Consider the following 69871-nt stretch of genomic DNA (forward strand, 5'->3'; position numbering starts at 1 on the left):
CTCTCCATGCCTGTGAAAATCTATAGCTTTTCAGCTATGGCAGTCACATCACCCAAGCACCCTGCCACACAGTCACTGACATTCTGTCCTCTCTTTTGCAGGAGAAAGTGACATACAACAGGTAGGAAAGACAAAGGTCCAGCAGAGGATCAGCACGCCTGCATCCCTCAGTGCCCTCAAGGAGCTGGTCCAATGAATCATTGGGATCAATGCCCCAGTATCAGTGGCACCCGGCACTGTCAAGGCCATCAAGGTTGATGGTAAGTTGCTGCCTTAAGCACCTTCTTCATTCACTCCTCACCCTCTTTCTGAAAGGTGCTGTGAAATGGAAACTGCAGATGTAGTGATGATGGAACTCCTGCTTTCCTCCTCACCCATCTTTCTCTCACCCCTCCCCTCTCCTTATGCTTTTGTGCTTTCAAATAGTGAAGAAGTGATGTTTGCTCAGCCACCAAAGATTCATGAGGAAGAGAAAGTCAAGCCCACAACAGTGAAGAGGAGGCACCACCACATGACCTTACACTTGCAGCCACCACCTCAGCTATGGGGCGAGTGTTAGATGCTAGTGTACAGTTGGGATAAGCACTTGGTGAGTTATTAGGCAAAAGTGGGCTGCATCCAGGCCAGGGGGATAGGTCAGCTCATGAGCGAACTCTCCAGAGGGCAAGGTCGCAAAAGAGTTCTGCTGCAGAGGACTCAGATGAGGACCTTGTTGGGGCAGACTACAGGAAGATGCTGATGATGATCCACACTGAGATGTTTGGTGCATTGACAGGCCTGCCAGACAGCCCCCAGTCATTGGCTAGGAGCATGGAGTCCAGCTCCATTGTGGCACAGGGCATGATGCAGAGCCTGGAGACCATCCATTCCACCATGGAAGTGGTTGGCACCTCCATTGCAGCACTGCCAGACCAACCCAAGATGGAGTGTCTGCTGACTACTGTCTCAGCTTCCACTTCTGTGCAGGAGGAGGCCTGCAGATGTCTCAGTGCTCCAGCAGAAGCTCAAACAGAGATCATGAGATCACTGACCACTGACTAGCAGGCTCAGACTGCTGCCATCCAGGCACAAATTGCTGCCATGCAGGTGCAGACTGTTTCTATCATAGATGTGGATATCAGTTCTCAAAAAGGGCATGCAGGCTCTCACAGCAGTCCAGCTATGAGGATAGAGATAGCATAGGAGCAGCAGTGGCACTGTGGAGCACGAACCTGCTGTCCTCTCTCAGGATGACAGCATTTGTCCTCCCACCACTGCCACTACGCCACTTTCCTTGTTGTTGTCTCTCAGCCAGCCAGTCCAGAGTGCTGCCACCCATGCTGAGACAGTGCAGTCCAAAGTCAGGTCCTCAAGGTCCAGAGATACTCGAGGGCATTATGTAAGGCCATCTGCAGTTTCCCCAGTGAAAGTCAGCAGCCTTCCAACAGCCATGCTGCAGCCACTGTGGTATCACTGCGTGGGAGCACTAGACCAGGCAAGGGCACCCACAAGACAGGCAAAGAGGGGATGCACAAGGGTGATTAGTTCCTTTTTTTGTATTATTGATGTGTTGCTGGATAAAGTTGTTGAGTGACAGTTTTTGCTGTTGGTGAATGATGTTGGCTGAGTGGACTTTGTGCTGGGGAGTCTGATATGGATGTACTATTGGAGAATGGTGGGTCCATATTGGGATTGGAAATTTCCTTTTAATTGAGGCAAAGCCTCACAATGTGGTCCCTCTCGCTTCATCCAGTTGCATGTGGTGGATGTGGTCTCCTCCCTGCCTCCTCCTCTTCCTCCTCCTCCAGAGGTGGCCTCCAGATTCCAGGAGGTAGTGGTTGGGCCCAGAACCACAAGGTTGTGGAGGACACAGCACACCACCACAAACATGGACACCTTCTCGGGCAGGTACTACAGAGACCCCTCTGAGCAGCAAAACCATTGCTTGAGGAGGCCAATGGCTTGCTCCACAATGTTGCAGGTCACTCCATGGCTCTCATTGAAGGCGCTCTGATCTCATGAGATAGAATGGCAGAAGGAGGTCATGTGTGGAAGCCTTGCCATTGACCAGCCATCCTCTGGTGCCCAAAGATGATGGGTATTGCAGACTGGTGCAGGATTAAAGCTTTCTGGATGCTGCCAGCAGAGCAGGCATTCGCTGAAATGAACTTCTTGGCATGATCACATGCTAACTGCACATTCAGACAGTGGTTGCCGTTGTGGCTGTGGTATTGCTCCCTGTTGACATGGGGGGGAGGGGGTGCTGCAGAGCCAATTGTCTGCAATTGATGGCACCCTGCACCATTGGGAATCCCGCTATCTTGGTAAACCCATGTGGCATTTCATCCTGATGTTGCCTCCCCAGGGAGAAGAGGATGAAGTCTCCTCTCCTTGTGTACATTGCCTCTGTGACCTCCCCACTATGCATGTTGAACTGCAATATGTTACTGATGTCATCTGCTTCCACCTGGAAAGATCCACTGGTGTAGAATGTTAGGGTGACCTTCTCGGCCACTGGGTGGGCTGTCTTTGACCTACTTTGAGGTTCCAGATTGGTGTGAAGGAGCTGACACAACTCACTGACAGCCTCTTTGGTGAAGCACAGCCTCTTCAGGCACTGCTCCTGACTCATGGCTAGGTAGGAGTGTTGCTCCCGGAACACCCTTTGTGGGTAGGGCCTTTTATGGAAAGCCCACCTTCTCCTCTCTCCTCACAAAGTTTCCTCTCTCTGCCTCCTCCTCTCCATGACCTTCCCAAGTGTCACACCCAACAACTGCCACCATACCTATGTAAGGCACTTGTCCTTCCCCGTTTTCTGTGTGCATCAAGAATCTCCAAATTGTTCCACAAATGCTTCCACATACTTTGCCAAGTAAGTCAAAAGCATCTCAGCTGCAACTCAAGTGGCCCTTTAAATAGCCCAAAACAGGGCCCATCTTGTTTCATAATGCTTGTTGTTTCAGGAGTGATTAATGAAAATGCTGCCTGCATATGTATTGCCCAATTCTAGTATCCTGGCATTGCATCAACCTGTTTGGGTCACTGATATCATGATAGCACCCATTTGGTGCATGCAAGGGACACACTGGCGTACGCCATTCCACTTCAGGAAGTGGCCAATGGATCACCAGGCACATGGAAACCTGTGGTAGGCCTCCCTAGAGCAGCTAGAAGCAGCGCTATGCAGGTGAATTTCATGGCCTGAGATTGCAGGTCGAGCCCAGTGTATAAGGCCCTGGCCTATTTCCTGGAGTTATGACAGAAATGCTTTGGAAACCCGGGCCTTTTAAGGGCACAGATATGAAACTCCAATTGGAACAGCTTGAAAACAATCTTGCTGTGTAGTCACAGCTGTAAAGCTCCCCCAAAATAAAAATTAAACACATCAGTAAAGAAATAAAGGTTGCTCATTTAGAGTTTGGACAGAAGAATGGATCGTCGTGCAATTCAATCTCCAAAACACTGGAAAGAATTCCAGAAAACTATTTAATAAAAATGGAACTTGATGTATTTAGTGGCACTGATGTTATCCCTAAATGTCAAAATCATCCTTAGGAACAATATATCTTCCGATTCGTTATCAGCAATGCCATAGAGATCTGCTAATATTTTATTATTGAAGCTCATTGTACAGTATTACACTTACTACCATGGTGGAGAAATTTGAGCCATGTATTTTTATATTTGTTTTCAGGATGTGGACACTGCTGGCAAGACTGGCATTTATTACCCATCCCTATTTACCCTGATAGTGGTGGTTGGCCTTCTCTTTGAACTGCTGCAGTCCCTGTGTTAGATAGGGAAATGCATGATACCAGTGGAGTGATAATGAAGAAATAGTGACATAGATCTAAGACAGGATTTAAAGGGGAACTTGTCAGTGATAGTTTTCTCACAACATTGCTGCTCTTCTCAGTGGTAGAGGTTGCAGGTGAGCCAGGTCGACCTGCCTCTCCTCTCACCCAGATGTTGGTAGACCCACTCTATATCCTCACCGTGGCTTGCTGAAAAGAAAATATTGGATGTATCAAAGGGGAAGCAGAGTTCTCTGGAGACAGAACGAAAGATTTGAATTTATACAGCACCTTTCACAACCTCAGGACATCCCAAGGCTCTTTATAGCATTAAACAACTTTCACTGTTGTAATCTAGAAGAAGGAGAATATAAATGGGATGGGAAGTTAAAGTGACAAGAAACACAGAGGTCAGAGTCATCTGCATTTGGTTGCTCCACTATAGTCTGCACTGTCAGCAGCAACTACCATATACTAAATTGGTGGAAGTACATGTAAATTGCTGACACATGGAAAGAGCATTTGGAGCACTGGACAGTGGTGTGGGAGGAGATAAATGGACAGATATTGCATCTGCTATGGTTGTGTAGGAAAGTGCCAAGGAAAGCGCATCTGGAAATTGGGATGATGGAAGGTGAGCAAGGGTATCCTGGAAGGAAGGAGCCTTTTGTAAGGGTGGGGAATGGAAAGAAAGACCTACTTTATAGTACATGAATACACAATTAATGGGAAAAGAATACATGATAAATGGGAAAATACTGAGAGGTGTAGAGGCAGTGAGGGACCTTGGAGTGAATGTCCACAGATCCCTGAAGGTAGCAGGACAGGTTGATAAGGTGGTTAAGAAGGCATATGGAATCCTTTCCTTTATTAGCTGAGGTAGAGAATATAAAAGCAGGGAGGTTATGCTGGAACTGTATAACTCATTGGTTAGGCCACAACTTGAGTACTGTGTGCAGTTCTGGTCTCATCATTACAGAAAGGATGTAATTACACTAGAGAAGGTACAGAGGAGATTTATGGGAATGTTGCCAGGACTGGAAAAATGCAGCTGTGAGGAAAGATTGGATAGGCTGCAGTTGTTCTCCTTGGAACCGAGAAGGCTGAGGGGAGATGTGAGGACCCTGGATAGAGTGGAGGTGAAGGGCCTATTCACCTCGGCAGAGAGGGGGCATAGATTTAAAGTCATTGGTAGAAAAATTAGAGGGGAGATGTGGAAAAACCTTTTCACCCAGAGGGTGGTGGGAGTCTGGAACTCACTGCCTGAAAGGGTAGTTGAGGCAGAGACCCTCAACTCATTCAAAAGGAGTGTACATATGCACCTAAAGTGCCATAATCTGCAGGGTTACAGACCAAATGCTGGAAGATGGGACTAGAATAGATGGGTCATTTTTCGGCAGGCACAGACACGATGGACCAAGTGGCCTCTTTTTGTGCCTTAAACTTTCTATGATTCTAGTGAGATCATGTTGTAGGTGTTGGAGATGGCAGAAGGATATCTGGTGAATGTGGAGGTAGCTGGAGATTTGGGATTGGTAACAGTCTGGGAATGATGGTTTTGTGTTTAGTAGTGGGACCATCATGAAGAGTGAGATAAAGGAGGAGTTGGCATTCAACCATTTTTCTGTGGCTTGAATATCCTGTGGGAAAGTTTAATCCCTTTTCTCCCCCCAAATTCTTTTTCTCTTCACCAATTTTTGCTTTGTGTGCAGCAGGGCTTTCTGACATCAGTCTTGAAAATGTTCCATTGGTATCAATGTCCCACAGTCACTGTTGAGCTTAACAGCATCTGACAGATTCAGGTTTCCATCAAAATTGTGATTCCCGTCCCACACCTGCCTTAGAATTGTGACCTGGATCACCAGAATTTAGCACTATTATGTCATAGGACTTTCTAATGTCCATTTAGTGCATCATTTAAAAAAGTTAAGGAGGTTAGTCAGACAGAAACTGTCCCCTCTGAAATCATGCTGTGTACCAGACATTAGATTCTTTTCATACATTTACTCCTCTATTTTGTTCCTTATGATCAATTCCATTCTCTTGATGTAAGATTGATGAGTCTGTAGTTACATTTGATTGTTTCCTCACCTCTTTGGAAAATCGGTATTGTTTCCAATACATTGGGACAACCCCTGATTGTTAACATTTTGTAGATTTTGTCTCTAGTATCAATAAGCACGTTTACGTTTATATTTTCTGTCCCTGGAAATCTATTGATTTTAAGCTTTTTGAACCTGTCTACAATAATCATGTGAGTGATAGCAAAATCATTAAAGTCACGAAGATAGTAATCTCAGAGAAAGTCATGCTGATATCGTAGGGAGTATTCTGAGACTGGAGTAAAGGTGTATTGTTGGGACAATGTAGTGGGAGCTCTACCCTTCATCTATTCTAAACCATGCTATACCTCAACTGGGAGCGCCTGGTACTGAAATGGATAGTCCTTCTCTCCCCAACACTAACATTCCTCATCCGAAGGAGCTCAAAAATTCAAGCAAAAAATAATTAGCAAAAAGTTGTTCTGACTGTAGACTTTCTTGCAGAACTCGGATCAGTGATGACAATTGAGAGAAGCTGGAGTTCATGAATCTGAAACAATGTCACATAAAGGTATTCAAACTACTTCATTTTAAAAAGAAATAGGAAAAGTGCAATGGTTCACATTTATTTCTCAATGAATTGATTTTTTTCTGTACTTAACACAGGCAGTGCTGGGAATACAGGTCAGGTTGATCAGTATCTGAAAGAGAAAGTAGCTTCATGTTTCGAGTGCGACTCTTCATTTCAGATTTCCAGTATTTGCAACCTTTCTTCTGACTTTTGCCAGCGCCAATTCAGAAATCGCGCAATTTTCCGTCCATTGATTTTACAATTATTTGGGCGGTCAATTGATGACATGCTGTCCTCCATGACGGAATTTCCAATATGCTCTCCCGTTGTGCGAAGCTTTGCACCGAGAGCGCTGTCCATAGTTCTGCACAGGAACGATGCTCAGCGGGTGACTGCGCAGTGTGGTGTCTGGTCGGTGCTGAGTTAACCAATCTTAGCTGGAGTAATGACAGGGACAGTACAATTGGCCTCAGTGTCATTAGGCTAAGGACTTATAATCCTGACTACTGTCCAGCTATGTTTGCTGAAAAGTCTCTGTGAATAGTGGGTGCGAGCAGGATTGGGATCTCCTCATACTCAATGGGCTGCTGGATATTCACTGACCTCAGACATGAAGACTGTCTGATGACTACTTGGGTGTAAAGAAATATTATTTACTCTTATTTAGATTACCCTGCTTCCTTATTTGCAGGTGTGGGCTGCGTGAATCAACTGGGAGGGGCCTTTGTGAATGGACGCCCCTTGCCCACCTGCAAGCGAAAGAGGATCATAGAGATGGCAGCAGGTGGCATCAGGGCATGTGACATCTCCAGGATTTTACAGGTCAACAAGATTTAAATATTGCCTGAGTTCTTTAGGTTTATCAAAATACACAACAGAAGGGCCTGTTCTTTCACTTCTGGCCCCAGGTATGAATCCAGGCGAGAATAATGGGATAGGAACATATGCCTTCCTTGTCTGCTGCATGTAAAGGTGAAATTAACTGGATTAATCTCAGCTGAATTCAGTAGGACCAAGTCTAGCTCAAAAAAAAACTGCCCACAATTCAAGACCAATTGGTAATCTTACTCAGTGAGGAATGCAGATAATGCTACATTTGAAGAACTACAAATGACTGCCTTAAAATATGGATAAGCCAGAGCTTTCTTTTACTGAACATTGGCAAGATCAAAGCCATCCCACTTGGTTCCTGCAAAGAACTCTATAGCTTTCCCCTGGCTTCATCCCTGCTTTTTACTTAAGCTGAACCAGAAGATGCAACACTGAACTGAGCTTCAAACTTTACATCCTGTCATTTACTAAGACTACTTACATCCATCTCCACAACATTATGCACTTCCCCCTGCTTTACCTCTTTCCCACCACTAAAAACCTTATTCATGCTTTCAATTTCTCTCATACTTGACCTATCCTGGCCCATCCCACCAGCTTGTTGAACATCAGCCAACACAAACTCCAACTTGTCCAAAACTCTGTGGCCACTCCCTATCATGTACTAAATCCCACTCACCCCTCACTCCCCTGCTCACTTCTCATACCCACCACATTAAATGTGAAATCCTCAGCTTAGTTTCCAATTCCCTCCATCATCTCCCCCACCCTTCCTCCACATCATCCTCCAGTCCTATGTCCCAGCTTGTAATCTTTAACCCTTGCTGCTCTGGCCTCCTGAATCTCCCTTCCCTCCCTCTGCTGTGCCATCAGTGGCAGTGTCTTCAGCTGCCTCAGCCCTCTTCTTTGGTACTCCCTTCATAAACCTTTGATATAATCTTTCCTAACTTTTAAAAGCCTCATCAAAACCCGTCTCTTTGACTATAATTTCAGCCAGCTCTCCTAACTCTTCAACTACCAACTTGGCACTGGTTTTGCCTCCAAGAGAAGTCATGGGTCATTTAGTACTTTAGAGGTGCTATATAAATTCAGGTTGCTGTCTTTGCCATCATCATTGTCTCTTGAGCAGTGATTACTGCACCTCATTGCACCTTACTGCACATTACAACATCTTACAGAACCTTATGGCACCTCAGTGCACCTAACTGCACCATACAGTACCTTACTGCTTCTTTGCTGCACTGCAGGTCTCCAATGGCTGTGTGAGTAAGATTCTGGGCCGATTCTACCAGACAGGCTCTGTTGGTCCAAAAGCTATTGGTGGGAGTAAGCCACGGCTGTCAACCCCAGAGGTGGTGGCTAAGATCGCTCAGTTTAAATGGAACAACCCATCGATGTTTGCCTGGGAAATCCGTGGGAAGCTACTGTCAGAGGGAATCTGCACCAGGGACAAAATTCCCAGTGTGAGTTTGTGGTTTAATTCTTTTTTATATATCTGTGAACACCAACTTCCGATAAGGACCACTGACTGGTCGATGGCTAAGACAGCAGCATCTTTTTACATTCAAATAGGTTAAAATCATAGAATCTTACAGCATATATATAGCACTACTGAAAGAAATGTAGCCCATACTGATAGGATGAAAGTCTCTTGTGTCTGTCAGTTGTAGGGCCCTATGTAACAGGGCAGTTTCACCCAGTTCGCAGAAGGCTTGGGCTTACAGGATAAGAATGCTTCTAATTTGGTACTATCGTTACAAAAGCAAGCTCACTCAGCTTGTGTAAATTTAGCTGTCACTGGTGCAGTGAAAGGCGATATCTGGGGTTGGGTTGAGGCACACTGTTGGGCCAGAGTAGAATGAATCTTACTGAGACCATTCTGGCTCTATATGACTGTAGTGCACTCGATGCTGACCCTAGGTGAAGTTAAAATGCTAGCATCCTGCACCAGTTTTTCTTTTAGCTGTACAGGTATTTGTGTCAGTCCTAACTGCACCAATGTAAGATTTTCTTACTTTTATCTTTGAAGGAAAAGTTTCATTAGGAACATCTGTACAGGAGCAAGCCTTTCATTCCCTTGAGCCTGTTCTGCCTTCTTATTAGACCATGGCTGATCTGTACTTCAACACCACTTACCCATTCATGTTCTATATCTCTTGATATATTTGTCTTAAGGGCCTGCTCGGGTCTGCAAAAGAAAACCCGACCTGAGCCCAACAGAGCCACATCCGACCTGAGCCCAACCCGGCCCGAGTCCTTCCATTTTTCCCTGCGCCCGACCTGACCCGACCCAACCCGACCTGACCATCAGTTAACTTACCTTCTGTTTTTCACTTTGTTGCTGATCTGCACAAGCTTAAAATAACTGTAACACAACCATCTTTCCAGTCAAAAAATTACATTAACAATGGAGCCACTTACCTGTGATAGAGCACGTCCGACCCAACCTGACCCGAGCCTGAATGCCAGACCCAGAAGTGCAGCCCGACCCGACCCGAACCTGACACATGTCATCGGGTCCCGTCGGGATGGATCGGGTAGCAGGCCTTTAATTTGTCTCACAAAAGTCTACGGATTTCAGTCTTGAAATTTCCAATGGACCCAATATCCACAGCCTCTGTGTAGGACAGAATTTCAGATTTACCCTTTGTATGAAAAAGTGCTTCCTAATTTCACTCTTAATTGACCTAGATTTCATTGTAATTATCTGCCGTCAGAGGAAATAGTTTCTCTATATCTACCCTATCGCATCCCTTTATTATTCTAAAGACCTCAATTAGATCACCCCTCAACCTTCTAAACTTCAGGGAATACACGGCCAAGTTTATGTAACCATAATTCAATTCTTTTAGTCCCAATATCATTCTGGTGAATCTGTGCGGCACAACCTCCATGGCCAAAATATCTTTCCTGAGGTGTGTTATCCAGAACTGAATGCAATACTCCAGATGGCGTCTGACCAAAGCTCTGAATGTGCCTCTGTGAAGCACCTTGGAACTTTTTTCTACGTTAAAGGTGCTATATAAATGCAAGTCACTGTTGTTATTGCATCAGCATACTTTGAAATAAATATCATCAAATTAATACATTTATACTGTTTTACATTGAAAGAACCAAGAGTTATGACTGACAATAGGCTCTACAAAGAATACACAAATGTACAAGTACCAACGGTGCAAACAATTGTCAATGTTCTTTGCATCTTTTCTAGGTTTCATCTATTAATCGAGTCCTGCGGAACCTGCACTCTGACCTGCAAATCTCTACATCTGAGAACACAACAAGAGACCAATGGACAGGAGGTGAGGCTGCTTCTTATGTGAAAACAATTGTAAGGTAGAAGAATAAACTGTAATCAAAGCCAAACAGCTTGATCGAAGGACAAGATTGTAAAACCATAAATTACAGCCTGCATAAAGCCTGCCTACGAGCTCATCAAGGTAAACTTATATTTTAAGAAGCTGAGGTTATGAGAATATAGGAACAAGATTAGACCATTCAGTCCTTTAAGCTTGTCTGTTTTTTTAAACGCATGTAGAGGAGTTGTTCAGCTTGTTGCCATCGCCCTGCTGCCTAAGTTTGAAGTCTGTGTCTCTCTACTCCTTATTGAAACAATGATGTGTCCAACTCTTTTTCCTACCTAACCATCATGCAAATAACATCAGCACACAGACTGCAATGGTTCAAGGAGAAGGCCCACCACCACCTACTAAAGGCACCTAGGGATGGCTAATTAAATAGAACCTTTCCAGAATTGCCCACTTCCAAGAACAAGCACACTTTTTAAAATCACTATATGGCTGGTAGTCTATTCTGCATGTTGGCAGCTTTAATTGTGAACACAGGGACATAGGCCACAGGAGAGGTACCAGAGGACTGGAGGACAGTGGATGTGGTACCATTATTCAAGAAGGGTAGCAGGGATAAACCAGGTAATTACAGGCCGGTGAGTCTAACATCAGTAGTAGGGAAATTATTGGAAAAAGTTCCGAGGGACAGGATTAATCTCCACTAGGAGAGACGGATTAATCTGGGATAGGCAGCATGGCTTTGTCAGGGGAACATTGTGTTATCTAAATTGATTGAATTTTTCAAGTTGGTGACTAGATGTGTAGATGAGGGCAAAGCAGTTGATGTTGTCTACATGGACTTCAGTAAGGCTTTTGATAAGGTCCCTCATGGGAGATTGGTTAAGAAGGTAAGAGCCCATGGGATCCAGGGCAATTTGGCAAATTGGATCCAAAATTGGCTTAGTGGCAGGAGGCAGAGGGTGATGGTTGAGGGTTGTTTTTGCGAGTGGAAGCCTGTGACCAGTGGTGTACCGCAGGGATTGGTGCTGGGACCCTTGCTGTTTGTAGTGTACATTAATGATTTAGATGTTAATATAGGAGGTATGATCAGTAAGTTCGCAGATGACATGAAAATTGGTCGTGTTGTAAATAGTGAGGAGGAAAGCCTTAGATTACAGGACGATATAGATGGGCTGGTAAGATGGGCGGAGCAGTGGCAAATGGAATTTAATCCTGAGAAATGTGAGGTGATGCATTTTGGGAGGACACACAAGGCAAGGGAATATACAATGGATGGTATGACCCGAGGAAGTAGAGGATCCTTCATGTACTTGTCCATAGATCACTGAAGGCAGCAGCACATAAGGTGGTTAGGAAGGCATATGGGATACTTGCCTTTATAAGTCGAGGCATAGAATATAAGAGCAGGGAGGTTATGATGGAGCTGTATAAAATGCTGGTTGGGCCACAGCTGGATTGCTGTGTACAGTTCTGGGCACCACACTATAGGAAGGATGTGATTGCACTGGAGAGGGTGCAGAGGCGATTCACCAGGATGTTGCCTGGGCTGGAGCATTTCAGCTATGAAGAGAGACTGATAAGGCTTGGGTTGTTTTCCTTAGAGCAGAGAAGGTTGAGGGGGGGTCATTATTGAGGTATACAAAATTATGAGGGGCATTGATAGGTTAGGTAGGAAGAAATGTTTTCCCTTAGCGGAGGGGTCAATAACCAGGGGGCATAGATTTACAGTAAGGGGCAGGAGGTTTAGAGGGGATTTGAGGAAAAATGTTTTCACAGAGGGTGGTTGGAATCTGGAACGTACTGCCTGAACATGTTGTAGAGACAGGAACCCTCACAACATTTAAGAAGTATTTAGAAAACCACTTGAAACTCCATAACGTACAAGGCTACGGGCCAAGTGCTGGAAAATGGGATTAGAATAGTTAGGTACTTGATGGCCGGCACAGACACGATGGGCCGAAGGGCCTGTTTCTGTGCTGTATAACTATGAGGAGGAGGCCATTGAGCCCCTTGAGCCTGTTCTGCCATTCAATTAGATCATGGCTGATCTGCATCTCAACTTCATTTACCAGCCTTTGCTCCATATCCCTTGATATCCTTACCTAACAAAAATCTATCAATCTCAGTCTTGAAAGCTCCAATTATCCCAGAATCTCCAGCCTTTTGGGGGAAAGACTTCCAGATTTCTATTACCCTTTGTGTGAAACAGTGTTTCCTGATCTGCCTTCTAAATTTAAGATTATGCCTCCTCGTTCTCGATTCCCACATCAAAGGAAATAGTTTCCTTGTATCTACCCTATCACATTGTATCTACCCTATTGTTTATTCCACACAAGCCTCCTCCCACCCCTATTCACTTAACCCTATCACCAAGTCTTTCTATTCCTTTCTTCCTCATGTGTTTATCTAGCTTCCCCTTAAATGCATTTATATAGTTCACCTCAACTACTCCTTGTGTTGGCATGTTTCACATCCTCACCACTCTTCAGGTGAATAAGGGTTTCCTGAATTCCCTATTGGATTTACTTGTGAATATCTTATATTTATGAGCCCTAGATTCGGTGTTCCCGACAAGTGGAAACATCTTCTCAATGTCTACCCTATCAAACCCTTTCATAATGTTTCAAACTGAGGGAAGATTGCAGAAGAGATTCACAAGAATGGTTCCAGGGATGAGGAACTTCAATTGTGAAGGTAGATTTGAGAAGTTGGACTGTTTTCCTTGGAGATGAGAAGGCTAGAGGTGATTTGATAGAGGTATTCAAAATCATGAAGGGATTGGACAGAGTAGATAGAGATAAACTGTTTCCCACTCATGAAAGAGACGGCACAGATTTGAAGTATTTGGTAAGAGAAGCAAAGGTGACATGAGGAAACATTTTTTCACGCAGTGAGTGGTTAAGGTCTGAAATGCATTGCCTGAGACCGTGATGGAGGCAGGTTCAATTGAAACTTCAAAAGGGAATTAGACTGTTATATGAAAAGGAAAAATGTGGAGGGTTACGCAGAGAAGGTGGGGGAATGGAACTGAGTGAATTGCTCTTTGAGAGCCAGTGCAGATAGGATGGGCCGAATGGCCTCCTTCTGCACTAACAATTCTGTGATTCCACCTCTTAAATTAACCATCCCATTCCATCTAGAGGAGACACATTTGGAATATATGTTTGTTGATGTACCTTACACACTCTTAAATCCACAACATGCAACTGTTTGGATCAAGGGCATGTCACATGTAATTGCATTGACCGCGACTGGAAGACAGAGCACTGCACTGCAGGAAACGTCAGATTCTTTTAGAATCTGGAATGCACTGCCTGAGAGTGCGGTGGAGGCAGGTTCAATTGACGCATTCAAAAGGGAATTGGATTATCTGAAAAGGAAGAATGTGCAGGGTTACGGGGAGAAGGCGGGGAATGGCATTAGGTGAATTGCTCATTCAGAGAGCTGGTGCAGATGCGATGGGCCGAATGGTCTCCTTCTGTGCTGTAACAATTCTGTGATTCTGTGAAGGTGGAGCCTCGCTTTAACATCTCATCAGCAAGTCGGCACTTCTGACAGTGCAGCACTCCTTCAGTACTCCTTGAAATGCCAGCCTTGATTATGTGCTCAAATCTCTGGGGTGGGACTTGAACCTATCACCTTCTGACTCATCATAAAGATAGTTGGTGTGACGATTGAGAAAATTTATGCTTCTGTAGTTGGATGTAGTTTTTCTGAGTTAGAATTAAGGAACATTGTTGAGATAGTGCAGAAAGAGCTTTATTCTGAATCGAACCTGTGCCGTATCATCCCTGTGATGGCCTGATACTAAATGCAGAAGTGTTCTATTCCAAACACTGATCTTCCACTTACTCTTCTTGTGTCCTTCTTTCAGATTTTGGAGAGCAGGAAACAAGTGAAACTCTGAACAGCTTGGCGTCTGACTTTGTCGAGGATGTTCAGCCAAACTGTCAGCAAAGGAACCGAACAGTTTTCACACAAGAGCAGGCCGAGGAGTTAGAGAAAGGTATAGGCAGATAGCAAATAGGACTGGTCAAAGTCCCACAGATTGTAAAGGAAAGACCATTTATATGGTGTTTTTCACATCCTCAAGACATCCCAAAGTGCGTTACAGCTAATGAAGTACTGCTGTTATGTTTACAAATGCAGCACTCAATTTATGCACTGTGGGAGCCCACAAACAGCAATGAAATAAATGAGCAAATAATTTGATTTTGGTGGTGTTGGTTGAAGGAAAGCTAGGACATCAGGGGAACCCTACTGCTCTTCATCCAATAGTTCCATGGGATCTTTTATGTCCACCTGAGAGGGGAGATGGGGCCTCTGTTTAATGTCTCAGCCAAAAGACAGCACCTTCTGTTATGTTCCAGAAAGCCAGTTGGTGAAGGATAGAACTGGAGCCAATTTTTACTCAGTTTAACATTTATTTACAGAGTGAAACATTTCAAACATACACCTCCTAACTCAACTACACCCCAGTTTCAGTGAGTGTCACTTTATATCTGCACAAGTAAAACCCTAATTAATGCCCTCTACCTGCAAATAACTACACACAATGGATATACAATTAACACCTTCGACAGTCCAGCACTGATTATTTGCTCGAGTCTCTGGAATGGGTCTTGGAGCCACAACCTTTTACTTAAGAGCTGAGAATGTTACTACTTTGGCAGAAGCTTAGTTGAATTCAGTGGGATTGCTGCAGAACTTATGTTGAGGTTCCTGTAGGGAGGAGGGAGAAGACTGGAGTATATTTAGTCTCCATGATTCTAGGTAGGAGGTATATGATAAAATTAAGACCAGTGATACAGGAGATAACTAGGAGAAAAACCAATAACAGAGAGGTAAAAAGGGAAATTGGAAGGGTCAAGAGACTTTGAAAATAGACTAGCAGTCAACAAAGAAGGTAATAGGAAATAATTTTATAAGCAAATTGAAAACAAAAGGATGGCACAAAAATGGTGGCACCAGTAAGGGACAAAGAGGCAAATCTTATGGATATAAAAGAAATCAAATTTGTTTCCATATTTATAGAGTGTGCGAGAGGAAGGGCAACTCTGGTACCAGAGGAGGAATAATTAATAGATATAAATAGTAAAAATGAAATAACGTTGAAAAGTTAAATAGGACTTAAAGTCGACAGCCCCAATTTTCACCCCCTATGTCTGATGGTAATGGGTGGGGTGTGACTTCAAAATTATAACATCAAGCTACACATCACATTCATGTTCTCTGTGCGGCTGCCCCAATCTTAAATGATGTGATTTGGACAGCTGGTGAGGCTCCTGTCTCCGGAATAATGAGGCTCCTATCTCAGGGTTAGTGAGGCTCCTCTCTCCGGGCTAGTGCGGCTCCTCTCTCTGGGTTAGTGAGGCTCCTCTCTCCAGGTTAGTGAGGCTCCTCTCTCCGGGTTAGTGAGGCTTCCCTCTCCGGCTTAGTGAGGCTCCTGTCTCCGGCTTAGTGAGGCTCCTCTCTCCAGCTTAGTGAGGCTCCTCTCTCCGGGTTCGTGAGGCTCCTCTCTCCAGGTTCGTGAGGCTCCTCTCTCCGGGTTAGTGAGCCTCTTCTCTCCAGATTAGTGAGGCTCCTCTCTCTGGGTTAGTGAGACACCTCTCTCTGGGTTAGTGAGACACCTCTCTCTGGGTTAGTGAGGCTCCTCTCTCCGGGTTAGTGAGGCTCCTCTCTCCGGGTTAGTGAGGCTCCTCTCTCCGGGTTAGTGAGGCTCCTCTCTCCGGGTTAGTGAGGCTCCTCTCTCCGGGTTAGTGAGGCTCCTCTCTCCGGGTTAGTGAGGCTCCTCTCTCCGGGTTAGTGAGGCTCCTCTCTCCGGGTTAGTGAGGCTCCTCTCTCCGGGTTAGTGAGGCTCCTCTCTCTAGGTTATTGAGGCTCCTCTCTCCAGGTTAGTGAGGCTCCTCTCTCCAGGTTAGTGAGGCTCCTCTCTCCGGGTTAGTGAGGCTCCTCTCTCCGGGTTAGTGAGGCTCCTCTCTCCAAGTTAGTCAGGGTCCTCTCTCTGGGTTAGTTAGGCTCCTCTCTCCAGGTTAGTGAGGCTCCTCTCTCCGGGTTAGTGAGGCTCCTCTCTCCGGGTTAGTGAGGCTCCTCTCTCCAGCTTAGTGAGGCTCCTCTCTCCAGCTTAGTGAGGCTCCTCTCTCTGGGTTAGTGAGGCTCCTCTCTCTGGGTTAGTGAGGCTCCTCTCTCTGGGTTAGTGAGGCTCCTCTCTCTGGGTTAGTGATGCTCCTCTCTCTGGGTTAGTGATGCTCCTCTCTCCGGGTTAGTGAGGCTCCTCTCTCCGGGTTAGTGAGGCTCCTCTCTCCTGGTTAGTGAGGCTCCTCTCTCCTGGTTAGTGAGGCTCCTCTCTCCTGGTTAGTGAGGCTCCTCTCTCTGGGTTAGTGAGGCTCCTCTCTTTGGGTTAGTGAGGCTCCTCTCTCCAAGTTAGTCAGGCTCCTCTCTCTGGGTTAGTGAGGCTCCTCTCTCTGGGTTAGTGAGGCTCCTCTCCAAGTTAGTGAGGCTCCTCTCTCCAAGTTAGTGAGGCTCCTCTCTCCAGGTTAGTGAGGCTCCTCTCTCCAGCTTAGTGAGGCTCCTCTCTCTAGGTTAGTGAGGCTCCTCTCTCCTGGTTAGTGAGGCTCCTCTCTCTGGGTTAGTGAGGCTCCTCTCTTTGGGTTAGTGAGGCTCCTCTCTCTGGGTTAGTGAGGCTCCTCTCTCTGGGTTAGTGAGGCTCCTCTCTCTGGGTTAGTGAGGCTCCTCTCTCTGGGTTAGTGAGGCTCCTCTCTCTGGGTTAGTGAGGCTCCTCTCTCCAAGTTAGTCAGGGTCCTCTCTCTGGGTTAGTTAGGCTCCTCTCTCCAGGTTAGTGAGGCTCCTCTCTCTGGGTTAGTGAGGCTCCTCTCTCCGGGTTAGTGAGGCTCCTCTCTCCAGCTTATTGAGGCTCCTCTCTCCAGCTTAGTGAGGCTCCTCTCTCTGGGTTAGTGAGGCTCCTCTCTCTGGGTTAGTGAGGCTCCTCTCTCTGGGTTAGTGAGGCTCCTCTCTCTGGGTTAGTGAGGCTCCTCTCTCTGGGTTAGTGAGGCTCCTCTCTCTGGGTTAGTGAGGCTCCTCTCTTTGGGTTAGTGAGGCTCCTCTCTCCGGGTTAGTGAGGCTCCTCTCTCCGGGTTAGTGAGGCTCCTCTCTCCGGGTTAGTGAGGCTCCTCTCTCCAGCTTAGTGAGGCTCCTCTCTCCAGATTAGTGAGGCTCCTCTCTCCGGGTTCGTGAGGCTCCTCTCTCCCGGTTCGTGAGGCTCCTCTCTCCGGGTTAGTGAGGCTCCTCTCTCCGGGTTAGTGAGGCTCCTCTCTCCAAGTTAGTCAGGCTCCTCTCTCTGGGTTAGTGAGGCTCCTCTCTCCGGGTTAGTGAGGCTCCTCTCTCCGGGTTAGTGAGGCTCCTCTCTCCAAGTTAGTCAGGCTCCTCTCTCTGGGTTAGTGAGGCTCCTCTCTCCGGGTTAGTGAGGCTCCTCTCTCCCGGTTCGTGAGGCTCCTCTCTCCCGGTTCGTGAGGCTCCTCTCTCTGGGTTAGTGAGACTCCTCTCTCTGGGTTAGTGAGACTCCTCTCTCTGGGTTAGTGAGACTCCTCTCTCTGGGTTAGTGAGACTCCTCTCTCTGTGTTAATGAGGCTCCTCTCTCCGGGTTAGTGAGGCTCCTCTCTCCGGGTTAGTGAGGCTCCTCTCTCCGGGTTAGTGAGGCTCCTCTCTCCGGGTTAGTGAGGCTCCTCTCTCTGGGTTAGTGAGACTCCTCTCTCTGTGTTAATGAGGCTCCTCTCTCCGGGTTAGTGAGGCTCCTCTCTCCGGGTTAGTGAGGCTCCTCTCTCCGGGTTAGTGAGGCTCCTCTCTCTGGGTTAGTGAGGCTCGTCTCTCTGGGTTAGTGAGACTCCTCCCTCCGGGTTAGTGAGGCTCCTCTCTCCGGGTTAGTGAGGCTCCTCTCTCCGGGTTAGTGAGGCTCCTCTCTCCGGGTTAGTGAGGCTCCTCTCTCCGGGTTAGTGAGGCTCCTCTCTCCGGGTTAGTGAGGCTCCTCTCTCTGGGTTAGTGAGGCTCGTCTCTCTGGGTTAGTGAGGCTCCTCTCTCCGGGTTAGTGAGGCTCCTCTCTCTGGGTTAGTGAGGCTCCTCTCTCTGGGTTAGTGAGGCTCCTCTCTCTGGGTTAGTGAGGCTCGTCTCTCTGGGTTAGTGAGACTCCTCCCTCCGGGTTAGTGAGGCTCCTCTCTCCGGGTTAGTGAGGCTCCTCTCTCCGGGTTAGTGAGGCTCCTCTCTCCGGGTTAGTGAGGCTCCTCTCTCCGGGTTAGTGAGGCTCCTCTCTCTGGGTTAGTGAGGCTCGTCTCTCTGGGTTAGTGAGGCTCGTCTCTCTGGGTTAGTGAGACTCCTCCCTCCGGGTTAGTGAGGCTCCTCTCTCCGGGTTAGTGAGGCCCCTCTCTGGGTTAGTGAGGCTCCTCTCTGGGTTAGTGAGGCTCCTCTCTCTGGGTTAGTGAGGCTCCTCTCTCTGGGTTAGTGAGGCTCCTCTCTCCGGGTTAGTGAGGCTCCTCTCTCCGGGTTCGTGAGGCTCCTCTCTCCGGGTTAGTGAGGCTCCTCTCTCTGGGTTAGTGAGGCTCCTCTCTCTGGGTTAGTGAGGCTTCTCTCTCCAGGTTCGTGAGGCTTCTCTCTCCAGGTTCGTGAGGCTCCTCTCTCCGGGTTTGTGAGCCTCTTCTCTCCAGATTAGTGAGGCTCCTCTCTCCGGGTTAGTGAGGCTCCTCTCTCCGGGTTAGTGAGGCTCCTCTCTCCGGGTTAGTGAGGCTCCTCTCTCCGGGCTAGTGAGGCTCCTCTCTCTGGGTTAGTGAGGCTCTTCTCACCGGGTTAGTGGGGCTCCTCTCTCTGGGTTAGTGGGGCTCCTCTCTCTGGGTTAGTGGGGCTCCTCTCTCTGGGTTAGTGAGGCTCCTCTCTCTGGGTTAGTGAGGCTCCTCTCTCTGGGTTAGTGAGGCTCCTCTCTCTGGGTTAGTGAGGATCCTCTCACAAAGTTAGTGAGGCTCCTCTCTCCGGGTTAGTGAGGCTCCTCTCTCCGGGTTAGTGAGGCTCCTCTCTCCGGGTTAGTGAGGCTCCTCTCTCCGGGTTAGTGAGGCTCCTCTCTCCAGCTTAGTGAGGCTCCTCTCTCCGGGTTCGTGAGGCTCCTCTCTCCGGGTTCGTGAGGCTCCTCTCTCCGGGTTCGTGAGGCTCCTCTCTCCGGGTTCGTGAGGCTCCTCTCTCCGGGTTCGTGAGGCTCCTCTCTCCAGGTTCGTGAGGCTCCTCTCTCCGGGTTAGTGAGCCTCTTTTCTCCTGATTAGTGAGACTCCTCTCTCTGGGTTAGTGAGGCTCGTCTCTCTGGGTTAGTGAGACTCCTCTCTCTGGGTTAATGAGGCTCCTCTCTCCGGGTTAGTGAGGCTCCTCTCTCTGGGTTAGTGAGGCTCCTCTCTCTGGGTTAGTGAGGCTCCTCTCTCTGGGTTAGTGAGGCTCCTCTCTCTGGGTTAATGAGGCTCCTCTCTCCGGGTTAGTGAGGCTCCTCTCTCTGGGTTAGTGAGGCTCCTCTCTCTGGGTTAGTGAGGCTCCTCTCTCTGGGTTAGTGAGGCTCCTCTCTCTGGGTTAGTGAGGCTCCTCTCTCTGGGTTAGTGAGGCTCCTCTCTCCGGGTTAGTGAGGCTCCTCTCTCCGGGTTAGTGAGGCTCCTCTCTCCGAGTTAGTGAGGCTCCTCTCTCCGGGTTAGTGAGGCTCCTCTCTCTGGGTTAGTGAGGCTCCTCTCTCTGGGTTAGTGAGGCTCCTCTCTCCGGGTTAGTGAGGCTCCAGGTTCGTCAGGCTCCTCTCTCCGGGTTAGTGAGCCTCTTCTCTCCAGATTAGTGAGGCTCCTCTCTCCAAGTTAGTCAGGCTCCTCTCTCCGGGTTAGTGAGGTTCCTCTCTCCAGGTTAGTGAGGCTCTTCTCTCTGGGTTAGTGAGGTTCCTCTCTCTGGGTTAGTGAGGCTCCTCTCTCTGGGTTAGTGAGGCTCCTCTCTCCAGCTTAGTGAGGCTCCTCTCTCCGGGTTAGTGAGGCTCCAGGTTCGTCAGGCTCCTCTCTCCGGGTTAGTGAGCCTCTTCTCTCCAGATTAGTGAGGCTCCTCTCTCCGGGTTAGTGAGACTCCTCTCTCTGGGTTAGTGAGGCTCCTCTCTCTGGGTTAGTGAGGCTCCTCTCTCTGGGTTAGTGAGGCTCCTCTCTCTGGGTTAGTGAGGCTCCTCTCTCCAGCTTAATGAGGTTCCTCTCTCCAGCTTAATGAGGCTCCTCTCTCCGGGTTCGTGAGGCTCCTCTCTCCGGGTTAGTGAGGCTCCTCTCTCCGGGTTAGTGAGGCTCCTCTCTCCAGCTTAGTGAGGCTCCTCTCTCCAGGTTAGTGAGGCTCCTCTCTCCGGGTTAGTGAGGCTCCTCTCTCCGGGTTAGTGAGGCTCCTCTCTCCGGGTTAGTGAGGCTCCTCTCTCCGGGTTAGTGAGGCTCCTCTCTCCGGGTTAGTGAGGCTCCTCTCTCCGGGTTCGTGAGGCTCCTCTCTCCGGGTTCGTGAGGCTCCACTCTCCGGGTTCGTGAGGCTCCTCTCTCCGGGTTCGTGAGGCTCCTCTCTCCGGGTTCGTGAGGCTCCTCTCTCCGGGTTAGTGAGGCTCCTCTCTCCAGCTTAGTGAGGCTCCTCTCTCCGGGTTAGTGAGGCTCCAGGTTCGTCAGGCTCCTCTCTCCGGGTTAGTGAGCCTCTTCTCTCCAGATTAGTGAGGCTCCTCTCTCCAAGTTAGTCAGGCTCCTCTCTCTGCGTTAGTGAGGTTCCTCTCTCCAGGTTAGTGAGGCTCTTCTCTCCGGGTTAGTGAGGCTCCTCTCTCTGGGTTAGTGAGGCTCCTCTCTCCAGCTTAGTGAGGCTCCTCTCTCCAGCTTAGTGAGGCTCCTCTCTCCGGGTTAGTGAGGCTCCAGGTTCGTCAGGCTCCTCTCTCCGGGTTAGTGAGCCTCTTCTCTCCAGATTAGTGAGGCTCCTCTCTCCGGGTTAGTGAGACTCCTCTCTCCGGGTTAGTGAGGCTCCTCTCTCCGGGTTAGTGAGGCTCCTCTCTCCGGGTTAGTGAGGCTCCTCTCTCCGGGTTAGTGAGGCTCCTCTCTCCGGGTTAGTGAGGCTCCTCTCTCCGGGTTAGTGAGGCTCCTCTCTCCGGGTTAGTGAGGCTCCTCTCTCCGGGTTAGTGAGGCTCCTCTCTCCAGGTCAGTGAGGCTCCTCTCTCCAGGTCAGTGAGGCTCCTCTCTCCGGGTTAGTGGGGCTCCTCTCTCCGGGTTAGTGGGGCTCCTCTCTCCGGGTTAGTGGGGCTCCTCTCTCCGGGTTAGTGGGGCTCCTCTCTCCGGGTTAGTGGGGCTCCTCTCTCCGGGTTAGTGAGGCTCCTCTCTCCGTGTTAGTGAGGCTCCTCTCTCCGGGTTAGTGAGCCTCTTCTCTCCATATTAGTGAGACTCCTCTCTCTGGGTTAGTGAGACTCCTCTCTCTGGGTTAATGAGGCTCCTCTCTCTAGGTTATTGAGGCTCCTCTCTCCAGGTTAGTGGGGCTCCTCTCTCCGGGTTAGTGAGGCTCCTCTCTCCGGGTTAGTGAGGCTCCTCTCTCCGGGTTAGTGAGGCTCCTCTTTCCGGGTTAGTGAGGCTCCTCTCTCCGGGTTAGTGAGGCTCTTCTCTCAGGGTTAGTGAGGTTCCTCTCTCCGGGTTAGTGAGGTTCCTCTCTCCGGGTTAGTGAGGCTCCTCTCTCCGGGTTAGTGAGGCTCCTCTCTCCGGGTTAGTGAGGCTCCTCTCTCCGGGTTAGTGAGGCTCCTCTCTCCGGGTTAGTGAGGCTCCTCTCTCCGGGTTAGTGAGGCTCCTCTCTCCGGGTTAGTGAGGCTCCTCTCTCCAAGTTAGTGAGGCTCCTCTCTCTGGGTTAGTGAGGCTCCTCTCTCTGGGTTAGTGAGGCTCCTCTCTCTGGGTTAGTGAGGCTCCTCTCTCCGGGTTAGTGAGGCTCCTCTCTCCGGGTTAGTGAGGCTCCTCTCTCCGGGTTAGTGAGGCTCCTCTCTCCGGGTTAGTGAGGCTCCTCTCTCCGGGTTAGTGAGGCTCCTCTCTCCGGGTTAGTGAGGCTCCTCTCTCCAAGTTAGTGAGGCTCCTCTCTCTGGGTTAGTGAGGCTCCTCTCTCTGGGTTAGTGAGGCTCCTCTCTCTGGGTTAGTGAGGCTCCTCTCTCCAAGTTAGTGAGGCTCCTCTCTCTGGGTTAGTGAGGCTCCTCTCTCTGGGTTAGTGAGGCTCCTCTCTCTGGGTTAGTGAGGCTCCTCTCTCCAAGTTAGTCAGGATCCTCTCTCCAAGTTAGTGAGACTCCTCTCTCCGGGTTAGTGAGACTCCTCTCTCTGGGTTAGTGAGACTCCTCTCTCTGGGTTAGTGAGACTCCTCTCTCCGGGTTAGTGAGGCTCCTCTCTCCGGGTTAGTGAGGCTCCTCTCTCCGGGTTAGTAAGGCTCCTCTCTCCGGGTTAGTGAGGCTCCTCTCTCCGGGTTAGTGAGGCTCCTCTCTCCGGGTTAGTGAGGCCCCTCTCTGGGTTAGTGAGGCCCCTCTCTCTGGGTTAGTGAGGCTCCTCTCTCTGGGTTAGTGAGGCTCTTCTCACTGGGTTAGTGAGGTTCCTCTCTCCGGGTTAGTGAGGCTCCTCTCTCCGGGTTAGTGAGGCTCCTCTCTCCGGGTTAGTGAGGCTCCTCTCTCCGGGTTAGTGAGGCTCCTCTCTCCGGGTTAGTGAGGCTCCTCTCTCCAGCTTAGTGAGGCTCCTCTCTCCGGGTTAGTGAGGCTCCTCTCTCCGGGTTAGTGAGGCTCCTCTCTCCGGGTTAGTGAGGCTCCTCTCTCCGGGTTCGTGAGGCTCCTCTCTCCGGGTTCGTGAGGCTCCTCTCTCCGGGTTCGTGAGGCTCCTCTCTCCGGGTTCGTGAGGCTCCTCTCTCCGGGTTCGTGAGGCTCCTCTCTCCGGGTTAGTGAGCCTCTTTTCTCCTGATTAATGAGACTCCTCTCTCTGGGTTAGTGAGGCTCATCTCTCTGGGTTAGTGAGGCTCCTCTCTCCGGGTTCGTGAGGCTCCTCTCTCCGGGTTCGTGAGGCTCCTCTCTCCGGGTTCGTGAGGCTCCTCTCTCCGGGTTAGTGAGGCTCCTCTCTCCGGGTTAGTGAGGCTCCTCTCTCCGGGTTAGTGAGGCTCCTTTCTCCAGCTTAGTGAGGCTCCTCTCTCCGGGTTAGTGAGGCTCCAGGTTCGTCAGGCTCCTCTCTCCGGGTTAGTGAGCCTCTTCTCTCCAGATTAGTGAGGCTCCTCTCTCCAAGTTAGTCAGGCTCCTCTCTCTGCGTTAGTGAGGTTCCTCTCTCCAGGTTAGTGAGGCTCTTCTCACTGGGTTAGTGAGGCTCCTCTCTCTGGGTTAGTGAGGCTCCTCTCTCTGGGTTAGTGAGGCTCCTCTCTCCAGCTTAGTGAGGCTCCTCTCTCCGGGTTAGTGAGGCTCCAGGTTCGTCAGGCTCCTCTCTCCGGGTTAGTGAGCCTCTTATCTCCAGATTAGTGAGGCTCCTCTCTCCGGGTTAGTGAGACTCCTCTCTCTGGGTTAGTGAGGCTCCTCTCTCCGGGTTTGTGAGGCTCCTCTCTCCGGGTTCGTGAGGCTCCTCTCTCCGGGTTAGTGAGGCTCCTCTCTCCGGGTTAGTGAGGCTCCTCTCTCCGGGTTAGTGAGGCTCCTTTCTCCAGCTTAGTGAGGCTCCTCTCTCCGGGTTAGTGAGGCTCCAGGTTCGTCAGGCTCCTCTCTCCGGGTTAGTGAGCCTCTTCTCTCCAGATTAGTGAGGCTCCTCTCTCCAAGTTAGTCAGGCTCCTCTCTCTGCGTTAGTGAGGTTCCTCTCTCCAGGTTAGTGAGGCTCTTCTCACTGGGTTAGTGAGGCTCCTCTCTCTGGGTTAGTGAGGCTCCTCTCTCTGGGTTAGTGAGGCTCCTCTCTCCAGCTTAGTGAGGCTCCTCTCTCCGGGTTAGTGAGGCTCCAGGTTCGTCAGGCTCCTCTCTCCGGGTTAGTGAGCCTCTTCTCTCCAGATTAGTGAGGCTCCTCTCTCCGGATTAGTGAGACTCCTCTCTCTGGGTTAGTGAGGCTCCTCTCTCCGGGTTAGTGAGGCTCCTCTCTCCGGGTTAGTGAGGCTCCTCTCTCCGGGTTAGTGAGGCTCCTCTCTCCGGGTTAGTGAGGCTCCTCTCTCCGGGTTAGTGAGGCTCCTCTCTCCGGGTTAGTGAGGCTCCTCTCTCCAGGTCAGTGAGGCTCCTCTCCAGGTCAGTGAGGCTCTTCTCACCGGGTTAGTGGGGCTCCTCTCTCCGGGTTAGTGAGGCTCCTCTCTCCGTGTTAGTGAGGCTCCTCTCTCCGTGTTAGTGAGGCTCCTCTCTCCGGGTTAGTGAGCCTCTTCTCTCCATATTAGTGAGACTCCTCTCTCTGGGTTAGTGAGACTCCTCTCTCTGGGTTAATGAGGCTCTTCTCTCTGGGTTAGTGAGGCTCCTCTCTCCGGGTTAGTGAGGCTCTTCTCTCTGGGTTAGTGGGGCTCCTCTCTCCGGGTTAGTGAGGCTCCTCTCTCCGGGTTAGTGAGGCTCCTCTCTCCGGGTTAGTGAGGCTCCTCTCTCCGGGTTAGTGAGGCTCCTCTCTCCGGGTTAGTGAGGCTCTTCTCTCCGGGTTAGTGAGGCTCTTCTCTCTGGGTTAGTGAGGTTCCTCTCTCTGGGTTAGTGAGGTTGCTCTCTCCGGGTTAGTGAGGCTCCTCTCTCCGGGTTAGTGAGGCTCCTCTCTCCGGGTAAGTGAGGCTCCTCTCTCCGGGTTAGTGAGGCTCCTCTCTCCGGGTTAGTGAGGCTCCTCTCTCCAGCTTAGTGAGGCTCCTCTCTCCTGGTTAGTGAGGCTCCTCTCTCTGGGTTAGTGAGGCTCCTCTCTCTGGGTTAGTGAGGCTCCTCTCTCTGGGTTAGTGAGGCTCCTCTCTCCAAGTTAGTCAGGATCCTCTCTCAAAGTTAGTGAGGCTCCTCTCTCCGGGTTAGTGAGGCTCCTCTCTCCGGGTTAGTGAGGCTCCTCTCTCCAAGTTAGTCAGGCTCCTCTCTCTGGGTTCCTGAGGCTCCTCTCTCTGGGTTCCTGAGGCTCCTCTCTCTGGGTTAGTGAGGCTCCTCTCTCTGGGTTAGTGAGGCTCCTCTCTCTGGGTTAGTGAGGCTCCTCTCTCTGGGTTAGTGAGGCTCCTCTCTCTGGGTTAGTGAGGCTCCTCTCTCTGGGTTAGTGAGGCTCCTCTCTCCGGGTTAGTGAGGCTCCTCTCTCCGGGTTAGTGAGGCTCCTCTCTCTGGGTTAGTGAGGATCCTCTCACAAAGTTAGTGAGGCTCCTCTCTCCGGGTTAGTGAGGCTCCTCTCTCCGGGTTAGTGAGGCTCCTCTCTCCGGGTTAGTGAGGCTCCTCTCTCCGGGTTAGTGAGGCTCCTCTCTCCAGCTTAGTGAGGCTCCTCTCTCCGGGTTAGTGAGGCTCCTCTCTCCGGGTTAGTGAGGCTCCTCTCTCCGGGTTCGTGAGGCTCCTCTCTCCGGGTTCGTGAGGCTCCTCTCTCCGGGTTCGTGAGGCTCCTCTCTCCGGGTTCGTGAGGCTCCTCTCTCCGGGTTCGTGAGGCTCCTCTCTCCGGGTTCGTGAGGCTCCTCTCTCCAGGTTCGTGAGGCTCCTCTCTCCGGGTTAGTGAGCCTCTTTTCTCCTGATTAGTGAGACTCCTCTCTCTGGGTTAGTGAGGCTCCTCTCTCCGGGTTAGTGAGGCTCCTCTCTCTGGGTTAATGAGGCTCCTCTCTCCGGGTTAGTGAGGCTCCTCTCTCTGGGTTAGTGAGGCTCCTCTCTCTGGGTTAGTGAGGCTCCTCTCTCTGGGTTAGTGAGGCTCCTCTCTCTGGGTTAGTGAGGCTCCTCTCTCTGGGTTAATGAGGCTCCTCTCTCTGGGTTAGTGAGGCTCCTCTCTCTGGGTTAGTGAGGCTCCTCTCTCTGGGTTAGTGAGGCTCCTCTCTCTGGGTTAGTGAGGCTCCTCTCTCTGGGTTAGTGAGGATCCTCTCACAAAGTTAGTGAGGCTCCTCTCTCCGGGTTAGTGAGGCTCCTCTCTCCGGGTTAGTGAGGCTCCTCTCTCCGGGTTAGTGAGGCTCCTCTCTCCGGGTTAGTGAGGCTCCTCTCTCCAGCTTAGTGAGGCTCCTCTCTCCGGGTTCGTGAGGCTCCTCTCTCCGGGTTCGTGAGGCTCCTCTCTCCGGGTTCGTGAGGCTCCTCTCTCCGGGTTCGTGAGGCTCCTCTCTCCGGGTTCGTGAGGCTCCTCTCTCCAGGTTCGTGAGGCTCCTCTCTCCGGGTTAGTGAGCCTCTTTTCTCCTGATTAGTGAGACTCCTCTCTCTGGGTTAGTGAGGCTCGTCTCTCTGGGTTAGTGAGACTCCTCTCTCTGGGTTAATGAGGCTCCTCTCTCCGGGTTAGTGAGGCTCCTCTCTCTGGGTTAGTGAGGCTCCTCTCTCTGGGTTAGTGAGGCTCCTCTCTCTGGGTTAGTGAGGCTCCTCTCTCTGGGTTAGTGAGGCTCCTCTCTCTGGGTTAATGAGGCTCCTCTCTCCGGGTTAGTGAGGCTCCTCTCTCTGGGTTAGTGAGGCTCCTCTCTCTGGGTTAGTGAGGCTCCTCTCTCTGGGTTAGTGAGGCTCCTCTCTCCGGGTTAGTGAGGCTCCTCTCTCCGGGTTAGTGAGGCTCCTCTCTCCGGGTTAGTGAGGCTCCTCTCTCCGGGTTAGTGAGGCTCCTCTCTCTGGGTTAGTGAGGCTCCTCTCTCCGGGTTAGTGAGGCTCCAGGTTCGTCAGGCTCCTCTCTCCGGGTTAGTGAGCCTCTTCTCTCCAGATTAGTGAGGCTCCTCTCTCCAAGTTAGTCAGGCTCCTCTCTCCGGGTTAGTGAGGTTCCTCTCTCCAGGTTAGTGAGGCTCTTCTCTCTGGGTTAGTGAGGTTCCTCTCTCTGGGTTAGTGAGGCTCCTCTCTCTGGGTTAGTGAGGCTCCTCTCTCTGGGTTAGTGAGGCTCCTCTCTCCGGGTTAGTGAGGCTCCAGGTTCGTCAGGCTCCTCTCTCCGGGTTAGTGAGCCTCTTCTCTCCAGATTAGTGAGGCTCCTCTCTCCGGGTTAGTGAGACTCCTCTCTCTGGGTTAGTGAGGCTCCTCTCTCTGGGTTAGTGAGGCTCCTCTCTCTGGGTTAGTGAGGCTCCTCTCTCTGGGTTAGTGAGGCTCCTCTCTCCAGCTTAATGAGGCTCCTCTCTCCAGCTTAATGAGGCTCCTCTCTCCGGGTTCGTGAGGCTCCTCTCTCCGGGTTAGTGAGGCTCCTCTCTCCGGGTTAGTGAGGCTCCTCTCTCCAGCTTAGTGAGGCTCCTCTCTCCAGGTTAGTGAGGCTCCTCTCTCCGGGTTAGTGAGGCTCCTCTCTCCGGGTTAGTGAGGCTCCTCTCTCCGGGTTAGTGAGGCTCCTCTCTCCGGGTTAGTGAGGCTCCTCTCTCCGGGTTAGTGAGGCTCCTCTCTCCGGGTTCGTGAGGCTCCTCTCTCCGGGTTCGTGAGGCTCCTCTCTCCGGGTTCGTGAGGCTCCTCTCTCCGGGTTCGTGAGGCTCCTCTCTCCGGGTTCGTGAGGCTCCTCTCTCCGGGTTCGTGAGGCTCCTCTCTCCGGGTTAGTGAGGCTCCTCTCTCTGGGTTAGTGAGGCTCCTCTCTCTGGGTTAGTGAGGCTCCTCTCTCCGGGTTAGTGAGGCTCCTCTCTCCGGGTTAGTGAGGCTCCTCTCTCCGGGTTAGTGAGGCTCCTCTCTCCGGGTTAGTGAGGCTCCTCTCTCTGGGTTAGTGAGGCTCCTCTCTCCAAGTTAGTGAGGCTCCTCTCTCCGGGTTAGTGAGGTTCCTCTCTCTGGGTTAGTGAGGTTCCTCTCTCCGGGTTAGTGAGGCTCCTCTCTCCGGGTTAGTGAGGCTCCTCTCTCCAGCTTAGTGAGGCTCCTCTCTCCAGGTTAGTGAGGCTCCTCTCTCCAGGTTAGTGAGGCTCCTCTCTCCAGGTTTGTGAGGCTCCTCTCTCCAGGTTAGTGAGGCTCCTCTCTCCAGGTTAGTGAGGCTCCTCTCTCCTGGTTAGTGAGGCTCCTCTCTCCTGGTTAGTGAGGCTCCTCTCTCCTGGTTAGTGAGGCTCCTCTCTCCTGGTTAGTGAGGCTCCTCTCTCCGGGTTAGTGAGGCTCCTCTCTCTGGGTTAGTGAGGCTCCTCTCTCTGGGTTAGTGAGGCTCCTCTCTCTGGGTTAGTGAGGCTCCTCTCTCCAAGTTAGTCAGGATCCTCTCTCAAAGTTAGTGAGGCTCCTCTCTCCGGGTTAGTGAGGCTCCTCTCTCCAAGTTAGTCAGGCTCCTCTCTCTGGGTTAGTGAGGCTCCTCTCTCTGGGTTAGTGAGGCTCTTCTCTCTGGGTTAGTGAGGCTCTTCTCTCCGGGTTAGTGAGGCTCTTCTCTCCGGGTTAGTGAGGTTCATCTCTCCGGGTTAGTGAGGTTCCTCTCTCCGGGTTAGTGAGGTTCCTCTCTCCGGGTTAGTGAGGCTCCTCTCTCCAGCTTAGTGAGGCTCCTCTCTCCGGGTTAGTGAGGCTCCAGGTACGTCAGGCTCCTCTCTCCGGGTTAGTGAGCCTCTTCTCTCCAGATTAGTGAGGCTCCTCTCTCCGGGTTAGTGAGACTCCTCTCTCTGGGTTAATGAGGCTCCTCTCTCTGGGTTAGTGAGGCTCCTCTCTCCGGGTTAGTGAGGCTCCTCTCTCCAGGTCAGTGAGGCTCTTCTCACCGGGTTAGTGGGGCTCCTCTCTCTGGGTTAGTGAGGCTCCTCTCTCTGGGTTAGTGAGGCTCCTCTCTCTGGGTTAGTGAGGCTCCTCTCTCTGGGTTAGTGAGGCTCCTCTCTCTGGGTTAGTGAGGCTCCTCTCTCCAGGTTCGTGAGGCTCCTCTCTCCGGGTTAGTGAGCCTCTTCTCTCCATATTCGTGAGACTCCTCTCTCTGGGTTAGTGAGACTCCTCTCTCCGGGTTAGTGAGGCTCCTCTCTCCGGGTTAGTGAGGCTCCTCTCTCCGGGTTAGTGAGGCTCCTCTCTCCGGGTTAGTGAGGCTCCTCCGTGTTAGTGAGGCTCCTCTCTCTGGGTTAGTGAGCCTCTTCTCTCTGGGTTAGTGAGACTCCTCTCTCTGGGTTAATGAGGCTCCTCTCTCTGGGTTAATGAGGCTCCTCTCTCTAGGTTATTGAGGCTCCTCTCTCCAGGTTAGTGGGGCTCCTCTCTCCGGGTTAGTGAGGCTCCTCTCTCCGGGTTAGTGAGGCTCCTCTCTCCGGGTTAGTGAGGCTGCTCTCTCCGGGTTAGTGAGGCTCTTCTCACTGGGTTAGTGAGGTTCCTCTCTCTGGGTTAGTGAGGTTCCTCTCTCTGGGTTAGTGAGGCTCCTCTCTCTGGGTTAGTGAGGCTCCTCTCTCTGGGTTAGTGAGGCTCCTCTCTCCGGGTTAGTGAGGCTCTTCTCTCCGGGTTAGTGAGATTCCTCTCTCCGGGTTAGTGAGGTTCCTCTCTCCGGGTTAGTGAGGCTCTTCTCTCCGGGTTAGTGAGATTCCTCTCTCCGGGTTAGTGAGGTTCCTCTCTCCGGGTTAGTGAGGTTCCTCTCTCCGGGTTAGTGAGGTTCCTCTCTCCGGGTTAGTTAGGCTCGTCTCTCCGGGTTAGTGAGGTTCCTCTCTCCGGGTTAGTGAGGTTCCTCTCTCCGGGTTAGTGAGGCTCGTCTCTCCGGGTTAGTGAGGCTCCTCTCTCCGGGTTAGTGAGGTTCCTCTCTCCGGGTTAGTTAGGCTCGTCTCTCCGGGTTAGTGAGGCTCCTCTCTCCGGGTTAGTGAGGTTCCTCTCTCCGGGTTAGTGAGGTTCCTCTCTCCGGGTTAGTGAGGCTCGTCTCTCCGGGTTAGTGAGGTTCCTCTCTCTGGGTTAGTGAGGCTCCTCTCTCCGGGTTAGTGAGGCTCTTCTCTCCGGGTTAGTGAGATTCCTCTCTCCGGGTTAGTGAGGCTCTTCTCACTGGGTTAGTGAGGTTCCTCTCTCTGGGTTAGTGAGGTTCCTCTCTCTGGGTTAGTGAGGCTCCTCTCTCTGGGTTAGTCAGGCTCCTCTCTCTGGGTTAGTGAGGCTCCTCTCTCCGGGTTAGTGAGGCTCTTCTCTCCGGGTTAGTGAGGTTCCTCTCTCCGGGTTAGTGATACTCCTCTCTCCGGGTTAGTGAGGTTCCTCTCTCCGGGTTAGTTAGGCTCGTCTCTCCGGGTTAGTGAGGTTCCTCTCTCCGGGTTAGTGAGGTTCCTCTCTCCGGGTTAGTGAGGCTCGTCTCTCCGGGTTAGTGAGGCTCCTGTCTCCGGGTTAGTGAGGTTCCTCTCTCCGGGTTAGTTAGGCTCGTCTCTCCGGGTTAGTGAGGTTCCTCTCTCCGGGTTAGTGAGGTTCCTCTCTCCGGGTTAGTGAGGCTCGTCTCTCCGGGTTAGTGAGGCTCGTCTCTCCGGGTTAGTGAGGCTCCTCTCTCCGGGTTAGTGAGGCTGCTCTCTCCGGGTTAGTGAGGCTCTTCTCACTGGGTTAGTCAGGCTCCTCTCTCTGCGTTAGTGAGGTTCCTCTCTCCGGGTTAGTGAGGCTCCTCTCTCTGGGTTAGTGAGGTTCCTCTCTCCGGGTTAGTGAGGTTCCTCTCTCCGGGTTAGTGAGGCTCCTCTCTCCGGGTTAGTGAGGCTCCTCTCTCCGGGTTAGTGAGGCTCTTCTCACTGGGTTAGTGAGGTTCCTCTCTCTGGGTTAGTGAGGTTCCTCTCTCTGGGTTAGTGAGGCTCCTCTCTCTGGGTTAGTGAGGCTCCTCTTTCTGGGTTAGTCAGGCTCCTCTCTCTGGGTTAGTTAGGCTCGTCTCTCCGGGTTAGTGAGGCTCTTCTCTCCGGGTTAGTGAGATTCCTCTCTCCGGGTTAGTGAGGTTCCTCTCTCCGGGTTAGTGAGGTTCCTCTCTCCGGGTTAGTGAGGCTCGTCTCTCCGGGTTAGTGAGGCTCCTCTCTCCGGGTTAGTGATACTCCTCTCTCCGGGTTAGTGAGGTTCCTCTCTCCGGGTTAGTTAGGCTCGTCTCTCCGGGTTAGTGAGGTTCCTCTCTCCGGGTTAGTGAGGTTCCTCTCTCCGGGTTAGTGAGGCTCGTCTCTCCGGGTTAGTGAGGCTCCTCTCTCCGGGTTAGTGATACTCCTCTCTCCGGGTTAGTGAGGCTCTTCTCTCCGGGTTAGTGAGATTCCTCTCTCCGGGTTAGTGAGGTTCCTCTCTCCGGGTTAGTGAGGCTCTTCTCTCCGGGTTAGTGAGATTCCTCTCTCCGGGTTAGTGAGGTTCCTCTCTCCGGGTTAGTGAGGCTCGTCTCTCCGGGTTAGTGAGGTTCCTCTCTCCGGGTTAGTGAGGCTCGTCTCTCCGGGTTAGTGAGGCTCGTCTCTCCGGGTTAGTGAGGCTCGTCTCTCCGGGTTAGTGAGGTTCCTCTCTCCGGGTTAGTGAGGTTCCTCTCTCCGGGTTAGTGAGGTTCCTCTCTCCGGGTTAGTGAGGTTCCTCTCTCCGGGTTAGTGAGGTTCCTCTCTCCGGGTTAGTGAGGCTCCTCTCTCTGGGTTAGTGAGGCTCCTCTCTCCGGGTTAGTGAGGTTCCTCTCTCCGGGTTAGTGAGGCTCCTCTCTCTGGGTTAGTGAGGTTCCTCTCTCCGGGTTAGTGAGGTTCCTCTCTCCGGGTTAGTGAGGTTCCTCTCTCCGGGTTAGTGAGGTTCCTCTCTCCGGGTTAGTGAGGTTCCTCTCTCCGGGTTAGTTAGGCTCGTCTCTCCGGGTTAGTGAGGTTCCTCTCTCCGGGTTAGTGAGGTTCCTCTCTCCGGGTTAGTGAGGCTCGTCTCTCCGGGTTAGTGAGGCTCCTCTCTCCGGGTTAGTGAGGTTCCTCTCTCCGGGTTAGTTAGGCTCGTCTCTCCGGGTTAGTGAGGCTCCTCTCTCCGGGTTAGTGAGGTTCCTCTCTCCGGGTTAGTGAGGTTCCTCTCTCCGGGTTAGTGAGGCTCGTCTCTCCGGGTTAGTGAGGTTCCTCTCTCCGGGTTAGTGAGGTTCCTCTCTCCGGGTTAGTGAGGCTCGTCTCTCCGGGTTAGTGAGGCTCCTCTCTCCGGGTTAGTGAGGTTCCTCTCTCCGGGTTAGTGAGGTTCCTCTCTCCGGGTTAGTGAGGCTGCTCTCTCCGGGTTAGTGAGGCTCTTCTCACTGGGTTAGTCAGGCTCCTCTCTCTGCGTTAGTGAGGTTCCTCTCTCCGGGTTAGTGAGGCTCCTCTCTCTGGGTTAGTGAGGTTCCTCTCTCCGGGTTAGTGAGGCTCCTCTCTCCGGCTTAGTGAGGCTGCTCTCTCCGGGTTAGTGAGGCTCTTCTCACTGGGTTAGTGAGGTTCCTCTCTCTGGGTTAGTGAGGTTCCTCTCTCTGGGTTAGTGAGGCTCCTCTCTCTGGGTTAGTCAGGCTCCTCTCTCTGGGTTAGTGAGGCTCCTCTCTCCGGGTTAGTGAGGCTCTTCTCTCCGGGTTAGTGAGATTCCTCTCTCCGGGTTAGTGAGGCTCTTCTCACTGGGTTAGTGAGGTTCCTCTCTCTGGGTTAGTGAGGTTCCTCTCTCTGGGTTAGTGAGGCTCCTCTCTCTGGGTTAGTCAGGCTCCTCTCTCTGGGTTAGTGAGGCTCCTCTCTCCGGGTTAGTGAGGCTCTTCTCTCCGGGTTAGTGAGGTTCCTCTCTCCGGGTTAGTGATACTCCTCTCTCCGGGTTAGTGAGGTTCCTCTCTCCGGGTTAGTTAGGCTCGTCTCTCCGGGTTAGTGAGGTTCCTCTCTCCGGGTTAGTGAGGTTCCTCTCTCCGGGTTAGTGAGGCTCGTCTCTCCGGGTTAGTGAGGCTCCTCTCTCCGGGTTAGTGAGGTTCCTCTCTCCGGGTTAGTTAGGCTCGTCTCTCCGGGTTAGTGAGGTTCCTCTCTCCGGGTTAGTGAGGTTCCTCTCTCCGGGTTAGTGAGGCTCGTCTCTCCGGGTTAGTGAGGCTCCTCTCTCCGGGTTAGTGAGGTTCCTCTCTCCGGGTTAGTGAGGTTCCTCTCTCCGGGTTAGTGAGGCTGCTCTCTCCGGGTTAGTGAGGCTCTTCTCACTGGGTTAGTCAGGCTCCTCTCTCTGCGTTAGTGAGGTTCCTCTCTCCGGGTTAGTGAGGCTCCTCTCTCCGGGTTAGTGAGGTTCCTCTCTCCGGGTTAGTGAGGTTCCTCTCTCCGGGTTAGTGAGGCTCCTCTCTCCGGGTTAGTGAGGCTGCTCTCTCCGGGTTAGTGAGGCTCTTCTCACTGGGTTAGTGAGGTTCCTCTCTCTGGGTTAGTGAGGTTCCTCTCTCTGGGTTAGTGAGGCTCCTCTCTCTGGGTTAGTGAGGCTCCTCTCTCTGGGTTAGTCAGGCTCCTCTCTCTGGGTTAGTTAGGCTCCTCTCTCTGGGTTAGTTAGGCTCGTCTCTCCGGGTTAGTGAGGTTCCTCTCTCCGGGTTAGTGAGGTTCCTCTCTCCGGGTTAGTGAGGTTCCTCTCTCCGGGTTAGTGAGGTTCCTCTCTCCGGGTTAGTGAGGCTCGTCTCTCCGGGTTAGTGAGGCTCCTCTCTCCGGGTTAGTGATACTCCTCTCTCCGGGTTAGTGAGGTTCCTCTCTCCGGGTTAGTTAGGCTCGTCTCTCCGGGTTAGTGAGGTTCCTCTCTCCGGGTTAGTGAGGTTCCTCTCTCCGGGTTAGTGAGGCTCGTCTCTCCGGGTTAGTGAGGCTCGTCTCTCCGGGTTAGTGAGGCTCCTCTCTCCGGGTTAGTGATACTCCTCTCTCCGGGTTAGTGAGGCTCTTCTCTCCGGGTTAGTGAGATTCCTCTCTCCGGGTTAGTGAGGTTCCTCTCTCCGGGTTAGTGAGACTCTTCTCTCCGGGTTAGTGAGATTCCTCTCTCCGGGTTAGTGAGGTTCCTCTCTCCGGGTTAGTGAGGCTCGTCTCTCCGGGTTAGTGAGGTTCCTCTCTCCGGGTTAGTGAGGCTCGTCTCTCCGGGTTAGTGAGGTTCCTCTCTCCGGGTTAGTGAGGTTCCTCTCTCCGGGTTAGTGAGGTTCCTCTCTCCGGGTTAGTGAGGTTCCTCTCTCCGGGTTAGTGAGGTTCCTCTCTCCGGGTTAGTGAGGCTCCTCTCTCTGGGTTAGTGAGGCTCCTCTCTCCGGGTTAGTGAGGTTCCTCTCTCCGGGTTAGTGAGGCTCCTCTCTCTGGGTTAGTGAGGTTCCTCTCTCCGGGTTAGTGAGGTTCCTCTCTCCGGGTTAGTGAGGTTCCTCTCTCCGGGTTAGTGAGGTTCCTCTCTCCGGGTTAGTGAGGTTCCTCTCTCCGGGTTAGTGAGGTTCCTCTCTCCGGGTTAGTGAGGTTCCTCTCTCCGGGTTAGTGAGGTTCCTCTCTCCGGGTTAGTGAGGTTCCTCTCTCCGGGTTAGTGAGGCTCCTCTCTCCGGGTTAGTGAGGCTCCTCTCTCCGGGTTAGTGAGGTTCCTCTCTCCGGGTTAGTGAGGTTCCTCTCTCCGGGTTAGTGAGGTTCCTCTCTCCGGGTTAGTGAGGTTCCTCTCTCCGGGTTAGTGAGGTTCCTCTCTCCGGGTTAGTGAGGTTCCTCTCTCCGGGTTAGTGAGGCTCCTCTCTCCGGGTTAGTGAGGTTCCTCTCTCCGGGTTAGTGAGGTTCCTCTCTCCGGGTTAGTGAGGTTCCTCTCTCCGGGTTAGTGAGGTTCCTCTCTCCGGGTTAGTGAGGTTCCTCTCTCCGGGTTAGTGAGGTTCCTCTCTCTGGGTTAGTGAGGCTCCTCTCTCCGGGTTAGTGAGGCTCCTCTCTCCGGGTTAGTGAGCCTCTTCTCTCCAGATTAGTGAGGCTCCTCTCTCCGGGTTAGTGATACTCCTCTCTCCGGGTTAGTGAGGCTCCTCTCTCTGGGTTAGTGAGGCTCCTCTCTCTGGGTTAGTGAGGCTCCTCTCTCTGGGTTAGTGAGGCTCCTCTCTCCGGGTTAGTGAGGCTCCTTTCTCCGGGTTAGTGAGGCTCCTCTCTCCGGGTCAGTGAGGCTCCTCTCTCCGGGTCAGTGAGGCTCCTCTCTCCAGGTCAGTGAGGCTCTTCTCACCGGGTTAGTGGGGCTCCTCTCTCTGGGTTAGTGAGGCTCCTCTCTCTGGGTTAGTGAGGCTCCTCTCTCCAGGTTCGTGAGGCTCCTCTCTCCGGGTTAGTGAGCCTCTTCTCTCCATATTAGTGAGACTCCTCTCTCTGGGTTAGTGAGACTCCTCTCTCTGGGTTAATGAGACTCCACTCTCTGGGTTAATGAGGCTCCACTCTCTAGGTTATTGAGGCTCCTCTCTCCAGGTTAGTGGGGCTCCTCTCTCCGGGTTAGTGAGGCTCCTCTCTCCGAGTTAGTGAGGCTCCGGGTTAGTGAGGCTCCTCTCTCCGGGTTAGTGAGGCTCCTCTCTCCGGGTTAGTGAGGCTCCTCTCTCCGGGTTAGTGAGGCTCCTCTCTCCGGGTTAGTGAGGCTCCTCTCTCCGGGTTAGTGAGGCTCCTCTCTCCGGGTTAGTGAGGCTCCTCTCTCCGGGTTAGTGAGGCTCCTCTCTCTGGGTTAGTGAGGCTCCTCTCTCTGGGTTAGTGAGGCTCCTCTCTCTGGGTTAGTGAGGCTCCTCTCTCTGGGTTAGTGAGGCTCCTCACTCTGGGTTAGTGAGGCTCCTCTCTCTGGGTTCCTGAGGCTCCTCTCTCTGGGTTAGTGAGGCTCCTCTCTCTGGGTTAGTGAGGCTCCTCTCTCCGGGTTAGTGAGGCTCCTCTCTCCGGGTTAGTGAGGCTCCTCTCTCCGGGTTAGTGAGGCTCCTCTCTCTGGGTTAGTGAGGCTCCTCTCTCTGGGTTAGTGAGGCTCCTCTCTCTGGGTTAGTGAGGCTCCTCTCTCTGGGTTAGTGAGGCTCCTCTCTCTGGGTTAGTGAGGCTCCTCTCTCTGGGTTAGTGAGGCTCCTCTCTCTGGGTTAGTGAGGCTCCTCTCTCCAACTTAGTGAGGCTCCTCTCTCCAACTTAGTGAGGCTCCTCTCTCCAACTTAGTGAGGCTCCTCTCTCTAAGTTAATGTGGCTCCTCTCTCCATGTTAGTGAGGCTCGTCTCTCCAAAGTCAGGCTCCTCTCTCCGTTAGACAGGCTCCTCCCTCCAAGTTTGTGAGGTTCCACTCTCTGGGTTAGTGAGGCTCCTCTCTCCAGCTTAGTGAGCTCTCTCCAAGTTAGTGAGGCTCTTCTCTCTGGGATAGTGAGGCTCCTCTCACCAGCTTAGTGAGGCTCCTCTCTCCGTGTTAGTGAGGCACCTCTCTCCTGGTTAGTGAGGCTCCTCTCTCCGGGTTGGTGAGTCTCCTCTCTCCAGCTTAGTGAGGCTCCTCTCTCCGGGTTAGTGAGGCTCCTCTCTCCTGGTATGTGAGGCTCCTCCGGGTTAGTGAGTCTCCTCTCTCCAAGTTAGTGAGGCTCCTCTCTGCAGCTTTGTGAGGCTCCTCTCTCCAAGTCAGTGAGGCTCCTCTCTCTAGGTTAGTGAGGCTCCTCTCTCTAGGTTAGTGAGGCTCCTCTCTTTGGGTTAGTGAGGCTCCTCTCTTTGGGTTAGTGAGGCTCCTCTCTTTGGGTTAGTGAGGCTCCTCTCTTTGAGTTAGTGAGGCTCCTCTCTCTGAGTTAGTGAGGCTCCTCTCTCTGAGTTAGTGAGGCTCCTCTCTCTGAGTTAGTGAGGCTCCTCTCTCTGAGTTAGTGAGGCTCCTCTCTCTGAGTTAGTGAGGCTCCTCTCTCTGAGTTAGTGAGGCTCCTCTCTCTGAGTTAGTGAGGCTCCTCTCTCCAAGTTAGTGAGGCTCCTCTCTCCAAGTTAGTGAGGCTCCTCTCTACAGGTTTGTGAGGCTCCTCTCTCCAAGTTAGTGAGGCTCCTCTCTCCAAGTTAGTGAGGCTCCTCTCTCCAGGTTAGTGAGGCTCGTCTCTCCAAAGTCAGGCTCCTCTCTCCGTTAGACAGGCTCCTCCCTCCAAGTTTGTGAGGTTCCACTCTCTGGGTTAGTGAGGCTCCTCTCTCCAGCTTAGTGAGATCTCTCCAGCTTAGTGAGGCTCCTCTCTCCGTGTTAGTGAGGCACCTCTCTCCTGGTTAGTGAGGCACCTCTCTCCTGGTTAGTGAGGCTCCTCTCTCCAAGTTAGTGAGGCTCCTCTCTCCGGGTTAGTGAGGCTCCTCTCTCCGGGTTAGTGAGGCTCCTCTCTCCGGGTTAGTGAGGCTCCTCTCTCCAGGTTAGTCAGGCTCCTCTCTCCAGGTTAGTCAGGCTCCTCTCTCCGGGTTAGTGAGGCTCCTCTCTCCAGCTTAGTGAGGCTCCTCTCTCCAGCTTAGTGAGGCTCCTCTCTCCAGCTTAGTGAGGCTCCTCTCTCCAGCTTAGTGAGGCTCCTCTCTCCAGCTTAGTGAGGCTCCTCTCTCCGGGTTAGTGAGGCTCCTCTCTCCGGGTTAGTGAGGCTCCTCTCTCCAAGTTAGTGAGGCTCCTCTCTCCAGCTTGGTGAGGCTCCTCTCTCCATTTTTGTGAGGCTCCTCTCTCTAGTTTAGTGAGGCTCCTCTCTCTAGTTTAGTGAGGCTCCTCTCTTTGGGTTAGTGAGGCTCCTCTCTTTGGGTTAGTGAGGCTCCTCTCTTTGGGTTAGTGAGGCTCCTCTCTCCAAGTTAGTCAGGCTCATCTCTCCAAGTTATTCAGGCTCCTCTCTCCGGGTTCGTGAGTCTCCTCTCACTGGGTTAGTGAGGCCCCTCTCCGGATTAGTGAGGCTCCTCTCTCCAAGTTATTCAGGCTCCTCTCTCCGGGTTAGTGAGTCTCCTCTCACTGGGTTAGTGAGGCCCCTCTCCGGATTAGTGAGGCTCCTCTCTCCAAGTTAGTGAGGCTCCTCCATCCGAGTTAGTGAGGCTCCTCCATCCGAGTTAGTGAGGCTCCTCTCTCCAAGTTAGTCAGGCTCCTCTCTCCAAGTTAGTGAGGCTCCTCTCTCCAAGTTAGTGATGCTCCTCTCTCCAAGTTAGTGAGGCTCCTCTCTCTTTGGGTTAGTGAGGCTCCTCTCTCTTTGGGTTAGTGAGGCTCCTCTCTCCAAGTTAGTCAGGCTCCTCTCTCCAAGTTAGTGAGGCTCCCTCTCTGTGTTAGTGAGGCTCCTCTCTCCAAGTTAGTGAGGCTCCTCTCTCTGGGTTAGTGAGGCTCCTCTCTCCAGCTTCGTGAGGCTCCTCTCTCCAAGTTAGTGAGGCTCCTCTCTCTAGTTTAGTGAGGCTCCTCTCTCTAGTTTAGTGAGGCTCCTCTCTCTGGGTTGGTGAGGCTCCTCTCTCCAGCTTCGTGAGGCTCCTCTCTCCAAGTTAGTGAGGCTCTTCTTACTGGGTTACTGAGGCTCCTCTCTCCGGGTTACTGAGGCTCCTCTCTCCGGGTTACTGAGGCTCCTCTCTCCGGGTTACTGAGGCTCCTCTCTCCGGGTTAGTGAGGCTCCTCTCTCCGGGTTAGTAAAGGCTCCTCTCTCTAGGTTCGTGAGGCTCCTCTCTCGGGTTAGTGAGGCTCCTCTCTCCGGGTTACTGAGGCTCCTCTCTCCAGGTTACTGAGGCTCCTCTCTCCGGGTTAGTGAGGCTCCTCTCTCCGGGTTAGTGAGGCTCCTCTCTCCGGGTTAGTGAGGCTCCTCTCTCCGGGTTAGTGAGGCTCCTCTCTCCGGGTTAGTGAGGCTCCTCTCTCCGGGTTAGTGAGGCTCCTCTCTCCGGGTTAGTGAGGCTCCTCTCTCCGGGTTAGTGAGGCTCCTCTCTCCGGGTTAGTGAGGCTCCTCTCTCCGGGTTAGTGAGGCTCCTCTCTCCGGGTTAGTGAGGCTCCTCTCTCCGGGTTAGTGAGGCTCCTCTCTCCGGGTTAGTGAGGCTCCTCTCTCCGGGTTAGTGAGGCTCCTCTCTCCGGGTTAGTGAGGCTCCTCTCTCCGGGTTAGTGAGGCTCCTCTCTCCGGGTTAGTGAGGCTCCTCTCTCTGGGTTAGTGAGGCTCCTCTCTCCAGGTTATTGAGGCTCCTCTCTCCAGGTTATTGAGGCTCCTCTCTCCGGGTTAGTGAGGCTCCTCTCTCCGGGTTAGTAAAGGCTCCTCTCTCTAGGTTCGTGAGGCTCCTCTCTCCGGGTTAGTGAGGCTCCTCTCTCCGGGTTAGTGAGGCTCCTCTCTCCGGGTTAGTGAGGCTCCTCTCTCCGGGTTAGTGAGGCTCCTCTCTCCGGGTTAGTGAGGCTCCTCTCTCCGGGTTAGTGAGGCTCCTCTCTCCGGGTTAGTGAGGCTCCTCTCTCTGGGTTAGTGAGGCTCCTCTCTCTGGGTTAGTGAGGCTCCTCTCTCTGGGTTAGTGAGGCTCCTCTCTCTGGGTTAGTGAGGCTCCTCTCTCTGGGTTAGTGAGGCTCCTCTCTCTGGGTTAGTGAGGCTCCTCTCTCTGGGTTAGTGAGGCTCCTCTCTCTGGGTTAATGAGGCTCCTCTCTCTGGGTTAGTGAGGCTCCTCTCTCTGGGTTAGTGAGGCTCCTCTCTCCGGGTTAGTGAGGCTCCTCTCTCCGGGTTAGTGAGGCTCCTCTCTCCGGGTTATTGAGGCTCCTCTCTCCGGGTTATTGAGGCTCCTCTCTCTTGTTTCGTGAGTCTCCTCTCTCTGCGTTAGTGTAGCTGCACTTTCTGGGATAGTGAGGCTTCTCCCTCTGGGATAGTGAGGCTCCTGTCTCTGGGATAGAGAGGCTCCACTCTCTGATTGTGAGGCTCCTCCCTCCAGGCTGGTGAGGCTCCTGGCTGCTGTTTTTTAATCTTTGTGAGCTCAGAGAGCAGGCCTCTCAAGGAAACCTAGGGCCTCAGTCATTCCTCCTCTGCCACTTACCTGACTGACTGTTGGGCACCATTCTCAAGGGCTGTCGCCGACAGCTGCCCTTACCTGGCTCCCACCACTGCTCTGACTTTATGGGTGCCTGGTTCAACAACAACAATACCTTATATATGTAGAGCGAGAGCGCCATTATGTAGCAAAGCATCACAAGGTGTTTCACAGGAGGGTATTGAAACAAAATTTGACACAAAGCCACATAAGGAGATATTAGGACAGGTGACCAAAAGCTTGGTGAAAGAGGTTGGTTTGAAGGAGTATCTTGACGGAAGAGAAAAAGAGGCGAAGAGGGAATTCCAGAACTTAGAGTTGAGGCAGCTGAAGATCCAGCCACCAAAGGTGGGGTAATTAAAATAAGATAAAAGCAAAATACTGCAGATGCTGGAAATCTGAAATAAAAACAAGAAATGCTGGAAATACTCAGCAGGTCTGGCAGCATCTGTGGAGAGAAAAGCAGAGTTAATGTTTCAGGTCAGTGACCCTTCATCAGATTAATATTAGAGTTGCGCAAGAGGCCAGAATTCAAGCGGCGCAGTGATCTCAGAGGGTTATAGGGCTGGAAACGATTACAGAGATAGGAAGGAGTGAGGCCATTGAGGGATTGGAATCAATGATGAAAATATTTAAATAGTGGCATTACCGCACTGGCAGCCAGAATAAGTTTGGGCAGGGATTGGGTCAGGTGTATTTAAATGAGGTCTGGGAGCTAACATGATCCAGGCTTCATGTCAGCAAATTCCTCGAGGAGGTAACAGACGTGGTAGATGGGGAATAAAAACAGAAATGTTGGAAATATTCAGCAGGTCAACATCTGTGGAGTGAGAAGCAGAGTTAATGTTTCAGATTGATGACCTTTCATCAGAAACAGGCTAGGGAGGCTCCACAACTCTATCTAGTAAGACTCCTTACAACAGGTTAGTGAAGTCCTTGCCCTAGTCTAATGAGGCTCCTCGCCTCTGTTTTTAATCTGTTTTCTTGTGAGCCAAAGGTAGCAGAGGTGTTCCTTCAGGTCTCACTAGGAAACCTAGGGCCTGAGAACTCAGGAGCTCTGATGAAAGGTCATCGACCTGAAACATTAACTCTGTCTCTCTGTCTCCACAGATGCTGCCTGACCTGCTGAGTATTTCCAGCATTTTCTGTTTTTGTTTCAAATTTCCAGCATCTGCAGTATTGTCCTTTTGTGTCGTGATGGTAGATGGGGAATTGCAGTGGATGCAGTGTACATGGACTTGACAAGGTACCTCATGGGAGATAACTAGAGTTTAAGGGATATGGAATTAGGGGGTGGAAAGCAAACTGGATTACGAATTGGTTAGAAGGAAGAAAAGAGAGAGTAAGAGTTAGGGGCAGTTTTTCAGAGTGGGTAGAATTGGATAGTGGTATCCCACAGGATTCTCTTCCAAGGCCATTTCTGATCACTGTGCCTATCATTGAGTACGATGTTTTCATAGAGGAACTGGTGTTGAAATTTGCAGATGATCCCAACACATGCCAAAGACCAAAGGAAGCTGCAAAGGGATATGGATGAGAAGGGGGAATGAATTAAAAAGCAGCAGACGGAGTTCAATGTCAGTCTGTATGAGGTAATGAATCTTGGTGAAAAATAAACAGCAGTAATAAGACTCTGAATGGAATTAGACTCGGTACTATGAAAGAATAGAGGGATTTGTGGGGAACAAATTCACAGGACAGTAAAGTCAACATCAAAGGTTGACCAGGCTGTGAAAAAATGGAAACCTCAAGAGATATGCAGTATAAAATCCAAGAGGGATTGATAAACTTATATAAAACCTGAATCAGACTTCAGTTAATGTACAGTACTGGGCTCCACACAATAAGAAAGATGTTGAGGCTTTATGGAGGTAATAATGCAGATACATCCAGCTGGGTGGGACTGCATTCATCTGGTTCCATTCTTATCTATCCAGTTGTAGCCAGAGAATCACCTGTAATGGTTTCTCTTCCTGCTCCTGCACCATTAAGTCTGATGTCTCACAAGGCCACCTCCTGCTTCCCATATACATGCTGCCTCTTGGTGACACAGCTTCTGTTTCCAGATGTACACTCATGACACCCACACACCCACCCACCTTCACAACTACCTCTCTTGACCCCTCCAAGGTCTCTAAATTGTCAGACTGCTTTTCCGACATCCAGTACTGGTTGAGCAGAAATTTCCTCCAACTAAGTATTGGGAAGGCCATAGCCATTGTCTTCGGTTCCCACCTCAAACTCCATTTCCTAGCCACCGAGTCCAGTCCTTTCCCTGGAAACGGTGTGAGGCTGAACCAGACTTTCTGCAACCAATCATATTTGTTCCGATCACACACCAGCACTTAGACCACCTCTTTCCATCTCAGTAATATTGCTCAACTTTGCTTCTGCCTTAGCACTTCTGCTGCTGAAGTGCTCATTCATGCCTGTGTTACCTCTAGAATTGACAATTCCAATGCACTCCTGGCTGGCCTCCTACATTCTACCAGCTGTAAACTCCAAAATTCTGCTGTCCATGTCCTAACTCACACCAAGTCCCGTTCACCCATCAACCCTGCACTCGCTGACCTATATGGGCTCCCGGTTAAGCAGCGCCTCAATTTAAAAATTCTCATCTTTATTTTCAAATCCCTCCATGGTCTTGTGCCAGCCCTTCCCCCGACCCCATCTCGTTAATCTCCTCCAGCCCTCCAACCCTTTGAGATATTTGCGCTCCTCTAATTCTGACCTCTTGAGCATCCCCGATTTTAATTGTTTCACCATTGGCAGTCGTGCTTTCAGCTGCCAAGTCGCTGTTCTGATCTTTGGATTAAGGCACCATGGGATAATGTAGAGGGAGCTTTGCTCTGTATCTAACCCATGCTGTACCTGCCTTTGGAGTATTTGATGCCAACTCTTGAATTCAAAAAGTGTTTATTTCACTTCAGTACCTTTTTGTATTGTTAAAGACTCTCCCTTTTTAAAATGAATTTCCCCATTCCAAAGCCATTGATATCCCAGGCTGAATGAGTAGGCCATCGGTGCTGTTGCCAGACCTGTACCAGTGCCACTCTGAAGCTAGCTGCCAGGAGGTTGGTGAGAACAGTCTGGATATAGACCTGTTTAGATTTATTTCCCCATTTCCAGCTTTTCCTATGGATGGTTGTGCAATTCTGCATGGCACCTTCCTTTGTGACCAGGCAGAGGTTAGAACACTGAACCCAAGTCGTATTGGTCCCTGATGTATTGTGTTGGAAATATCCAGTCCATTTTGGACTGAGATAAGGAGAAAATTCTTCACTCAGAGGGTTGTGAATATTTGTAACTCTCTTCCCCTGAGGGCTGCGGATGCTCAATCGTTGAGTATATTCAAGGCTGAAATTGATAGATTTTGGATATTCAAGGAATCAAAGGGGGCTTGAGGGTCTAAGGCTTGCTCCTGCTCCTATTTCTTATGTTCTTATATACCTTTTATGTGATATTTCTGTTGTGGTTTCAGAATTCAGAAGAACACAATATCCAGATGTATTTGCGCGAGAGAAATTGGCTTCAAAAATATCTCTTCCAGAGGCTAGAATCCGGGTAAGGACTGCATCGCTATTTCCAGCGAGCTATCTTGAAACCTCTGTCAATTAACAGGACACTTCTGTCCACAACATTTCCACATGTAAAGTCCTTGATGCTTATGAAGAAACCCCTTACTCATAAATACTGTGGCTCTAATTCTAACTTTGGGTGGGTAGTTAAGAACCATCCAATTGGGAAATGAGGAGTCTATTTGCTTTCTGATTGGCGTGGGAAGGTGGTGTACTGTGAAGGTGTCAGATTGAACCCTGACTCTGCAGTTGTACTTTCAACTTTTACAATGCCACAGATTCAAAATTAAATGTGAGAGATTTTGAACAGGGAGCAAGAGAAATTTCTTCACAGATTTTTCAAACTGTGGGATTTACCTCCACAGTTGGTGGTTGAGGCAGAAACTATATCAACATTCAAAATTAGGTTGTATTGAGGGGAATGAAAGAAAAGGGTTCGGAGGGATATGGGAATAGGGTGGGTAAATATGATTAGAACTATTTGCTTGCGTGGAGGCTAAATGCTGAAATGGACTGGTTGGGCTGAATGAACTCTTTTGCTGTTGTAAATTCTGTCGAATCATAGAATCATTGAATGATGTTGTGCAGAAGGAGGCCATTTAGCCCATCATGCCTGTACTGACTCTGCAAGAATTATCCAATTAGTCACACTTCCCTGCTCTTTCCCATATTTTTCTTCCTTTTCAAGTACTTATCCAATTACCTTTTGAAAGTTATTACTGAATCTGCTTCCACCATCCTTTCAAACAGTGCATTCCAGATCATAACAGCTCAGCGCATAATTTTATTTTCGCAAGTCACTTCTGGTTATTTTGCCAATTACCTTAAATCTGTATCCTCTTGTTACTGACCCTTCCACCACTGAAAACATTTCTCCTTATTTACTCTCCTAAAACCCTTCTCTGCTCTAAGGGGAACAATCCAGTTTTTCTACTCTTTCCATGTAACTGAAGTCTTTCATCCCTATTACCATTCTAACAAATCTCCTCTGTACCCTCTCTAAGGCCTTAACTTCCTTCCTCAAGTGTGGTCCCCAGAATTGGCCACAGTACTCCAGCTAGGGCCTAACCTAAAGGTTTAGCATAACTTCCTGATGGGACAGGACATACCCAGCAGAGGTGGCGGCACAGTGGTATACAGTTGGGAGGGAGTTGCCCTGGGAGGGCTCAACATTGTCTCTGGACCATATGAAGTCTCATGGCATCAGGCCAAACATGGGCAAGGTAATCTGCTGATTACCATCTCCTGTCTGCCCCTCAGCTGATGAATCAGTATTCCTCCATGTTGAACACCACTTGGAGGTGGCAAAGGTGCAGAATGTACTCTGGGTGGGGGACTTCAATGTCCATCACCAAGAGTGGCTTGGTAGCACCACGACTGACCAAGTCCTAAAGGACATAGCTGATTGACTGGGTCTGTGGCAGGCGATGAGGGAAAAACATACTTGACCTCGTCCTCACTAATTTGCCTGCTGCAGTTGCATCTGTCCATGACAGTATTGTAGGAGTGACTACTGCACAGTCTTTGTGGAGACAAAGTCCCCGTCTTTACATTGAGGATACCCTCCATCGTGATAAATGGGATCGATTTCAAATAGATTTAGCAACACAAAACTGAACATCCATGAGGCACTATGGGCCATCAGCAGCAGCAGAATTGTACTCAACCACAATCTGTAACCTCATGGCCCAGCATATCCCCCACTCTACCATTACCATCAAACTGAGGGATCAACCCTGGTTCAATGAAGAGTGCAGGAGGGCATGCCAGGAGCAGTACCAGTCAAACCTCAAAATGAGGTGTCAACCTGGGGAAGCTACAACCCAGGACTGCTTGCATGCCAAACGGCATAAGCAGCATGAACTAGACAGAGCTAAGTGATCCCATAACCAATGGATCAGATCTAAGCTCTGCAGTCCTGCCACATCCAGTCGTGAATGGTGGTGGACAATTATACAAGTAAGAGGAGGAGGTGGCTCCACAAATATCCCCATCCTCAATGATGGGGGAGCCCAGCACATCAGTGCAAAAGATAAGGCTGAAGCATTTTCAACAATATTCAGCCAGACGTGCTGAGTTGATGATCCATCTCAGCCTCCTCCTGAAATCTCCAGCATCACAGATGCCAGGCCAAAATTCTGAAACTCCCTTCCTAACAGCACTGTTGGTGTACCTACCCCACATGGACTGCAGCAGTTCAAGAAGGCAGCTCACCACCACTTTCTCAAGGGTAATTAAGGATTGGCAATAAATGCTGTTCTCGCCAGTGATGCCCACATCCCATGAACGAATATTTAAAAAACAGCCTTCTCAACTTGTCCTTACATCATCAAAGACTTGTGTAAGTGCACCACCAGGTTTCTCTGTTTCTGCATCCCCTTTACAATTGTACCATATAGTTTATGTTGCCTCTGCTTAATCTTCCGAGCAAAATTGGTCACTTCATGTTTCTTTGTATTGAATTTCATCTGCTAAAAGTCTTGCCATTTATGCTGCAAGATGGGAAACTGTTTTAGAGTGAGATCAGTATAACTGTATAATAGTATAACTTAATCCTCAGCAGTCTGGCCAGGGGTGAAGGGACGGCATTCTCAGCCTCTGTCACCTCATAACATGTATAAGAGTGAGCCATTAGTATTAGCCAGCTCCACTCTCACTCCCATCTCTAGATCAGGGTTTAATGTGGAGAATTCAAATTAATATTGCCCTATCACAAACCCATACACCTCCACTCTCCACTGAGCCTAGAATTAATCCAGCTCCTTTTTGAATGCTGGAACAAGGTTAGTATTTACTGGCAGTTTACTTATCTGCTGAGTATAGCTTGTGGTTCCCTCAGTATATAATTGCTGGGGATCTAATGTTGCCTCTGGACAACAGTGTAAAGCGGGCAGTATCTGACCAGCCATCTACAATACAGCTTTTCCAATTTTTATTTCCATTGAAGTTAATGGTATAAAGGGATGGCGGATCCAATATTATCTGTTTTACGTGATCGCCCAGAGTCAAAATGACACGTGAATGACTACAGGTGGGTGAAATGAAGCTGAGATCATTCACTTACTTCACTTTCACTTAGGTCTGGTTTTCCAACCGGCGAGCAAAATGGAGACGAGAAGAGAAAGTGAAAAGCAGACCCTGCTTTTTCAATGGTATGTGCACCTTACCTGCAATCACATCCTTTTAATGCCACTCTGTAGCTACCTGCAATCTCATTTAGTTATTATCAGGATCTGTGCTTTCTCATGTTGTCTGTTCTCCCTGATACTCCTGAAGGTGGTATTTCATGGTCAAGTCCATTTTCATTGGGTGCTAAGGAATCCTTGGTGCTTCACTAAAATCACACCTATAATGTCTGAGGCTATTAGACTGTAGGAGCACCATTCCTTCAAATTTTAGCCTGAATTTTATGAGTCCCCCAGTGATGAGTTTAAAGGCAGGGGAACGCCATAGAATTGCGTAGGAGGTGGGGCCGCGGAGGGCCAGTTGCCTTCCCGTCGCACTGGAATTTAGCTACTTAAGGACCTCTTCCTGCCACCACTAGGATTTAACCAGTGATGGGGGAGCCCTCCACCAGACAGGCAGTTCGCCCAGTAAAACAAGGTGAGCCCTCCTATGTGGGCAATCTGTCGCCCACGGAAGGCCCCTGCTGGGAACAACTCCATTTGCATTAAGCCTCCTCACCCTGCACTAAATGCCCACCCTCTCCCCACTCTTGCCAGGGCCTGCCAGTCTGGCCCCGGCAACACCACCTCATTCCCCTTGGGTCCAAGGCCTCTTGCAGTACTGGCAGTGGCCACCGCTCCCGGTGGTGCTGCTGATACTACTGAGCTGCTTGCCTTCTGAATGGCTGGTGGCTCTTGGAAGTGGGATCCTCATTTTTATAGGGACGGGGATCCCAGTGCTGGTCTGTTAATTACCCGAGTGCTGTACAATCACGCGAGGGGGGGCTCCATATGGCTGAGGCGGGGTTTCCCTCAACTCTTTGGCTGGGCGCCGAGAGGCCTACTGGTGCCACAAAATTCAGCCCTAAGTGTGCGTGGATATATGGTAAAGAAAGAAATGGGTCTCAATGTTAAGCCCCTCATGACAATAGAAAGATTTGCATTTATAAAGTGCCTTTCACAACCTCAGGATGTCCCAAAGTGCTTTAGAGCCAATAAGTACTTTATTTTGAAGTGTACTCACTGTTGTAAAGTAGGAAACAGGGTAGTCAATTTGCACACAGGAAGCTCCTAGAAACAAAATGTGATAATGACCAGATAATCCATTTTTAGTGATGTTAGTTGAGGGATAAATGTTAGTTAGGACACCGGGGAGATCTTCCTCTTAGAAGGGCAGATGGGGCCTTGGCTTAACATTTCATTTGAAAGGCGGCACCTCCAGCAGTGATTTCAGTACTGTGCTGGGAGTTTCAGCCTGGTTTATGTGCCCAAATCTCTGCATTGAATCTTGAACCCATCACCTTCTGACTCAGAAGTAAAAGTGTTATTCACTGAGCTATGGCAGAAACTATTAGTTACGTAGTCTATTTCTTTTCTACGTGGAGGTATTGGGGCTCCTGAATCATGGATCAAAATACTAGAGTGCTGCAAACTGAGCCATGTCTGACATAATATCCATCAAACATTAACATATGATAAATAGTCATGTGGCGAGACGCTAAAGGTCTTTGGCACCCGTGGGACTGTATCCCAGGTGGTGACAGTGCATTTATGACATAATGGAGAGAAAAATTAGAGGAAAAATCCCATGTTTATGCAAATGGACAACTGAGAGTGTAACGAACGAGACATAAACTGGATTTGATATCATTGCACATCTTAGCTCAAGGCTTTTGCTCTTTTTCATCACTCCACTCAGCAGGGTTTGGAGACAGCTTGCATTCTTACCTCTAAGTCAGAAGGTGCAAGTTCAATCCTCCACTCTAGACAGTTGGATGGTTAGATACAATGTAAAATTCCAATAGAGTGTCCCACCAAACACTCCCAGGGCAGGGACAGCACAATTCAGGAACAGAGTAAAGCCCAGCTGTGAATTGTGGGTTGACACCCAGTAAGATGCCTATAAAACCCTCCTTCCATATAGGACTAAATCCCTGCTACCAGCTGGTGGAAAGGTGGTTAAATCCTTGGAAGGAGCCTTCATGTGATCTGTCAGGCTGTTAATCAGTTTGTGAAGCTTCCGCTACTTCACACTGTTCTCCAAGGGAAGAATGTGAACGTATGAAAAGCTTAATCTGGCAGCGCTATGGTGCTAATTAAGTTGCTTGAGAATTGGATGTCTCATTGAACACAGGGGATCATTCAATTACAAACTGCTATCATCTTTTACTCTTGCCTTTTGACCATTTTTTGTTTTGCTTGTTTTCTACTAAGAATATTCTTCATGTCCCATGTAGGTACCACGTGCAGTTTGATGTTGAACCAATTACAAGCCTCACCTCATGGGTTTTCGACTTTTCACCCTTCACCACTGACTGATAGTCAGTCTTTGCAGGTAACCGCTCAGCTTTATTTCCTCCACATTTTTCTCCCCTTCTCTTTGAAGGAGCTACCTCACACTGACATACAGTTCCTTTAGTGAAGCTGCCTTGTAATCTTGCAGAAATATGAGCCTAGACAGTTTGTTCATAGATTATTTTTTGTGTTGATATCAGAACCAAGCCCAATCATGGTCTCAACCAACATCCATTCAACAGGGACACTTAAAAATGGAAGCTTTACTCTGTATCTAGCCTGTGCCGGACCTGCCCTGGGAGTATTTGATGGGACAGTCTACAGGGAACCTTACTCTGTATCCAACCTGTGCCGTATGTGCCCAGGAAGTGCTAATAAGAGCCCTTGGTGTCCAAAGTGGAAAGTCGTCCACTCCCCAACGTACATGTCCTTCACTTGTTGAGTCTAAAATCTCATTGAAATAATATAATTTTATAGAAGAACTGCTGACATGTTTATGAACATTAGGAATATTAAGAACAGGAATAGGCCATTCAGCCCCTTGAGTCTGTCCCATCAATAAGAACATGGCCGATCTATACCTCAACTCCATTTTCCTGCCCTTGCTCCACATTCCTTGACACCCTAACCTATCAAAAATCTCATGATCTCTGCTTTGAAAGTTAAAATTGTCCCCAGTATCTACAGCCTTTTGGGGGACCAATTTCCAGATTTCCATTACAAAAAGTTCAAAAGTGCTTCCTGATGTTGTTCCTGAATGGCCTAGCTCTAACTTTAAGATTGCATCCTCTTGTTCTTGATTCCCTTACCAGAGGAAGTAGTTTCTCTGTATTGACTTTTTTTAACATTTCAAACACCTTGATCAGCTCACTCCTCAATCTTCTACACTCTGACAGATTTGGCCAGCACCCAATGTGCCATTGGTTGGATAACTGATTTGCCTTTCTGTGTCTTGCAGCCTCACCAACCTCAACCTGTACATCCAAATTGTGCTTTTCTGATTCCTGAGACACTGAAGTCACATGGATATGACTTGTACCGGGCAGCAGAATCCCGACTATGCATGAACGCCACTGCAGAGGCTTGGAAGGTACATGGGTTTGATCCATACAGAACATTAGAGTCACCTCCATGCCTTGGCACTGGGCTAACATACACCTCAGATATCTCTAGCGGTAAGTCTGGTTGCATCTAGAAGGGGTTTGTGACATGTTGAGAATTCAGCACTTCTTCATTAAAGAATAGCAGTTTCTTGCTCATAGGCATAAAAGATCCAAGATCCAGAAATACAGAGTCATGGAATAACCTGTATCGCTACAGCTGAATCTAGAGCCAGGACCCCTGCATATAGAAAAGAAAAATACTCGCTGTTCAATAATTTTAGCCGGGCTCAGTGGGTAGCACTCTTGCTTCTGTGCTGTAAGATTATGGGTTCAAGTCCCAATCCAGAGATTTAGATTAGATTAGATTAGATATACAGCACTGAAACAGGCCCTTCGGCCCACCGAGTCTGTGCCGACCATCAACCACCCATTTATACTAACCCTACACTAATCCCATATTCCTACCAAACATCCCCACCTGTCCCTATATTTCCCTACCACCTACCTATACTAGTGACAATTTATAATGGTCAATTTACCTACCAACCTGCAAGTCTTTTGGCTTGTGGGAGGAAACCGGAGCACCCGGAAAAAACCCACGCAGACACAGGGAGAACTTGCAAACTCCACACAGGCAGTACCCGGAATCGAACCCGGGTCCCTGGAGCTGTGAGGCTGCAGTGCTAACCACTGCGCCACTGTGCCGCCCATAATCTAGTCTGACACTCCCAATGCAGTACTGTCAGAGTGCTGCATTGTCAGGGGTGCTGACTTTCAGCAGCGATGTTAAATTGAGGCTATGTCTGCCCTCTCAGGTGGCTGTTAAAGATCCCATGGCACTATGTGAAGAAGAGTAGAGGAGCTCTTACCAATATTTATCCCTCAACCAACATAACTAAAACAAATGATCTGGTCATTGTCACATTGCTGTTTGTGGGAGCTTGCTGTGTGCAAATTGGCTGCCTTATTTCCTACATTACAACCGTGACTATACTTCAAAAGTACTTCATTGATGGTAAAGTACTTTGGGTTGTTCTGTAGTCATTAAATGCAAATGATTTCTCTTTATTGCAACTGTAGGTTCTGTGGTTTGAATAGAGGATGTTCCCTAGTTCTATAAATGCTGGTACAACCCTGTCTCCTCATCATATCACTGCCTCTCCCTGGACAGTGAAAGGCAGATGAAGAATGATATATCTCAGCTCAAGCCCAGATGGGCTGTCATTGGAAACTGAGAGACCTCTAGAGCAACCAAACTGCTAGGGGCTGAAAATGAAGGGGAATTGGACTACAAATGCATTAGGTGGGCTATTGATCTATAGTCAAAGGATCAAGCTTGAGTTTCATAGACTAGCACTGATGTATGGCACACAGAGTGGAGGAACCTGGGTTGAATCCCTGGACCAAATGGAGTCCAGGCATCTTCCAACAGGAGATGGGAAAATCAGAGTGAGGATCAGTTGGACAACGATACTTGGAGAAGCCTGGAAGCTGATGGTTATGTGGACACAGGAGGTGCATCACCCACTGAGATTTATAGCGAAGGAAAAGGTGGTAAATGGAAGCAAAGAAAGGACTTGCATTTGTATAGCACCTTTAACAACCTCAGGGGAACCCAATCCACTTCATGGCAAGAAGTACTTTTGAAGCATAGTTACTGTAGTAATGTTACAAACACAACAGCCAATTTGTGCACATTGAGCTCCCAGAAGCAGCAATGAGGGAAATAAGCAGATTTATTATTTTATTGATGTTGGTTGAGCTATAAATGTTGGCCATGACACTGGTAGAACTCCCCCTGTTCTTCCTCCGATAGTGCCATGGGATCTTTTACATCCACCTGAGAGGGCAAATGGGGCCTCGGTTTAACATCTCATCTGAAAGACGGCACCTCTGACAGTGCAGCACTCCTTCAATGTTCTGCTGGAACACTACACACTGGAGGTGAATGGGAAGGAGCTTGATCCATTGGAATTCTACGGAATTTGTTCAGCTCTGGGTGAAGTGTTATATACTTGCTATGCAGAATTTCTTGCACCATTTGGCTTTGGAGCTTTGGAAAGGATGCTCTGTGCTGTATAATTGCTGTGCATGATTTGTGCCGGTAGATGGCAGTGTCACACTTAATGGACAAAATTGCAGTTCTGGAAAGCAAACACAATTTTAATTTTGAAAGCCTATCATTTTGTCTTTTCCAGCCCCAGCTGCTAAGTTCCTATTGATGGTTTGTTAGAGATAGTTTCTTTCTTAATTACAATGTATATGTTTATCCAGAGTAGCCTTTTTGTTCACTGAGGATACTGTTTGACCTAAGGCCCTCTCAGGAAGAACTGAATCATAGAATGGCAGAACACAGAAGGTGGCCATTCAGTCCATTGTGCCTTTGCCAGCTCTTTGAAAGAGCTATCCGATTAATTTCACTTCCTTTCTCTTTCACCATATCCTAGCAATTTCTCCCTTCAAGTATTTATCTAATTCACTTTTGAAAGTTATTATTCCACCACCCTTTCAGGCAGTGCATTCCAGATTATACCACCTTGCTGTGTTAAAAAAAACTCATTGTCTCGCCTCTGATCCTTTGCCAATTAAATCTGTGTTATTTGATTACTGATCCTCCTGCCGGTGGAAACTGTTCATCTTTATTTACTCCATCAAAAACCCTCAGAATTTTGAATGCCTCTATCAAACCGCCCTTCAACTTTCACTGCATGAAGGAGAATAACCCCAGCTTCTCTTGTCTTTCCACTGCATTAAGCTTGCTCCGTTTGTGTGCTAGCCTGGCCTTTCAGTTGAGCATGCCCATCCCTGTGTCTACTGTTACAACCATGTGAGAAAGAGGTCTAGGGTTCCTTTTCAGCCTTCACCTGGTCTTACCGTAACAGGGTTTAATTTTAAACACATCGTGTTTTAGCTCCTCCTTGGTGAATCCTTGTTCACCGTTTTCCAATTATAAGGGAAAGAAGCCAGCACAAACAGGTTTTCATAGGTTTAAAGAAGAAAGATTGAAATTTATTAAATTTAAACTCTAATTCGGTTGATGCCTAGGGATACACGATGCGTCCACGCTTGCATGCATATGCAAGTAGAGACAGAAAAGAGCAGAAGAAAAAATAAAGTGAAAAGTTTGAGGCAATATCCGAAGAGTTTTTGTTATGGTTCTTTGAGCTTACTGTAAAGTCCTTGATTGTAGGTAGTACTTGCTTTTCATTGGGGCACAGTATTCTTCTTCAACCTTGTTCGCTGTAGGAGACTTTTCTCTCTTGGGGTTCATGTGTCTTCAGTGGCTTGTGAGAAAGAGATGGGAGCAGACAGGAGAGATCTTTTCAGTCCAGGAGCAAACAGATACTCTGAGTTCAAACTGTTTGTACAATTCAGAAAAACACAGGTTACCAAGCAGGTTAGTCATGCGACTAACTGGTCTGACCACGTCTTGGATTGTATCACCTTAACAGTCTCTGGAATGCTCCTCTAACACACAATACCTGGTGATCTAATTCCATTGTGGGTTGAATGCGTCAGGGAATGGTCCTTTGTCCTTCCAAGCACTGTCTGTTAATATGCAAATATCTTTTCCAGCCATGGCTGATCTGTTTAACAAATCCTTTCTTCACTCCAGTAACAATTTAAAATCAATGTTCATGACAAAATTAATGTGCCTCATTCCTGGTAGGCAGGGGCCTAGCATGACAGTACGCTGGTGTTAAGACTATCTCGTGGCCATGTCAGGTACAATCATATGACCCAGAAGGCAGTCGCAGTGGCTAAATGCACTGCTGAGCAACGTTCTTAAACATGTAGACTAGGAAGGTCCCTCCTTTGATCCTAGTGTCCTCATAATGTTTCTGATCTCAGCTGACGCAGAAACAGGATAAGATCATAGGCTTCAGTTTGTCGAGGGGAAGAGAGTCATTGGGGATCCTGTTCCGATCCAGTGATTCACTGTAGAAGCTTTGTACATGTGGGCCTTAGTGGAGTAGAGGATCAGGCTGTGATTGCCTCTATCGAGAAAGATCCTAGAAAGACCCACCATCCAGGTTTACATCACATGAGTGGTCAATTCAGTGAGGTAGATGTATTCCCCTTGCAATGAGTCATTGCTGAAACTTAGTGTCTAATAAGAATTGGACCACTTCTTATTCCAACCTAGTGCTGTTTACAGGATGTATTGGGTCTCGGAAGTACTGCAACAGGTTGGAAGGTTCAATTGACACCTTGTGGTTTCTCTTCATTAGCTTGGGAAGCAGGGACAATTGCAGAGTTTTACGTTCCTGGTAGTTTTATACCTATAGTCACTGTCCTTCATCAGAAGTTTAAAAGAACAGAGTTATGTGAAGAGCAGACTGGATAAACCACATGGCCTTTTCTCGTTATGTTGCTGTGACTTTGCAGGATATTAAGTATGGGAATTAAGAATACATGTTGTTTCTGGGGCAAGGGCATTGAGGAAGGGTGGAGTTTACCAATTCAAACATTGAATTTTGTCTACAGCCTTGACTCAATATAAGTGAACCATTGTGTGAGTGAAATAGGGTTTGGCCTGTTGTAATGCTCATATATTGGATGTTAATTTGAATCCATTGGATTATATTTGCAAGGTCAGTCAGGTGTGATATGCAGAATGATCAATTTTTTTTAATGCTTTTCTAGGACAGATTCACACTGGGATTCCACTTCCTGTTCCTGTTCCGGATCATACATCATTGGCTATTACTTCTAGCACAGCGATGTCACTTTCTGTCCCTGGCACTGATTATACATCACTCCCTCTTCCTACCAGAGAGTGCACATCCTTTCCTGTTTCCATGGGGCCTCATGTGTCCCATGCTGTGACGGACAATGCCTCAGTGCCATTCCCAGTTTCTAGTGCTGGATATTTATTGGATAATCCACAGCAGTATTTTAATGCATCGAGTTATAATCCTTTATTGTAGCAATCCCTCTCTCCTGTTCTCTATCCTATACTTGCAAATGGACAATGTTTGCTGGAATTTCTGAGCATTATGTTGTGTTAGTGATATTGCTGTGGATTAGTGATAATGGGCACCTCTAACTGTCCTAAAACCATATCGTACTCTCCTCCCTTTTCTCTCTCCCTGCCTGAAACATGCTAACAGCACCAACAACCCTCTTTCACTTTCTCAAATTGGCCATTCTTCATGTGCGAGCCCAAATGGTGAGTGTGGAGGATTATTGATCCCCAGGGCTCATCACAATCGAGCCCTCATATATCATCCAAAGAGCTCCATTTCCAATCTGGGTAAAAACCAAAGCAGGGACTTTAAGCCCAAAGATGGTACAGTGATATTCCTGAGCTTTTACAAATAGATTGCACCTAGAAATTACTGCCAACAGTTAATGTGTTCACATCATTTTCCTCTGTCTTCTATTTTGTTAATATCACTGTTAGAATAGTGGAGGAATATTATATACAACACAATGCATCAAAACATTAGTATCACAAATAGTAACTTCTAAGTCTATCTAACAATTTAGATTAAATGTACAGTGCAGACGTGAAACAATGTCCAAGTGTGTTTAAGGGACCGTTTGATACTGAATGTAGAGCATAAATCCTCATTAAACTTTTCATGCATTAACAGCCTAAGTATTTGGTGTCAATTATCCAATAGACGGTTGAATGATGGAGGAAAGAAAATGATAATAAACAAGGGGGTTTCATACAAAGGCAAAAAATGAAAATGATCCCAGTAACTATTGATTCTGACGTGTAATACTAACCTATGGTTCTACTAACCTATGGTACAGATCGGGAATCATTGGGGTTATGCTGTGGTACAGATCAGTCATGATCTCACTGAATGGCGGAGCAGGTTTGAAGGGCTGAATGGCCTATTCCTGTTCCTATGCTCCTATGTTCCTTTCATTGCTTTTGTTCTTCAGTTTTTCTGTACATGGATAATAGTCAAGAGTTTGAACCTTGGGTAATTTCCCAGCTGAGGGAAACTGATTTCAATTACATCAACCAAATTGCTACATTGACTGAAATTAACGAACACAGCACAGACCAACAATCAAACCTTGCTGTTGTGTATGATTTGGCAGTACACATATTCACTCAGACATCAGGTCCCATTATCTATCATTTTTAGTGCTCACTGGTATATCTGAATGAGTCTGTATCTGGAGTGAGTGAAGATCTACAACACAATGTTTTCAGTCTCACTACAGTCCGATCAGAATCTTCTGCTACATAACGACCGTCACTGAAAAAGCCAATATGATGGAGATTAGGATAAAGATCGCCTCAGACAATAACATCTGCAGATGGAGAGGCTTCACTCTCATTGATGATACAACTGCTCAGCCTGTAACTTGGAATTTTTAAGGGCGGTTTCTGAGATGCTGGGACTCCCATTCCACCCACATGTTAATGACACAACAACATATACTTGCATTTATATAGCATCCTTAACATTGTAAAATGTCCCAAGGTGCTGCACAGGAGCATTATCAAACAAAATTTGACACCAAGTCACATAAGGAGATATTAGGAAGGTGTCCAAAAGCTTGGTCAACAGGCAGTTTTAAAGGAACATCTTAATGGAGAAAAGAGAGGTGGCGAGGCAGAGAGGTTTAGGGAGGGAATTCCAGAGCTTGGGCCCTGAATGGTGGAGGTGTATGGGGCTGGGTGGGCAGTAGTGGGGTAGGGTGGGTGGGATGGGTAGATGGGTGCAGGGTTGGATGGGCGGGGTTGAGTGGGCGAGGTTAGGTGGGCAGTAGTGAGTTAGGGTGGGCAGGATGGGTGGATGGGTGCAGGGTTGAGTGGGCGTGGTTGAGTCAGTGGAATGAGGAGGGGATGAGAGGGTGGGTGAGTGGTCGGATTTTGTCATATATCCTTATTACCCTTATGTGGAGGTATTATAGGATTTTCATACATCTCTTTTATATCTAGTACAAATTCAAGGATTAGGAAATATTGAAATATCACTTCATTCAATCAAGTCAATGAGATAATAAAACACAGCCCCTTCCATACAATATATATGATAAGGTATCAATTATAAATCACATACGGAGGACTCCTCAGGATGTCACAGGTGCATTGTTTTGCCTGCTTACAGTGTCCTCAGCAAGTACCCAAGGAGTGCTAGCGTGCTATATCTTTTGTAGATTTAACTACATAGAACAAAGTGGGTACAATATGTCATCTTGTTCTGTATTGACGTACAAGTTTTAGTGGCGAGGTTAGCTGTTATCGTTTGTTATGCATACCCATTAATGTCTAAGGTTGGTTATTACACTATGGACATTCCACACGAATGCTCATTAGTTGCATCAAATGTAAACACAAAAACAGTGCATTCAGACCAAAGGTCTATTCTGGTGTTTATGCTTCACATGAGCCTCTTCGCATCCTATTTCATTTCACCTTGTCAGCATAACCTTCTATTCCTTTCTCCCCCATGTGTCTATCTAGCTTCCCCTTAAATGCATCTATGGTATTTGTCTCGACCACTCCTTGCGGCAGCAAGTTTCACATTCTTACCCTCTCTTGGTGAAGAAGTCTCTCCTGAATTCCTTATCGGATTTATTTATGACTATCTTATATTTATGGCCCCAAAAGTAAAAACATCTTATCTACATCTACCTTATCAAACCCACGTACCAGCACCTGGTCCATAGCCTTGCAGGTTAAAGCACTTCTGGTGCATGTCCAGGTACCTTTTAAATGAGTTGAGGGTTTCTGCCTCCACCACCATTCCCGGCAGTGAATTCCAGACACCCACCACCCTTTGGGTGAAAACGTTTTTCCTTATGTCCCCTCTAGTCCTTCTACCAATTACCTTTAATCTGTGCCCCCTGGTAATTGACCTCTCCACTAGGGGAAACAGGTCCTTCCTGTCTACTCTCTTTAGGCGTCTCATAATTTTGTACACCTCAATTAAGTCACCCCTCAGCCTCCTCTGTTCTAAGGAAAACCCTAGCCGATCCAATCTTTCCTCATAGTTGCAACTTTCAAGCCCTGGCAACATTCTTGTAAATCTCCTCTGTACTCTCTTCAGAGCAATTATGTCCTTTCTGTAATGTGGTGACCAGAACTGTATGCAATACTCCAGCTGTGGCCTAACCAGCATTTTATACAGTTCCAGCATTACATCCCTGCTTTTGTATTCAATACCTCGGTCAATAAAGGAAAGCAATCCATATGCCTTCTTCACCACTCTAGCTATCTGTCCTTCCACCTTCAGGGACCTGTGGACATGCACTCCGAGGTCTCTCACTTCTTCTACCCCTCTCAATATCCTCCCGTTTATTGTGTATTCCCTCGCTTTGTTTGCCCTCCCCAAATGCATTACCTCACACTTTTCTGGATTGAATTCCATTTGCCACTTTTCCACCCACTCAACCAAACCATTGATATCATTCTGGAGTCTACAGCTATTCTCTTCACTATCAACTACACGGCCAATTTTTGTGTCATCAGCAAATTTCCCAATCATGCCTCCCACATTTAAGTCCAAATCATTAATATATACCACAAACAGCAAGGGACCCAACACTGAGCCCTGTGGAACGCCACTGGAAACAGCTTTTCATTCACAAAAACATCCATCGACTACTACCCTTTGTTTCCTGTGCCAATTCTGGATCCAACCTGCCACATTCCCCTGTATCCCATGGGCTTTCATTTTACTGACCAGTCTGTCATGTGGGACCTTGTCAAATGCCTTACTAAGGTCCAAGTCATAATATAAAAGAACTCTATCAAGTCACCCCTCAGCCTAATTGTTTCTAGAGAAAAGAGCTCCAGCCTGTTCAATCTTTCCCAATAGTTGTAACCTCTCAGTTCTGGTAATATCCTCGTAAATCTTTCTTACACCTTCTTATAATGTGGAGACCAGAACCGTGCACAGTTCTCCAATTGTGGTATAACTAAGGTTCTAACAAGATTCTCTGTAGCACCAAAGTCTTATCTCTTCCCAGTACATTGTTAGCACAGGTCTATTTATAACAGGCCACTCCCCTACTAGACCAGTCTCCAAACTATCTGGCTATATTTTTATATATTTTAATGGATGTTAATGAGCTAATGTCTCCTATATTCCAAGCTTGACATTATATTGCATTGTCTACCTTCTCAGGTTGTTGTAAAAGAACCCATGGCACTCATCAAAGAAAAGTAGAGAGATCTCCCTGATGTCCTGCCCAATATTTATCTCTCAACCGACATCACCAAAACAGATGATCTGGTCATTATCATAATGATGTTTGTAGGACCTCACTGTGGACAAATTTTTGTGCTTCCGACATTACTACAGTGACTGTGCTTCAAACAGCTGGAAAGTTTATTTCTACTTGCTGAGGTCATGAAAGAAGACATATAAATGCAAGTCTTTCATATTTTTCTTTTGACTTCCATGTGCTTCACGTTGGCTGGATATTCAGCTGTGGAAGTGTCACAGGAAGCAAGTCTTTCATTTGCCTTCTCAGTCCCATGGGACAGGTAATGCCCTCCCTGAAGTGCAAGATTAAAATGACAGTTCCTTTTTCTCAATTTTATCACTTGAAGGTGGTGACTCGCGCTGTTTTATAGGTGCTGACACCCTCTGGTACCTCATCCGAATGGCCGTTCTTCATGTTTGACCCTGGGCGCACACAACAGGCTCGTGCACTATGAAGGGAATAACAGGCAAGAATGATCCCTTCAGCTCACACATATGTGGAGGTGCTGGATAACAATCAGGAGCAGGAACACTGACTGAGTTTCTTGTCCTAAACATGGAGGGTGTGAAATTGGTCTCGATAGTGCCCTTTTTTTGGGCACTATGAGCATAGATAACATCTGCCAGATGTATGCAGAGCAGTCAGATCACAGCATCAATCAGCGTGGAACACTGATTTGACACGAGTGCTGCCATTTTGTAGCTCAAAGTTTCAGCCAACGATCTCTCTTAAGCTCATACCATTGAACACACTAAGCAGTATGAAGGACCCCCACATCAGCGCTATTTAAAGGGATCATCAACTACTTACAGGTTAGTTGCTGGTTGATTTCTTGTGGCTGATGCTACAATTCTATATGTTTTTGGCTCCTTCCATAGGTATTTCAAGTTGCAGACGTCTATAGAGAGCGGAATGGCAGGTGCTGAAGCACCTTTGCTGACTTCAACACTCCTGCAAAAATCAATTACTCCCAGACACGGGTGCACTAGTAAGCCTTCCACTTGGAATTGAACACTGGGAGAATGAGTAGAAGCCATGCAGAGAAGGATAAACTGCTGGAAGAGGGAGGTGGGGTGGGGGGGAAGGTCTTTCAGCAGGAGGCCATATCCACCCAGGATGGTCAGGAAGCAATCCTCCTACCTGAACTTCAGCAACAACCAATGTTTGAGACGGCTGCAGTTCACTAAGGGGAGACTGCAGTGTAGTGGTAATGTCACTGGACTAGAAATCCAGACCCCCAGGCTAGTGTTCTGGGGACATGGGTTAGAATCCCACCATGACAGATGGTGAAATTTGAACTCAATTAATAAATCTGGAATTAAAAGCTAGTCTAATGGCAACCATGAAACCATTGTTGTAAAAACTCACCTGGTTCACTAATGTCCTTCAGGGAAGCCATCCTCACCTGGTCTGGCCTCCATGTGACTCCAGACCCACAGCAATGTGATTGACTCTGAAATGCCCTCTGAAATGGCCTAGCAAGCCGCTCAGTTCAAGGGAAATTAGGGATGGGTAATAAATGCTGGCCTAGCCAGTGACGCCCGCATCCCATGCACAAATATAAAAAAAAAGTTACTAAGGAGGTTGTCACTGAAATCTGCAGCCACAATCCAACATCAGAGAAGGGTAATGACCACTTTGCTAGTGGCTGTGAAGTGGCTGGAAAGAACTTACATTTAATTAAAGCATCTTATTACAGCTCTCAGGATGTCCTAAAGTGCTCACGTACAATGAATTGGTTTGAATTGTAGTCCTTGTTGCTATGCAAATGAGCAGTCATTTTCCACAGAGCAAAATCTTTCACGCAGAAATGAGACAAATGTCTAGTTAAATTGGCTTTTTTGGTTTCATAAGTCATAGGATGAACTAGTTGGTCAGGACATTGGGAGAACGCCCTGATTTTCTTCAGACAGTGTCACGGGACCTTCAATGTCCCTCTGAAAAGGCCAATAGGGCTTTGCTTTAACACGCAGGCACTCAGCTTCAGATCTCATGAAAACCTTGGTCCAAACGTGGGCAAAAGATCTGAAATCCAGAGGTGAGGTGAGAGTGACTGCCCTTGACATCAAGGCAGCATTTGACCGAGCGTGGCATCAAGGAATCCTAGCAAAATTGAAGTTAATGGGTATCAGAGGAAAAGCTATCCACCTAGCACAAAGGAAGATGGTTGTGGTTGTTGCAGGCCAACCATCTCAGCTCCAGGACATCACTGCAGGAGTTCCTCAGGGTAGTGTCCTAGCCCCAAACTTCTTCAGCTGCTTCATCAATGACCTTCCTTCAATCATAAGGTCAAAAGCGGGGATGTTCGCTGATGATTCCACAGTATTCAGTACCATTCACAACTCATCAGATCCCGAAGCAGTCCATGCTTGCATGCAGAAAGATGTGGACAACATTCAGGCTTGGGCTGATAAGTGGCAAGTAACATTCATGCCACTCAAATGCCAGGCAATGACCATCTCCAACAAGAAAGAATCTAACGATCTCTCCTTGATATTTAATGGTATTACCATCACTGAATTCCCCACCATCAACATCCTGGGGGCAGTCATCATAGTGTAGCTGCAAGAGCAGGTCAGAGACTGGGAATTCTGTGGCGAGTTACCCACCTCCTGACTTCCCAAAGCCCGTCCATCATCTACAAGGCACAAGTCAGGAGTGTGATGGAATACTCTGCACTTGCCTGGATGGGTGCAGCTCCAACAACACTCAAGAAGCTTGACATGACCAAGGACAAAGCAGTTCACTTGACTGGCATCCCATCCACTACCTCAGGCATTCACTCCCTCCACCACCGGTGCACAGTGGCAGCAGTGTGTACCATCTACAAGATGCACTGCAACAACTCGCCAAGCCTCCTTCGACAGCACCTTCCAAACCCACGACCTCTACCACCTAGAAGCACAAGGGCAGCAGGTGCATGGGAACACCACCACCTGCAAGTTCCCCTCCAAGCCACACATCATCCTGACTTGGAACTATATTGCCGTTCCTTCACTGTCACTGGGTCAAAATCCTGGTACTCCCTTCCTAACAGCACTGTGGGTGTATCTACAGCACATGGACTGCAGTGGTTCAAGAAGGCAGCTCACCACCACCTTCTCTTGCAAGTAATGCCCACATCCCATGAATGAATAATAAAAAAAAATTCAAAGGGCAGAACCTCGGACACTGCCGCACTTCCTCAGTCTTCCCCAGATTGCAGTAGATAGCTTCAATGGTGAGACTTACACAGGCATAGATATGAGGAGATCACAGCTTCTTTCTGAACTGGAGTTTCTCAGATTCTACACGTCAATTTTTTGAACTTGTTGGTAGGTTGTTGATACCACTTCCTTCATTATATTTGCTGAGTTCCCATTCCCAGGGCTATCATTGCAAATTTGGTACGTTGGTGGTTGTGTTACTGGACTACCAATACAGTGGTCTAGATAAATAACCTAGATAATGGGAGTTCAAATCCCACTATATTTGAGAATTTGAATTCAGTTCAAAATAAAGGGGGGCTGGATGTAAATCTGGTATCAGTAAAAGTGACCATGAAGCTATTGGAATGGTTCATTCATGTCCTTTATGGAAGGAAACCTTCTTACTTGGTCTGATCGATATGTGACTCCACCCCCACACCAACATGGTTGACTCTTAACTGCCCTCTAAAGTGGCTGAGAAAGCCATTCAGTTAGTTCAGCACCACCTTCACAATGCAATAAATGCCTGTGATGCCAAATCCCTTGATTTATTTTTTAACAAGAAAAGGTAATATCCTAGTTGGGGATTTAGCTCTCCCAACAGAGGGAAGGAGACAGGAAAGAGTGTCACTCTGGATTGTGCTGGTGTCACAAAGGGGTTACCTGTGGTCTAGGACCACCCCATTTACCTGGTTCTTCCTCCTCTGCCATTGATGCTTCATGAGTTATTCATGAAGATCAAATTAGCAAAAAAAGGGAACGTAAAAAAATGTATTGCCCTCAAGATTTCACCTACTAAAAATAAGGAGGAGTTCAGCCCAAGTTATCCAGGAGATATCAGAATCACTTTAGATACAGGCTCAACATTGAACAGAAAGTCTCAGATAGACAGCATGATTTCCTCAACCACTGTCATCATCGAAGGGAACAGTTTGTTCAGTTGCACCCTCAACCTTTGGTCCCTTATTCCACTGAATCTCTCTATCTCACCTGAAATACAAAGTAGAATTGTGTTAGAATAATTAGCTACTGCCGACCCAACACCCCCACCCCTACAAAGTAACATTTTAATAAAAGGGGGCACTTAGTAAATATGCTGGAATGCAGGGATTCTGTTTTCTGCTGGTTGAATTAAGCAAATTCAGTTATTATGACATAGGCTCACAAAGTTTTCGAGGATTTTTAGCCTGGATTTTGGAATCCCATTCTGCAATTCTACCTGTGTATCAACTGGCCCACTGGTTTACAGTAACTGAATAAGCCACATTTTGTTTTTATTAAATGGGCTTTGACTGATGTTTTCCGGGGATTGTATTCTGTGATTCCCACCAACTTTTTCTTGCTGACGACCCCAACTGTGTTACCCGATTTACCAGAATGGTATCAGGGATGAGGGAATTCAGTTATGTGGAGACTAGAGAAGATGGGATTGTTCTCCTTAAAGCAGAGAAGGTTAAGGGAAGATTTGATAGAGGTGTTCAAAGTTATTAGAATTAGAATTAGAACATTACAGCGCAGTACAGGCCCTTCGGCCCTCGATGTTGCGCCGACCTGTGAAACCATCTGACCTACACTATTCCATTTTCATCCATATGTCTATCCAATGATGTGTTTTGATAGAGTAAATAAAAGAATCTGTTTCCAATGGCAGGAAGGTTGGTATCCAGAGGATACAGCTTTAAGATAATCGGCAAAAAAACCAGGGGGGACATGAGCAGACTTTTTTACACAGCGAGTCATTATGAAAGGGTGGTGGAAGAAGGTTCAATTAGCAATATTCAAAAGGGAATTGTATACTTGAAGGAGAAAGATTCCAGGGCTATGGGGGAAGAACAGTGGGTATGGGATTAAGTAGATCGCTCTTTCAAAGGGTTGGGATAGACACAAAGGCCGAATGGCCTCCATCTGTGCTGTATGATTTTGTGATTCTATCCCTGTTCCTGATTATTTATGCCAGTGCTCTGTTATGACCAGTTGCTCCTTCGGACATTTGTAGATGACTGGTCAGTGTGAATGAAATTGGATGGTTCATCAATTAAGGCCATTACCCTTTCATCTTTCGTTCAAGTCTAGCCCAGTGCCAGAGGTGCCTTTGGCATGAGGAACAACTGCAATTGGTCTCTGCATTCCAGAGCCCAGTATATGTGCTGCACTTGCATATTGTTAATTGAACACCAGGGGGCTTTCTGATAGAAGCAAGCATCCTGTAGCAATTACATTCCAAGTTCTCCTTTGTTGAAAGTTATATCCAGAGAGAATATTCCAGAGAGTCTGATACAAAAGAAGCCATTGCATCACCACACCAACTTGTATATTTATTGGACGTAACACTAAGGAGAGGCTGCCAATGTGTGCTCATTTGGTAGCTATGCCAGCTCTAGTTGGACATATTCCACGTTTCATCAGATGACCTCCTGCTTCCAACCACCCCCTCCCATGCTTCCATCATTGATCGGCAAATACATCCATCCTTGGGGTGCATTGTCTTCCCATGGCAATTGAAAAGTGAACAGTCTCTTCATTAGCTAATTGGAGAGTGAACAGACTCTTCATTAGCCAATTGAAAAGTGAACAGACTCTTCATTAACCAATTGGAAAGGGAGCAGCTTTTCCCTAGCCAATTGGAAAATGAACAGTTTCTTCATTAGCCAGTTAGAACGTGAACAAACTCTTCATTAGCCAATTGGAAGGTGAACAGTCTTCGATGCCAGTTGGATGATTATTGACAGTTAGTCAAACAACCTTTTTTCCCCATTTCCAATATTTTTATAAGTAATAAACATAAGTGTTCAAAGAAAATTTAAAATGCACAATCTTTTAATGCTGAGACTTTTCTCCCAAGTTGCTTACAGCAGTATGCGGGAGATAAATCTTTAATTCTTGGAGACTCCAGGACAGTTCTGGAGGTTGGATGCCCCTGACTTGTGGATGTTAGGTAAGGGTAGGAAATGGCCAGGCTGTGATGAAACATTCTGCCAATGATTACTGTCCAGGTTCATGTCTGAAGAAGAGCCACAAGGGTGAGGTTCTTGTTTGTGGCGGCACTGATGGAACCATACCCCAGTGTGAGTCAGCCCTTCAGGAGAGGAGGGGAGAAATTGTCGGGAGTAAATCCCAGGGAAATGCATGCAGAGAGAAGGCTTCCAGTGTTAGAATACTCCATATTTCAACAACTTTAAAAAATAAAACTGAGAATCATTTTATAGAAATACAATTGTTTCCTCAAGGCCTTGCACATAAGGGGAAGGATCTTGAATTTGAAACTGATAAAGAAAAGAGAATATGAATGCAAGCTAGCAAGAAACATAAAGGCAAACTGTAAAAGCTTCTTTAGGTATGTGAAAATGAAAAGCTTAGCTAGGACAAATGTGGGCCCATTACAGGTGGAGACAGGAGAATTTATAGTGGAAAATATGGAAATGGCAGAAAAACAAAACAATTACTTTGTGTCTGTCTTCACGGAAGAAGATACAGAAATTCTCCCAGAAATACTAGGCAACCAAGGGACTTGTGAAAATAAGGAACTGAAAGAAATTAGTATTAGTAAAGAGGTAGTACTTGAAAAAGTTAACTGAATTGAAGGTTGCTAATTCCCCTGGACCAGATGAGCTACATCCCAGTGTGTTGACGGAGGTGGCTATAGAGATAGTGGATAGTGGTGGTGATCTTTCAAAATTCTATAGATTCTGGAAAAGTTCCTGCAGACTGGAAAGTAGCAAATGTAACCCCACTATTTAAGAAGGGAAGGAGATGGAGAATGGAGAACTACAGACCTGTTAGTTTGATGTCTGTAGTCAGGTAAATGTTAGAATCTATTATAAAGGATGTGATAACTGGACACTTAGAAAATAGTGGCAAAATTGGGCAGAGTCAACATGGATTTCTGAAAAGGAAATTGTGTTTGGCAAACCTGTTGGAGTTTTTTGAGGATGTTACTTGTAGCATAGATAAAGGAGAACCAGTGCATGTGGTGTATTTGGATTTTCAGAAGGCTTTTTGATAAGGCCCCGCACATGAGGTTAGTAAACAAATTAGAGCACATGGGTTTGGGGGTAACATACCGGGATGGGTTGAAAATTGGTTAAAAGACAGAAAACATAGAGTGGAAATAAACGGGTCGTTCTCAGTTTGGCAGGCAGTTACTAATGAGGGACCGTAAGGATCAGTGCTGGGGCCACAGCTGTTCACAATCTATATAAATGATTTGGATGTGGGGACCAAATGTAATATTCCCAAATTTGCTGATGCCACAAACCTGGGTGGGAATGTAAGTTGTGAGGAAGTTGCAAGGAGGCTTCAAGGGGACTTGGACAGGCTAAGTGAATGGGCCAGAACATGTTAGATGGAATATAATGTGAATCAGTGTGACGTTATCCACTCTGGTAGAAAAAACAGAAAGACAGAATATTTCTTAAATGAGAGATTGGGAAGTGTTGATGTCCAAAGGGCCCTGGGTGTCCTTGTTCATGAATCACTAAAAGGTAGCATGCAGGTACAACAATCAATTAGGAAGGCAAATGATATGTTGGCCTTCATCACAAGGGGATTTGAGTACAGAAGTAAAGATGTCTTTCTGCAATTGTATAGAGCCTTGGTGAGACCGCATCTGGAATATTGTGTACAGTTTTGGTCTCCTCGTCTAAGGAAGGATATACTTGCCATACAGGGAGTGCAATGCAGGTTCACCAGACAAATTCCTGGGATGGCGATTTGTCTTATGAGGAGAGATTGCAGAAACTGGGCCTTGAGTTTCAAAGAATGAGAGGTGATCTCATTGAAACTTACAAAATTCTTACAGGGTGTGACAGGATGGATGTAGATGGGATGTTTCCCCTGGCTGGTGAGTCTAGAACCAGGGGGCATAATCTCAGAAAAAGGGTTAGGCCATTTAAGACTGAGGTGAGGAGGAATTTCTTCACTCAGAGGGTGGTGAATTTGTGGAATTCTCTACCCCAGAGGGCTGTGGAAGCTCAATCATTGAGCATGTTCAAGACAGAAATCGATAGATTACTGGAGACTAATGACATCAACAGATAGCACGGGAAAGTAGCGTTGAGGTAGATGATCAGCCATGATCTAATTGAATGGCGGTGCAGGCTCGACAGGCTGAACGGTCTACTCCTGCTCCTATGTTCCTATGTCCCTAAGTCAATGGAAATAAAATTTGGGTGAAATTTAAAACAGGCTGCTGACTTGCTATCACCGTTTTTACACAATTACACAAAGTCCAGCAGGAGTTAACAGCAGTATCGTGTTCATCTGAAGGTAGCTCAGGGGTCAAGGGTAATTGGGCAAAGGTGTACAGACAAAATTCAGTCCTCAATTTTAGCCATCCCTTCCATCCTTATTTTTATCTGCTTCCATCCATATTTATAATGGGAACTCCCTATGTAAACTTGTCACGGTGTAATTACACCCTTCCACCAGTGGCTGAGCTGTAGTACCTCCACTGGGAGGAGGGTATAACAGCCTGACCTGTTTACAGGAGCAGTTTCTATTCTAAATGTGGATGTACAAATTTATTATGGAGAAAGTTGAAAGGAAGTGCATGCAAAGAAAACATTTTTTAATATATTATAAATGTGAATTGGGAATAAAGCAGCAACCTGAAGTCTGTGTCAAATTTTGGAAACAGTGGGGATGATTTTTGGGCAGTGGATGGAACGATTGCAAATTTGTATATTTGCATGTTTAAGTAGACTCACAGCGGTTTCGGACAGGAGCACTATTCACCTGTTCTCTGTCCCATGCCAAAATCCATATGAATTGGACCTTAGCAGGAATAGGACAGTAAGTGTTTCACTGCTATTTTTATTCCAATTCCTCTTGAAAACGGGGTGAAAGTTACCCCCCTTCAGCATCCCTGCTCGTCCAGTGAATTTTCCCCAGAGCAATGTTGCATTTATTCTTTCAACTGATGAGCAGAAGGCTGGAACCCCTGTGAGCTAAAGCTTACCTCTGTCTGGAAAAGTTCTAGAATTCCCACAAACTGTCATTGTTGATAACTGTGCTTGTTGCTCTCAGCACACCATTAAGGTCACTGCATAGATAGTAACCATTTGGAACCTTGACCGCCAGTAGGTTGTCCGCGTGGATTTCAATAGAGAAATCCAGGGGCTTATCTCCTGAAACGGAGAAAATGCCATTGGTTTTCATGGTCCAGAACTTCCCGTTGTTCCCTGAGGAGTGAAACAGAGAAAGGGTTTGCACCATGTGTGCTGCTGAATGTGTCTATCTTCATTTTGTCTTTATTTTGTGAGAAAAATAATGAAACAAAGAATCATAGGATAGAATCATAGAGGACATCAGAGATTTGCAGCAAGATCACAGTCACTCAAATGCAGTAATTGAGCATGTTCTACATCACAAATGAGTGAAGGAAGGGCGGCATTACTGGGGCGGAGGATGTTCGGATGGGAGGACGTTCGGATGGGAGGACGGACAATGCTATTGACTTTGGCCCTCTCCGGTAACATGGTTCCCTGGCCATGGATTCTATCCCTCTCCCTGGTTACTGTCTCAGGCTGAACAGGCTGATCACAAGTTTGATGTCCAATTTAAATCTAAGCTGATCTACTGATCACACATCCTCTCCAACACAAACACCGCCTACTTCACCTGTCTCCGCCCCTGCCTTCGCCCAGCTTCTCTTGTAACTCTCAATGATGCTTTTATTCCCTCCAGGCATGTCTATGCCCTCCTAGCCAGCCTCCCAATTTTCACCCTCAATAAATTTGTGTTCATCTAAAACTCTCTGGCCTGTGTCCTAACTTGCACTAGGTCCCGCTCAACCATCACTCCTATACTCATCCTCGCATTCAAATCCCTCCAGACCTCTCACCTCCCCATCTCTCGAACCTCCCCCAGCTCTGCGTTCCTCCAATACTGGCCTCTTATTCATTTTCTGCTTTCTTCACCACACCATTGGTGGCTGTGATTTCAGCCATCAAGGCCCGAAGCTCTCGAATTCCTTTTCTAAACCTTTCCGTCTCTACACCTCTTTTTCCACCTTACAGCCTACCTCTTTGGCCAAGCTGTTCAAATATCTCTTCCTTTTACCTGATTAGAGAGAACCAACATGGATTTAT

At 48.4% G+C, this 69871-nt stretch overlaps 1 protein-coding gene across 1 annotated transcript; it reads left to right on the forward strand.

The window, feature by feature from the left end:
• Positions 1-6373: 6373 nt before the first annotated feature.
• Positions 6374-55340, forward strand: LOC137385025 (paired box protein Pax-4-like). Its single transcript, XM_068059765.1, has 10 exons — positions 6374-6386; positions 7078-7208; positions 8465-8680; positions 10429-10519; positions 14403-14534; positions 43751-43833; positions 46927-46999; positions 49249-49346; positions 50265-50481; positions 55057-55340. The coding sequence occupies exons 1-10, from the start codon at positions 6374-6376 to the stop codon at positions 55338-55340; spliced, it is 1338 nt and encodes a 445-aa protein (XP_067915866.1).
• The last annotated feature ends 14531 nt before the right edge of the window (positions 55341-69871 follow it).

The sequence above is a fragment of the Heterodontus francisci genome, chromosome 27 (genome assembly GCF_036365525.1).
Source record: "Heterodontus francisci isolate sHetFra1 chromosome 27, sHetFra1.hap1, whole genome shotgun sequence".
Lineage (NCBI taxonomy): Eukaryota > Metazoa > Chordata > Chondrichthyes > Heterodontiformes > Heterodontidae > Heterodontus > Heterodontus francisci.

Excerpts from the sequence above, each read along its gene's own strand:
- LOC137385025 (XM_068059765.1), top strand. Across the intron at positions 14,535-43,750 it reads GGCCGAGGAGTTAGAGAAAG|AATTCAGAAGAACACAATAT; the intron begins GTATAGGCAGAT and ends TTGTGGTTTCAG. Across the intron at positions 49,347-50,264 it reads CTGATAGTCAGTCTTTGCAG|CCTCACCAACCTCAACCTGT; the intron begins GTAACCGCTCAG and ends TGTGTCTTGCAG.